The sequence below is a fragment of the Rattus rattus genome, chromosome 5 (genome assembly GCF_011064425.1).
Source record: "Rattus rattus isolate New Zealand chromosome 5, Rrattus_CSIRO_v1, whole genome shotgun sequence".
Taxonomy (NCBI): Eukaryota; Metazoa; Chordata; class Mammalia; order Rodentia; family Muridae; genus Rattus; species Rattus rattus.
In genome coordinates this window covers 86,179,423-86,251,511 of record NC_046158.1, presented here as the reverse complement: position 1 = coordinate 86,251,511, position 72,089 = coordinate 86,179,423, and the positions used below count along the sequence as shown (strand labels likewise).

The 72,089-nt window shown below is 36.5% G+C and overlaps 1 pseudogene; it reads right to left on the bottom strand.

Moving 5' to 3' along the window:
- Window positions 1-41,550: 41,550 nt before the first annotated feature.
- LOC116900938 lies at window positions 41,551-59,869 on the bottom strand (annotated as a pseudogene).
- Between the last annotated feature and the right edge of the window lie 12,220 nt (window positions 59,870-72,089).

The following is a 72,089-nucleotide window of genomic DNA, read 5'->3' as shown; positions in this document are numbered from 1 at the left end:
TTGTTCTCTGAGTCTACATTGGAAATTATCAACCCTTGAATACAGAAGTATTTTATTCTTAAAAGTAATTGGTAAGTAATTATGTCTTCATACAACCAGTAGACCACAATAAATTGAATAGGATTGCTTACAGCTTGGGGTAACATATAATTCAAGTTAATATTGGATCTGATAAAGAAAAATAGTCAATTAGATAAATGATAGAAAAAGATCGTGGCTTGATTTTACACAGTATCATGAGAGTCTAGCAGTGAAGAGACAGAGAAGGAGAGAGAGAGAGCAAGAGAGAGAGAGAGAGAGAGAGAGAGAGGAGAGAAAAGAGAATCTGGTCATATAATCACATATAATAATAGAATTAAACTGGGAGATACCAATGTGAATTGCAGGAAATTATTGCTTTGACTGTTTCTTATTATCAGTTATTGTCTTGATATATAGTTAATTATGAGCAATAACACTAATGAACTAAACACAGGAAAATTGAAAATTTAAGATTGACTTGTGGGCTATGAGAGACGGTAACTGAAGCTGCCAGACCATACCATTGTCAATGTTCTCAGATTTGATGTTGACACTTATTTTCATTCATTTTGTGGCCATCCATTCAGGTAGACAAAGACAATTTTAAGAGAATTGAGTTACATTGTCAACTTCTTCTTGAATTATATGAACATATCTATTTATAGTCAAAGCATATAATGATTTTAAAAGGAGAGTAAGATGACAATGACATCCATGTTTTTAATATTATAAACAAAAGAATCACTCAAGATTGCTTACCAAATGCAAGCCCTTTTCAGTTTCCCATTAGTGTCTGCATGGGATTCACCAATGGAATGTTTAATATTTATTCTTTTTTTAAGAGGGCTATAGATTTTTATTAGGAAATAATACAAGTGTAAATATGCCAACTATGTTTGATACTTTTACCTGCTAGAAGGAATTTACTGCCAGTAAATAGCTAACATTAGCTACTTTCATTTCTGAGAAACAAAAAAAGATGTCTGACCCAACTCTCTTCATACTCTGCGTGTTTTGTAATTTAATGTTAAATTCAACTGGGGCCCTTATTATTAACACTCAGCATGCTTTGCTTTCACGTATTCATGACAATTTATCCCAAGTCCTCTTGTTTTTCATCTTTCAAAATGATTTCTAGTTGACCAATAGGTATAAGGTCAAGGGGAGCAATAAAAAGTTACCACATGTGTCTCAGTCTCAAAATATCCAAAGTGGTGAAAACTGATTAAAGTTGCCTCATGAATGCCAATTTAAACACAACATGGTGATCTTCTTCTGCCTGAGAGCATTTAGCATTTTATGGATGTGCTACTGTTTAGGTAACCCCAAGGTACCTAATGTTCATCTGTAGTTACTTTGCCACAGATATTAATTTAAATTATATGTTTTATAAAGTTGATATAAGAAAATTGCCAGGTCTTTTACCAGTGTGCCCACAAACTCTAGTCCAAATACCCTGTAGACTTCATGTTTAATGAGGCAGAAGAAGACATATTTTGTATTTATAAATGTGGCTACTGAAAAGCATGAGGATTGATTTTAAGTATCTATTCAATTTTAAATATCCATCATGGTCATTAGTGACTCACTCAGACTGCCCATCACTCGGATTTGCATTGAACAAAAATAGATTAAAACTGACCTTTTGTTATTTAGTAAAAAAATCTGGGAGTATTATGGAGGTGAGTCACATAGGCTGACAAATAGTAACTGCTTATTAATAAATAGAAACTCATAAGAGCAAGCAGATACATTAAAAGAGGACATATTAGATTGGAGGACAGAATAATGTCTGAATATTATAACAATAGCTGTTTCACATTGGAGAGTATAGAACTGAGCAGTTGCTAAGTTCAAAAGGCTGAGTGTCTCAGTAATCCTAATGTGGCATGAAGAATCTAGAGGATTCTTGGAAACCTGTTGTTCTTCAGTCCATACTGGATTCCTGATGAAGCTTCTTCTATCTCTGAAAAAAATGTCAGCTATAGCAGCAAACAAGAAAAATTTAACAGCAATATTGAGGGTGTTTAGTAATAAAAGCAGTTTTTCTTCTTCAATATCCTGTCAATGGCCATTAACAGAGGTGACACACATTTATGTGACACTTCATATCTCAGTTAATGATTACGATCATTCTCATATTTTAGTTATCCTTCTTCTTGAGCTTCATGTGGTCTGTGGATTGTATCTTGGGTAATCCATGCATTTATGCTAATACCCACTTAGCAGTGAGTGCACACTGATAGGTTACCTCCCTCAGGATGATATTTTCCAGTTCCATTCATTTGCCTATGATTTTCATGAAGTCATTGTTTTTAATAGCTGAATAGTACTCCATGTGTAAATGTATCACATTTCTGTATCCATTCCTCTGTTGAAGGGCATCTGGGTTCTTTCCAGCTTCTGGCTATTATATATAAGGCTGCTATGAACATAGTGGCATGTATACTTGTTATATGTTGGAGCATCTTTTGGGGATATGCCTAGGGTGGTATAGCTGGGTGCTAAAAGATAGTACTATGTCCAATTTTCTGGGAACTTCAGACTGATTTTCAGAGTGGTTTGTCGTTTGCATCCAATCCAATGGAAAGTGTTCCTCATTCTACACATCCTTGCCAGCATCTGTTGTCACCTGAGTTTTTGATCTTAGCCTTTCTGACTGGTGTGAGGTAGAACCTCAGTGTTGTTTTGATTTGCATTTCCCTGATGATTAAGGATTTTGAACATTTTTTTAGGTACCTCACAGTCATTCGACCTTCCTTAGTTGAGAATTCTTTGTTTAGCTCTCTACCCCATTTTTTAAATAGGGTTATTTGACTCTCTGGAATCTAACTTCTTGAGTTCTTTGTATATATTGGGTATTAACCCTCTATTGGATGTAGGATTGCTAAAGGTCTTTTCCCAATCTGTTGATTTCTGTTTTGTCCTAATGAAAATGTCCTTTCCTTACAGAAACTTTGCAATTTTGTGAGGTCCCATTTGTCTTTTCTTAATCTTAGAGCATAAGCCATTGATGTTCTGTTCAGGAACTTTTCCCTAATACCCCTTTGTTTGAGGCTTTTCCCCAATTTTTCTTCTATTAATTTGAGTGTATCTGGTTTTATGTGGAGGTCCTTGATGCCATAAGAACAACAATACCAAGAAAGTAGAGCTCCAAGGTACTAAACCACCAGCCAAAGAGTACACATGACCAGACCCATGGCTCCAGCTGCATATGTAGCAGAGGATGACCTTGTCAGGCACCAATAGGAGGAGCAGCCTTTGGTCCTGCCAAGGTTGGAGCCCCCAATGTTGGGGAATGTCAGGATGGGGAGGTGGGAAGGTGCGAGTGGTTGGGTGGGGGAACACCCTCATAGAAGAAGTAGGAGAGGGAATGGGATAGGGAATTTCTGGATGGGAAACTGAGAAAGAGGATAACGTTTGAAAAAAAAATCCACTGCAAAAAGTAAATGGGAAGAATATATTCTCTGTGACTATAGGAATTTCTCAAATTTAAAAAATTAAAATAAAATATCATTCCCATAATCAAGCCCATTGGAAATAAGATGTAGATAATTATTCATTTAGACTCTCTTTCCAGATAATTCTTGGTTGTGTCATCACCATAAATGATATTGTTAGAATCTTACTTCCTAGTATTCAGTGCTAAAATATGACTATTGTAAAAATTTCACTTTTTAATTGGTGCTAGCAACAGTAAGGGGTCCCTGTATCTAAAGTAATCAGTGGCATTATCTGGACCACTATGAATATGCCATTTCATAGGTGGATAATTTGAATGAATTTTATTTCTGGGCTTCAGTTTCCTCACCTTTAAAATACAGATACAGCAGTCACTGACACTGTCTAGTTCCCCTAAGGATAGTTGAATTTCTTCTTAATTTAAATATTTATAAGATTTTCAATAAATAGATGAAGCTAGAAACATTCATTCTGGAATGAGTTAAACCAGACCCAGAAAAATTGGGGAGAAAAAGCATATTTTCTTTTACTTATGATGTTAGCTTTGAAAGTTTAGATATATAAGCTTTACTATTAATAATCACTTAGAGACCACAGGAAATTAGTAAGTGGCGCTGTGCAAAAAAACAAATAACTCACAAGTATAAAAGATTTAAAAAAGGAGGAATAATGGAACGGAAAAGAGTTAAATAGGACTGAGAGAAAACTTAGAAAGGAATAGGAATTAAAAAAATAACTAATACTGAAAAAAGCTTCCTAAAACACACACACACACACACACACACACACACACGGCCTTATAAAAAGTTTAAGTGAGTTATCAAGTATACAGTGGCTCTACCACACATACCACACACACACACACACACACACACACACACACAGGCTAACAAATAAAAAATGTAAGTCCAAGAAAATGCTTTACTGTCTTAAAGCTTTTGGTCTGTGAGGTCCTGTGGCCCCCTAAACATAATAAGTTATTGTCAATTCTATTGTTCACTTTCCATAACAACACTGATATCCTGAGTGCACAGAAGACACACCACATTCCTTGAGTCATAGAAAGTGGCAAAATCAAACTGGTACTGAACTCCGTCCCTACTGGCTAGCTTTAAAGTGTAGAAAGGTGCTGTTCACAGGACTAGAGGAAAAAAGTTATCACTAATCTTACCCATATTTAAACTCTGAGATATAGTTAGTTAGCAAAACAAGCCAAGGAAAGCAAATTCATCACACATAGTGGCATAAATATCATAAAAGTAACCAACTATTTCTGATTGGGCAAAGTCTTGTTCCAAAACAGTTGAAAGCCAATCTAACATAATTACTCCGACCCAAGAATCTTTTGATTAGGCAGGATTTGTAACCCCTGGGACAAAATCTATTATCATTATTCTGCTAAATGGACATGGTATTAATCCAACTTCTTAATAATTATTATTATATCTATAGATCAATCGTCTCTTCACCCCATGATCTTACTTAGGGTTTTTACTGCTGAGAACAGGCACCACAAACAAAGGTTGCTCTTTTATGGACAACATATAATTGGGGCAGACACAGGTTCAGAAATTCTGTTCATTATCATTATGATGGGAACCATAGCAGCATCAGGCAGGCAAAGCGCTGAAAAACCTGAGTTCTACCTTCAGAAAGAAGGAAGATCTCAAAGCCCACCTCACAGTGACACACTTTCTCAGCAAGGCCACACCTCCCTAGTAGTGATGCTCCCTGGGCCAAGCATGCAAATCTTAACCCCTGCTGAAAAAGATTTTATTTGCAGTAGGTGGAGATCATCCCAGAGATCTACAACTGGTCAACATGCAGATAATTAAAGACTGATGTCTCATACCTAAATGGGGCACCTATTATGCATCTTTTCCTGAAAGACCCCAGGGCTTATTGCTGAGATGGACCAAAAAAGTTCTAAGAGCCAGAAGCTTAGATGATTATGAAAAGACTGAGTTTTCCTGGCACTGCAGGAGAGTTGCATATATGAATTCATGTTAGTTGGAACAGCATGTTCAGTAACTGGACAGACTCAACACAGAAAAAAATCCCAGCATGAAAGGAAAGAATGAACAGGACATCCCACCCCTAGTTGAAGACTCGTTAGTGAGAGGAACAGTCATTACTCTGTAAGTTTTGGGGTCCAAGCTCCAATAGACCACATATCCAAAAGTATATAGACAGCATAATGTGGACTCTATTGGTTAAAATCAAAGAAAGAGGTGACAGTTGGCAGTAGGGATGGGAAGGAGAATAGATGAAAGAGAGTTGGGAAAGAAGATGTGAATCCAACCAAATTATACAAATTTTTTGAAGAAATGAGAAAAAGAAGTATCTGTCAGCATGTAATAATTCTGAGATGATAACTACTTTTATGAATAATTTATTTCTAAAATCAGATGCCTTTTACATATGATAATAAAATCAACTTATTTGTCTTATGATGCTGAGCAACTCTTGCACAGACATCATGATGAAAAAAGAATATGAGAAACCCAGGCACAAGTTGCTATTTCAGCAGACTAAAATAAAATGGTACCTGTGCCGAGAAGTGAACTACAATCAAGAATTATCTTGGTGGTAGATGGAGAAGTCTTACTAACCACACTTCTAACTTGAAGAGAACATTTCACAGAAGGAGACTGATAAGGATTACTTCAAGCAGCCAGGGTTCTATTGTGAGAGGGATCAGGACAAACAGACAAAGGAGTTTTGTTTGGGGAATATCACAATTGATGTGTCTGTAAGGCATTAATATGGAGAAGATACATTGGCTGTATGAATCTTAAAGTCAAAGAGAGATCTTTGACAAGGACCATACAGACTCAAACTCTGGAGCTATTCTCTTATGTATAATATTTTAAGTCATGCAGAGTAATATGCTCAAGAAACCAAGTTATATGAAACAGAGTAAAAATATGAGATTTCAAGAAAGATAAACAAGATTGAATGAGATGGCCCATTTGCAGGTTTTAAGAGTTTACTTGTGAAAATTTTGCTAGTTGTAAATCAGTGTCAAGATCAGAAATGGAAACTCGTCAGAACTTCATGACCACTACAGTCTATTTTACAATGAGAAGAGCTCTGAAGTCATGGTAGCTGGCCGGAGAGTAGATATCAGCCAGATCAGGGTAGTGATGGATTCCATGTGTGTTGAAAGCATAAGGCATGGCAGAACATGATTTTCCCAGGAACTTTGTCATGCTTAGCATGGATGGCTTATTCAGTCAGAGTCAGTTTGTGGAACATGTGCCAATTAAGGGTTCACATGTCAATGAATGGAAGATAAACATAAATATATTATGGATCCTTGATCTTCATAAAACAAATGCTTTCAGTGCAACTAAATGTATGACAGGACAGTTCTCAAGTTTATGCACACTTTAAAAGTATGAATTACAGATTTTCCTTGCAGAATAAAACCTGGAAGTTTCAAAGAAATGCATTTTCCTCTTCATCTTAGATATAGATCACCACCTTGTAAGTGTAGACTAAGGAATGAATGTATATAGTTGGATAACAATTCGAACAGTAACATTAGCAGTGTTGATAGTGAGAAAATGGACATTTGCATAACTTCTTATTTTACTTCCTAGACACTAATTTCTCATGCAAAAGCCATAAGCCTGGAGGGGGTTGATGTATCAGTGGATAAGTGATGTTACAGAAGCATAACCAGTTTCCATTGTCCCAAATGTTCCTGTCACTTCTCTGTACCTAATCAACACTTATTGATCTATAACTGTAGCCTTATTTGTGTGTCTTTTTTAATCAATTAAAGTAATTTTCTTGTCCATATATCAATCTTTTCATGACATTGGTTAGGATTAGCCAGAATTTCATGTCTAATAACATCTGAAGGTAAAATAAAGAGTTTATGAGCTTGTATTTTCTGGCCAAATCTTCCCATATAGAAGCTTGATCAGAGAAAAATCACTAGCAACAGAGGTCTCTTAATTGCTTGATAAGAGGGCCTGTGTATGTATGACCACATATTAGAAAGGTTTTCCTTTCTTAAGACATGAAAAATTAGATAGCTTCAAGTGTCCTCAAATGACCCTACCTAAAGTCGCTGATGCACACACTACATTGCAAATTGTAAAGGAGGAAAAAGACAATAAAAGAAACAATTGATTACTTTGTTGACAAAAACATCTCTTTCATACCATGAGTGGCACTTGTCTATTGAAGAGAATGTTCTGTATAGTCCTATGTGATTGTTCTCCATGTAGCTCTTAATGTCTGTCTTCTCTGTCTTCTTTTTACTTGACAGGTTTGACTAAATAATCTTTTTGAAGCACTGCTCCATCCAACCATTGTTCTTCACAGAAACTTGGCTGTAGTGCCTTTAGTTCAAAGAATTACTTGTCAACATGACATTGGTATAGAAGGCCTTATATAATTTAGTCTCCACCATTAGGTTAATATTGCCATGCAAACTCTTTTTTATCCCCCTAGATAACATCCTTGTACTTCTGTTCAAACTCTTTTGAGAATGTCCTTGTCATTCTCTCAACTAGACTTTTATAATTAATTATACAAGCCTGAATGGACATATTACAATAAACTGGTGATAGAATGAATGGATTTTAAATGTTCTGAGTTTTCATTCAGTCAACTTCTGCCCCAACCAAAGCAAGAAGACATTTCTACCCTCAGCCCATTTTTCCATTATGCCATTTTCCAGTAAACTTTCCTGTATTGTGTCCCAGGGCGGCCAATAACAGGAATACATTTGTCTATTCTGGAACTTTGTATATACGAAAGCATTCATGAGAACTCCTAATACATCTGTGCCTCTCATGCATAATGTTTTGGAGACTTTTCTATGTTATAATGTACATGAAATGCCTCATTCATTTTTTATTATTATATGTAAATAGAACTCCATTGTGTAAGTACAGTATTATGCCTCTACTTTTTATTTTAATTTTTACTTCCTTGTTCATTACTTCAGTGAAAAAATGATGCATGCCAATATTTAGGTATATAAATAATTACTACAAGGTTTAAAATTCATTGTACTGCATTATAATTTCTGAAGAAAGGAGGGCTAACAAGGAAGGCTTATTTCTGCCATATCTAACTTCAAGAAGTTACCTCATTTAGTAGTCATTGAGTCCTATGAACTAGACACAGTCCTGTTTCATATGATGTACTCGAGACTTTAATGTTATAAGAACTTGTACTCAAGGAAAGCATTAAATAGTGAAAGCAGAACTTAAATCTACATATTCTCCTCCACAGCACTTATTTTATTTTCTATTGTGTTTCCTATGTGAACTCTTAGAACTGCCTTTTTACCATACATAACTGTTAAAAAGGGGATTTGTTCCATTTTTTTCTCACTGTCATTATGAAGAAACACAATATTAAGAAATAGTACAGAAAAAAATAGGTGACAAAATGTCCTCATTAATCACCACTAGCACCTTAGGGCAGACAGAGTGACAGCTGATGGAAACAGAGAACAAAACAGGAAATTAGCTATGATTAAGGCCCATCCCCCACTGATCCACATCCAGAGGCTCAGTCTCCTCGCAAAGATTCCACAGTCTCACAGGACAGTGCCACCAGATTGAGCCAGGATTTTCAAATACACAAGTTTGTGGGGAGACACTTCATCTTCAAAGCACAACAAAACATCTGTTTCCACTTACTATCTTTGTGCTTGGATTACCCCTGTTAACTTTTCCTAAAGCCTCAGTTTCCTTATTCTGTAACTGAAAATCCTAACATTTGCTTCTCCCATATTATTGAAAAGAATTTGGGCAGATTTAAACAATGTTGTTTCTTCCTAAACTATGCTTGTCTCACAGTAAAACATTTTCCATGATCAATAAAGGAGGCTCTTGGCCTCAGTGGGAGAGGGATGTCCTAGCCTCCACACAGACTTGATATGCCAAAGTGGAGGAATACAGGGGAGAGGCACCTGCTCAGAGAGAGAATGGGAAGGGCAATGGGGAAAGGTGTGGGAGGGAGTGACAGGAGGAGTCAGAAAGCAGGATGTAAAACAAAAATAATAATGAGGGGGAGGAGGAGGGCGGAGGCTGGGAGGAGGTGGGGGGAGGAGGAAGGGGAAGAGGAGGAAGAGAGAAGAAGGAGGAGGAGCAGGAAGAGGAGGAGCAGGAAGAGGGAAGGAAGGAAGAAAGAAAGAAGGAAAGAAAAAGAAAGAAAGAAAGAAGGAAGGAAAATAAAAAAAACAAACGGGGCCTTCAGCAAAGGATTCTGATTACTTGAGATCCATAATTAGAGGACTCGGAAGCCTGAGCATAAAAGCACTGTCCACCTACCCAATGGACACATAATACAGCAATATGAAAAATAGTTAATGAAAGCAATAGTAGTTCCCAAATTATAAGTTTTTCCTCCCGATTTCATTGAGATTTAAATGAACGCTACTTAAATGCCATCAGGCAGCAAACACATTGAGTTGAATAAGTCTGTTAAGATTATCACTTTAAAATGAGCCACTATAAAATAGAGGCTGCGGCTATAGAACATACTCCATAAAGCTCCATAAAGCTCCAACCCTTTTAAAGAAAGGAGTAAAACAATCCTGCCTCCATTTCTTTCCTATTGCCATGATTAAATATCCGGACCAAAAGCAGCTTACAGGAGAAAGTGTTTATTTTGACTCACAGTTCAAGCTACAATTCATTATTATGGGAAGTCAAGGTGATAGAAACTTGAAGTAGTTGGTTGTATTAGATCCATAGTGAACAGCAAAGAGTAGTAAATTCATTCTGTTGCTAAGTTCTCTTTCTTTGTTTATACGGGTCCAGAGTTCCAGCATCTCAGTCAGGGGAACTGAGCCACCCACAATGTGGAGGTCTTCACACCTCAATGGATGTAATCCTGCATGATTAGCCCAAACACCCATCTTCCTGGTTATTCTAGATTTTGTCAAGTTTATATTTGACACCAACCATCAAATTGATTTACAAACAAAACACAAACAGCTTATTTATTAAATAACATCTTTCAAAAGCATAAATTGTTTTGTTAAAGAAGAAAATTCAAGATAAAGATAGCATTCCTCTCATGTCTAACCCACTGGGAGCAATTCCTTAACACTGGAATAATTTGGGAAAGCAAAAATAAAATAATAAAAATAAATCCCATTGCCTCAGGCCAACAGGATAGAAAACTTGTTTAGGTCTCAAGAGCAAACTTAAACATATATTTCAAAAAAAAAAAGAGAGAGAGAGAGAGAGAGAGAGAGAGAGAGAGAGAGAGAGAGAGAGAGAGAAAGCTGAACAAAGGCAAAACAGGGTGAAATAAGCTGTGAAGAGAATCAGGTCTACAACTTAGAAGAGCTTCAGTTTAATTCTATCATTTATTTATTTTTTAACATTCCTATGGGTTCTAAAGAACTTGAGCATAAGATAGCATGCTATTAGTTAGCAACTTGCAAATATACATGGAAAATAGAGAATAAATAGGAAGTCTCTAAAACAGTGATGCTTACGTTGGGAACTACTTGATGAGCATCATCAATAACATGGAAACCACAGAGCAGAGAAAAGACTAAAGACATTAGGTAAAGATGAATTTTCAAAGAGAAAGGAAACAGAGTATTATGCCTAAAAAGGTAAAGGGAATGTTTTTTCAAAAGGTAAGGTATATTCAGATGCCATTCTTATAGAGAGGAGAGGCCCTGCAGTATTTTAGCTGAAAAAGAGACAAAGACTATAGTTGAAAATACAACTTGTTGACAAGTTTGATATGGATATCATCTGAAGAAAATAACAAATATGATCCATTGATTTGTTGCTTACGTCACTGAATCCTACCATTTGCTAAAATAATGAATAAAAAAATGGTTGGATAGTTTGCTTTGACCATCTCAGTGGAGATAGTAAATTGAAGGGTATTGTTTCCCATAGGTCTGCATATTTGAATTCTTGGTCTCCACAATAATGGACATTGTCTCTAATCTTCTGGAATTGAGTCTCAAAATAAATGCATTCTTTTATAAATTAATTCGGTGTAAGTTAAATGATATCTGAACACAGCAACAGAAAATTAAGACTGATACACATACATTTTTGGAAGTAAATTGGTAAGCCGGGGTTGGGGGAGACTTAAAATCGGGATGCCAACAGTTATAGAATGGAACCTAAAACCACAAAGATAAGTTATGTCTAGGAAAATCTATAATTAGGAAAAAGTAAAACCTAGTACTGAGCTAAGAGCAAAGGTGTTCATTAAAACCTGAATAGAACAGGAAGATATCACAAAGGAAACAGAGAAGATGTCGTCTGTAGGAAGAAAAGTCAGGTAATAGTAGTACCACATTAAGAAAAAAAGAATAAAAATAGCATGCTCCTGCAGAATGTACTGAGAGATCAAGCAAGGATATGGAAAAATGACCTGGATTTAGCCACATGGATTAACTACTTTTCAAGAAGGATTCAAACAAACTGGTAATGAAGTTTAGTTTGAATGCATCAGGAGGTGGACTATTAGGGAGTGGGCACATGAATAATCTATAGTCTTTACATAAAGAAACTGGAAGATATATGAGAGAGTCAATATAGAAACCTAAGCAAAGAGGATTGTCCTTTTTACCATTTGTTTTCATGTCATTTTGGATGAAACTTATGAAGATTACTAATTGCTAAGATTGGTTTTCTGGGTGGAATATGCTAGAGTGTATTGTACATATTTTCCCCAATGCTCTTTGCAAATCCTCACAAAACCTCGCAAATAGATAAGGACTATTAGAGTTTCTGCCTCACTGCCCAGGACACCAAAGTATAAAGAAGGAAATTGGTGTGCTTCCCATAGTGTCAGAGCAAGTATTTGAATAGACAGTAAGATTTTATAATTCACAGTTTGGGCCAATCCTGTGAACTATGCTAGTCTGCCTCTGGTTTTTATATTGATATTCTGGTATAAGATACCAATAAACAGAGAACAATCAACATTATCAGAAAGGAAATCTTTGGGATGATATAAGGAATATAATCTTATAATGAATATAAGGAAGCTCAGGAAAAACTGGGGACACCATCTATCCAAAGAAATGGGTGAAAGCATACGCTGAGATGAAGAGAGCCTCATAAATTTGGTGGCAGGAGAATGAAGACATCAGTAGATGTATTTTCACTTCCATCAAAAATCTAAGTGAGAAAAAGGGGTGATGATGTTCTGGGAACAAAAAAGCAAACTGCAGAATATGGAGACACAAACCTCACAAACCGGAGAAGCTTCATGTTACATGAATATCTTTGTGACTTTAGGTCCCATTCTATAGTTATTGGCTTTTGAATTTTAACTCCCCCTCCCTCATGACTTATCAAATTTATATTGTATATGCCTGCAACAAATGCGCTTAGTTTTTAAGACAGCATCTTTCACTGACCTTGAGGCTCTCTGCAGTCCGCAGCATCGAAGGGTCCCTTATTTCCTCGAAATAAGGAGTGCAGACACCTGTATCTCTGTATTCTTGTGTGTCCTGGGGATTCAGAGTTAGGTCCTCACAATTGTGCAGCAGACACTGTACCAACTGCACTATTGCTCCAACTCTCTCTTTTATATTTTAAACATATTTATTTTAGTTTTGGTACGTGTACGCCCAATGACTGAAGGAACTATATATGGCACACAGGTGCCAGGAGAGTTCAGAAGAGAACACTGGAACCCTTAGAGAAGGAATTAAAGATGTGAGTGAAAGCTGAACTGAAGCTGAGTTCTCTGTCAAACCTCTATGCACTCTTAACCACTTTCCCATCTCTCCAGTCCATGTACCTGTTCTTTTCTAATGTATATGTGTTTTTGGAACTAGAGCAGAGCAGCGTACTTGAAGATGATTTAATTATAAACATAGAATTACCTTTTGAGAGCATAATGAACCAGAAATAATATGAAGAAAGATTTCAATTGTCTGTCAGGAAAGCAAACTTTTACAGTTACTCATCACTGTCAAAATATAACACGTACCACATCGCAATCACCTCCAGAGGCAAATAGTAGCCCTTAGAAGTAACTGCAGTCACCTGATTCAGGACCTGGTAGCCCAGTGCAATTTCTACCACTTCAGCACTCTGCTGTTTCTTTCACCAGAAGAGTCCTCACATTGTGGTAGTGTCATCTGTTAATAAGCAACAAAAGTTTCTGCACTGCCCTGTTAATTTTCTGGAAATTGCCTAACTAAAAGCAATAGTTTTTGTTGCTAACAAAAGACTTTTATCTTACTATGCAATAGCTATGAACACAGGAAAAAAGGATTATTGTAATGACAAATTTAACAGCGTGGGCTATTAGTCGCTAAGTTTAGACTAAGTCTTTACCCTAGTTACTATGATTAGACATGAGAATGGAAATATTATTTCAACGTGGAATAGGAATGTTCACTGTGTTTCTCACATGGAAAGAAGTGGTTGCTGAAAAGAATTTGAATTGGTTGTGAATACAAGGCAATTATTTTATTGAAAACATTGGCTGGATACAAAATGCTCTAAAGATAGGAACTAATGTTCCTCTTTTCCACACATAGACTCCAACTACCACCCCAGCACACATACACTCACAAGTATTATAATTGAGTATAGGCTTGATTTTCAAAGGAAGTGAGCATGATGAATGGGGCAGGGTAGGGGTAGCCATATTCATGACGTCGAGACAGCTACATGTTCTACTCTGACCCATGAATCTCATCTGTCACATGGCTGGTCTCCCATGAAAGCCCTTGCTAGATCAGAAGTTCTGTCATAATACACCTAAAGAAATAATGCAACTCTGCAGTATATCTGCTTGTTGCACAGCAGCTCCTGAATCAATCTATTCATCACAACAGGGGACATAGTCAGAAAGCAAGAAGCCAACGATTATGAGTGCTCACATAATGCCAGATAATATTCAAGGTGCTTGATGAACCTGCCTCCTTCAATCTTTATCAAAGGCAGATAAGAGTGCACTCAATATCACTTAAACTTAAAGGTCAGATTTTCAAGTAGTGAATGTGTTTTCCATGATGGCATTTGAACCCTGGACAGGAACACATTGATTTTATGATGTAAAGCTCCCTGAAGCACATGCAAATTTTCCCTTACTTGAATAGTCAATTAAGCCATAAGAGGATCATATGAGGAATTTAGTTTTCAAAATTTCCAGACATATCTTCATCATATTTCAAAATTAAAATATGGTATCCCCTTGAGAGTCAGTGCACAACAGAATTTCAACTTTCTGATAAGATATTTAAACCTTAATGTCCTTTATACAATGAAGAAAGCTTATCCATGAAAATAGCATTATGCAGAACTTAGCAAGTTGTATATATTTGCTACAGTGTTGAGACTATGATACCAATTCAACCACAAAACTTTTGACCTATGATTTGTGTTTGCAAGATGGGTTAAAGGTGGCAGAGAACTTGTGAGAATGGCCAACTAATGACTGGTCCAACTTGAGACCCACTGTCATGAGAAGGAGCCCATGCTTGATAACACTTGGATGACCAGAAACCAGAGAATGAATATCTCAGAAACTAGATAGAATCAAACAAAATTGGGGGTAGGGATAGACTGAAATGTATTGGGAAGTCAGTGAAATAATTCCTAATGGTATTTTCCTCTTAAACCAGAGCTTCTATAATTGTTAACAGAGAAGCCTTATCCAGCAACTGATAGAAACAGATGCAAAGACACACAGCCAAACATTAGGTGGAGGGATTGAAGACGAAGTACCATAAGAGCCAGAGGAGTCAAGGACACCACAGGATCACATCTGGCCCACAGAATCAACTAAGCAGGGCTCATCAGAGTTCATAAAGACTGAAGCCCCAATTAAAGATTTTGTATGGATCTGACCTACGTTCTCTGCAGACATGATGTTGTTGTATAGTTCAGTATTCTTGTGGGAGCAGGGGCTGTCTCTGCCTCTTTTCGTTTGTTTTGTTTGTTTTTATTAATCATTTTACATTTTGTTTACATTTCAAATGATAGTCCCCTTCCCATTTACCCCTCCACCAATCCCACAACCTTTTCCCCTCCCCACTTCCCTTTGCCTCTATGAAGGTACTCCTCCACCCACTTACCTACTCCCACCTCACTCCTCTAGCATCCCCCTAGCTGGGGCATAAAGCCTCTCTCCCCTCCCATTGATGTCAGATAAGACCACCCTCTGCTACATATGTATCTGAAGTCCTGGATTCCTCCATGTATATTTGGTTGGTGGTTTAGTCTCTGGGAACTCTGGGTAGTCCAGTTACTTGATATTGTTCTTCTTATGGGATTGCAATCCTCATTCAGCTCCTTCAATCCTTCTCCTAGCTCTTCCACTGGGGTACCCCAGCTTGGATCAACGGTTGGCTATACCTGCATCTCTATTAGTCCAGTGCTGGTAAACACTCTCAGGGAACAGCCATATCAGACTCCTATTACCAAGTACTTCTTAGCATAGCAATAATGTGGGGGGTTGGTGTCTGCAGATGGAATAACTCCATAGGTAAGGCAATGTCTGGATGGCCTTTCCTTCAGTCTCTGTTCCATTTTTTTTGCCTCTGTCTTTTCTTTGGAAAATTTCTGGGTTTAAAATTTTGAGATGCTTGAGTGGCCCCATCCCTCAACTGGGGGCAATGCCTATCTCTACTGGAGGTAGTCTCTACAGCTCGTATCTTTCCTTTGTTGGGTATTTTGGCTAAAGTCATGACCATTGACTCCTGGGAGTTTCTAGCTTCCCTGGAGTCTGGGACTTTCTAGTGGCTACCCCAGCTCCCCATTTCCCTCTGCTACATATTTCTATTCAATTTCCTGATCCTCTGTACTTCTCTCCTGTGCCTTGCAATACCTGTTCCTGCCCCTGCTTTTTCCCTCCCTTTCCTGTCTCCTTTCCTCTCTCTCGTTCCTATGACAATTTTGTTCGCAGTTCTATGTGGGATTGAGGCATCTACACTTTGGTCTTCTTTCTTAAGATGCATATGGTTTGTGGGTTGTATCATGGGTATTCTGAGCCTTTGGGCTAAAATCCACTTGTTTGTTCTTTTGTGCTGGGTTACTTATTCAGGATGATATTTTCTAGTTCCTTCCATAAATTTACTCCGGCTCTTTTGCCTGCTTTTGGAACACCTTTCCTCCTACTGGCTTGCTCCAGCCTTGATATGATGGTATGTGCCTAGACTTATTTTAACATGGCATGCCATGTTTGGTCGATAACCCTGAGAGGTCTGCTAAGGAATCTAAAGGAAGAGTGGATCTGGGAGAGAAGGGAGAGGGTAGGAGAAGAGAAGGGAAGGAAAACTGCATCTGCCATGATATGTGAGGAAAGAAGAAAGAATGAAAATGAAAGAAAGAAAGAAACAAACAAACAAACAAAGAAAAAAAGAATGAAAAGAAAGGAAGAAAGAATAAACATATATATATATAAAAGGAAAATGAGAAACAATGCAATTATATTTTAATTTCAGAAAATAAATATTCATTAACATTAAAAACATACCCTTAACATAAGTAGCATCTTTAAATTTGAATGCAAAGTTTTTGGTAATTAGCTTTTTATAATTATTTACTTGTTAAATTTTGATCACTTTTTAACTCTTGTAAAAATTTATTATTGTAGAATGTAAGTACAGTAGACAATGATTTAAAAAATCAAAATGAAGAAAGTCATGCTACCTTACATTTCATTAGAACTTTAATAAGTTCATGTGCATAAGGTATTCAATCTCCTTTCTGTCACTTTCCTTAAAATATACTATATTAATTCCCCATTGTCACTTCATTATAAGTGCACAATATTTAAATATTATGTAAAGAAAATGTCCAGTCCTCGAGCATCTGACATGGTATTGCAGAGAAAGGAGTAAGCCATGAGCTCTATGTTGGATACCACTGTCCACGCAAGCTAATCTCCAGTCCTATAACACCTCTTCTACTCTGCCTTCACGAGGTTGGCAAAGTGTCATCAATACCCCAAAAGAAGATTTGTTTTAACTTTTATTGAAAAAAGATGGATGCAGCATGATCCCCTCTCACCTAACCCAGATTCTTTCCACCTATCCAAATCTACATCTTATATGTGTCTTTGGAAAACAAACAGGTAAAAATTAATTAAATAATTGATTAATTAAAATAAAGAAATCAAAAAACTAGAGTAAAATAACAAAGAAAAATAGTAAGAGATAGGCATAAGTCACATACACACACACACACACACACACCACTAGCCAATAAAAACACGAAATCAGAAATTGCAACATATAAACAAATAACAAAAAATGTACTAATAAAATAATATAGATTTAAAGACCTCTTCAGTGCTATCAAATTTATTTATGTTTACCATCTACTGCTAGGTACCACTCCTGTCTTTGAATGTGGTTTTCAAACCCAGTGAGACTCCATTGGAGAAAACTAAGTTTACCTTCACAAGCAGATGTCAATTGGAGCTAGAAACTATATACTTTTGTCACGTCACATTGGTTGTGAGAATTTAGAAGAAAAAGTTTTGTGTGTGTTCTCTTTCCCTGCATAAGTAACCCTGGAAAGCAGTTTTAATCTTGGTACCCTAAAAAGATGGAGAAACTTCTCTCAACCCAGACCACCACTAACATTATAATGAAAATTACACTATAAAATGACCATGACTTGTGGGAGACTGAATAATACACTGTTAAGATAGGGAATAATACACTGTTAAGATTATGAAATTTTGTAGGCAAATGGTTGGAACTGGAAAATATCATCCTGGTGAGCTAACCCAATCACAAGAAAGACATACATGGTATGCACTCATTGATAAGTGGCTATTAGCCCCAAATGCCTGAATTACCTAGATGCCTAGAACAAATGAAACTCAAGGCGGATGATCAAAATGTAGATGCTTCACTCCTTCTTTAAAGGGAACAAGAATACCCTTGGCAGGGAAAGAGAGGCAAAGATTAAAACAGAGACTGAAGGAACATCCATTCAGAACCTGCCCCACATGTGGCCCATATATATACAGCCACCCAATTAGACAAGATGGATGAAGCAAAGAAGTGCAGAAGTGTAGATCGCTCCTGAGAGACACAGCCAGAATACAGCAAATACAGAGGCGAATGTCAGCAGCAAACCTCTGAACTGAGAATAGGACCCCCGTTGAAGGAATCAGAGAAAGAACTGGAAGAGCTTGAAGGGGCTTGAGACCCCATATGTACAACAATGCCAAGCCACCAGAGCTTCCAGGGACTAAGCCACTACCTAAAGACTATACATGGACGACCCTGGACTCTGACCTCATAGGTAGCAATGAATATCTAGTAAGAGCACCAGTGGAAGGGAAGCCCTGGGTCCTGCTAAGAATGAACCCCAGTGAACTAGACTGTTGGGGAGGGGAGGGCAGCAATGGGGGAGGGTGGGGAGGAACACCCATAAAGGAAGGGGGGAGGGAGGGGATGTTTGCCGGAGAGCAGGGAAAGGGAATAATTTTCGAAATGTATATAAGAAATATTCAAGTTAATAAAAAAAATAAAAAAAAAAAAGATAAGAATAATACACTGTTAAGATAGGTCATTAGAATTTAGGGATCCTGCTCTATAACATACTGAACTACAAGAGATGCCCGTTCATGATTCAGAGCTCAGGGAGTTGTGCCTGGCCTGCAATTGCACTTGAAGTATTTAAAAGGAAGAATGCTCTTATTTCAACTCTGAAAATTAAACATTATATTCATCAGGAAGCACTGAGGTTTAGGGCTTCAGGGGTTATCATTGTGAAGAGAGGTAGCAGCACGATGAAAGGTATGAAGTTATAAACTAGCAGGACAAAGCATATAGAAGGAACTAGGAACTCAGAGTAGACAGTCTGCAGTATGATGTTGCCAGCAGAGCCCCAGTAGGAAACACAACTCCGAGCCCCGTTTCCTACTGAGGTGAAATAATAAAAAGAGAGGGAAAAACTGATAGCGGTTTAATTACGAAGAAGTTCTTCACTTGGCCTCGGTTTGTCTGTGAATAAATCCAAGAGGAGCTTTATTTTATTACCAGTTTTTGTTTCTTCTAGTACTGCTAGGCACTCCCAACACCCCTGGATCACAGTGCCAATGGTTTCAAACACAAACTGCCAAAGCTCCAAAATGGCTTCCTAGTGTACAATGTCCATAATCCACTCGGGGCTCCTGCATCCCATAAAGTCATTTAATGTATGAATTTAATTACATGGAGATGGATCAAGGGCCTCAGAGGTGAAAGGCTAATGAGAGCATTAAATCCTGAACCACTTAACAGCTGCCCCAACACTTGGAAGAATAGTATTTTAAAATAGTGTTTGAAATATATTTAAACTCAAATAAATAAAACATACTTTCCTGCAAATGATGCCAACTCCTGCCAATTAAATTCAGATCTATTTAAAAAAAATCTTTAGCTCTCAACAAATGCTGGCTGCTTTTTCCCACTAAAAGCAATTCTGAGCATCCCGGCTCTCAGTTTTTTCCCTGTACCATTATGTTTCATTCCTCTTGTTAATATTTAAAGCCTCTGAAACTGTTTTTCACCATGCTTTTGGAATAGAATACAAAACGGAAGGTTTTTTTGTTTTACAACGGTGTGTAAAAATAATCTCATACTTATTAAGAGACAGTATCACCAAAATAAACATGCCTGAAATCTTACAAAATACAAAATTTAAATTATCATATGTCTTTCTGCTATTGAACAATGTAGTAGTAAAATTTTTAGAAAGATGATGAAATGATGATGATAACAATAATCTGTGGGTTTGAAATGTCAAGTGGGCCTGTAATCGCTTTCCACATAGGCTTTCATTATTTTCTCATAACTGTCATAAAACTATATTAATATGGGAAGAATGAAAGTCAGTGACCACAGAAAGCGGCCCATGGTGTCAGAGGTGTAAGCACATTGGCTCTAACTTTTGGCCACATCCACCTGACACTAATTTTAAAAGTTATGCTACTTGGCCTTTAAATTTTGTAGTTGGTTTAGTTAGTGAGATAGGCTCATAGAAACCACAAAGCATATATTAAGTATCTGTTGCAGATTCAGTGAAAATATTACTCTTCTTCAAATCACAGACCCAAGTTTTTGGAATTAAATTATTCAATGAAGTTGGAACCAGCTTCTGGGGTCTAAGTTGACTAACACATGCACTTGAATTTTGAGATTTTCATTTTGCTGTAGACATGGTTTGGCATGAAAGGTGCTGGCTGGTATTCTAGAAGGATCAGGTTTATTTTCAGCAGCCGCTTTTATTGGCTTTGCAACCATTTGCAACTATGCGTCTCGATTTCGGCGTCTCCTTCTAATCTCACATACAACTAAATTAATTAATTAATCTCTGAAAAAAATGAAAAGTTGCAATTTTTATTCGGATACAACTAAATTTTGGATCCTTATCTAGATAAAACTGGGTTTGATTAGAATTTAATGTGATGATCTTTGGAAGTAGGATTAATGTCTTTGCTACACTTATGTGAAAGTCCCACCTAACTTTAAATTTCACAAATGCATCTTTATAAAGCTGTCCAAAGAACAGGTTACCAATCACAAAGCTGGATCAGCAGGAGAACAACTTGACTGAAACATGGTGCTTTTTTACCTGGTAGTTAGAAGAGTTACCTCCTGGGGTGGGGGGGGAGAAGAAGACGACATACCTCCTTAAACTCATTACGTAAACCAATAAGGATATGGTCCCTCCATTGCTAGGGGGAATGTAAACTTGTTCAACCACTGTGAAAATCAATTTACCAATTTCTCAAAAAATTGGAAATAGTTCTACCCCAAGACCCAGCTATACCACTGGTGGGAATATATCCAAAAGGTGTTCATTCCACCATACCACAGGGTCACTTGCATGACTATGTTTGTAGCAGCTTTACCCATAATAGCCTGAAACTGGAAACAACCTAGACATAGCTCAAGTGAAGAATAAAAAATAGATAAAGAAAATGTGGTTTATTTACAAAATGGAATACTCAGCTATTTAAAGCAAAATTATGAAATTTGCAGCCAAATGGATGGAACTAGAAAACACCATCCCGAGTGAGTTAATCTAGACTCCAAACATCACACACGGTATGTGGATATTATAAGTGGATGTTAGTCACAAAGTACAGGATAACCATGCTACAATCCACAAACTCAAGGAAGCCAGATAACCAGGCAGGCCCAAGTGAAGGTACTTGAATCTCACTCAGAAGGGGAAATAAAATAAACATTGGAGGTAGATGGTGGGAAGGAACTGGGTGGGAGAGGGGATGGTGAGAGGAATAGGGTGGGTGATGTAGTGGAAGAATAAAAATCTGTGTTGAGGGTAGGGGGATGCATCTCTAGGATCTGCCAGAGACCCAGGATGTTGGAGGCTCATGGGAGTCTACGGGAGCGACCCTGGCTGAGAGACTTCTAGCAGTGAGGAATATGCAACCCAACATGGACACCTTCTGTAGCCACTGTAGTCCAGGCACATACAGACATTAGTGGAATCCTGGCAGGAGGAAAGCGACTAATCAGTAACATCATTAGATAACCAGTTTTACCAATTCTTGTTATGTAATTCTATAAGGCTTTTCATGATATAAATTTTACAAGTTGGCTAATAGGTTAGTATATCTTGACCAAGGACATACCTATTAAGGAGAAAGTCAATAGTCACTATTTAACAACTGAAGTTCAGAGTGTTGGTGCTAGGTATTCGCCTATAGACCACGTAATTACTAACTAGAAGACAATGTAACTTCAATGTTTCTTAATGTTGTATTTGTTTCATACCTTCTCCTTTCCCCAGTAATTCTGGAAGTCTTTTGGCTGTAATTTGCACTTACGGGCCAGTCGCAGTACAGGTCCACTAGTGTTGCCATTACTTCCCGGATAGAAAGGAAAAATAAGTCTCATAGGTTTCAGACCACCAGTCTTGATCTCCATTCTTTGGCCCTTACACTATTATCAATCCCTTCAATTTCCCTTCTGATACGTACAGGGTCTTTTACTGTGTGTTCTTCTCCATCTTTATATATTTAGTTCTAGAAGTATCTGTTAACATCGAGAATCTTCCTGCCTAATAAACCGAGACACAATCTCACACTAACCAGCATTTAAGTGACTCACAACTGATCAGTTCAATTTGCCTCTTGTTTCCTCTGTTGAAAATGACAAATAAGAAAGCATATTACATGTGGATTCTGGAGACAGACAAACTTCTTCCAAGTGCAATCAAGAATCTCTATCCTCAGGGGTTGGGGATTTAGCTCAGTGGTAGAGCGCTTGCCTAGGAAGCGCAAGGCCCTGGGTTCGGTCCCCAGCTCCAAAAAAAAAAAAAAAGAACCAAAAAAAAAAAAAAGAATCTCTTTTCAGTCAAATTTTTAACTATAATTCTACCCTGTCCTGTTCCCTAACCCTTCGTTTTTTATCTAGGACTGTCATATTCAGTTTCCATTCACCCAAGATAACTAATACCTATCCATGATGTCTCCCTGGAGTCTGTATTTTCGGTGAAGTTCCCACTTATGAGTGGGCAGTGCTTGTGGACACCATAGTCATTGGAAATCACTACTTAGAGGAACCACAGAAGCATACTTCTTTTGAATTTGAACCCATTGTTTCGAAATCAAAACAAATTCATTTTCTTCATTAACTTCTATCCAATACTTCCAAGATTCTTTCTATCTTCTGTCCTTATATCCAACTATCTTGGTTTTTTTCTTCAACCATACTCTCATGCATTTCCACTCCATTCTACTCTAGCACATCCCTGGTACTTTCTACCATGATTCTTTCAATGCCTTTCTCTAAGACACTGAAACTATTTCTGTCTAGACAACATTTCGATGCAAACATAAAGACTCTAAAATAAATTTTAAAATTAAAAATATAACTTTAAGTATCCCAGGTTAAAATTCCTTAATAAACCCATGTGTCTGTCAGAAAAAAAAAATCAAAGTCTTTAAGCTGGTTCTAAGCACCCTTCCAAGCCTGGCTTTCCTTTATTTCCTTATTTCAGTTCTCTACAATCTTCTCCACACAAGAAATATTCCCATTCTTCTTAATAAATTTCACACTTATGGATGAGTCATGTACTTATATCCTTCAAATTTGAAATGCTATTAAGTTCATCAAATCTGTCTTAAACATTGCTTTATCAAGAAATAAAATCTATATTATCTTACCCTTCCACCAGAAAGACTTTTATCTGTCTGTCTTTTACCCAGCACTCAGGATACTTTAAAATATTTTGTCATATGAGTTATGATCACAATTGAAAACACTGTGAGATGAATGGCTCTTTAAATAGCGTGTGACCCCTGAGGACACATTCTGTCTACTTCTGATATCCGCTGATCCGAAGCTATCACTCTCAATACATGTGACATCACTAACAATGGTATCTTTTTTCCACTTCTTTATCTGATTTTAATTGTCCCAATTATTGTCCTAATTATAAAATATTACCAATATTTTATGAGCCACCATGTGACTACCGAGAATAGAACTTACAAACTCTGGAAGAGCAGCCAGGTCTCTAACCTCTGCGCTATCTCTCCAGCCCAACTTTTATTTTATTCTATGTGCATTGGCCTTTTCCATGCATGTCTGCTTGTGTGAGGACGTCAGATCTTAGAATTATAGACATTTGTGAGCCGCTATGTGGGTGCTTGGAATTGAACCCAAGTCCTCTGGAAGAGCAGTCAGTGCTCCCAACTGCTGAGCTCTTCAGCCCCAAAAAATATCCTTCATTGATTTTTATCATTAATTAGAGTTTTATACAACAAAATTTGAGAAAACATGCAATAAAAGCCTGACAATGTTTAGAAATAGGACCTGAATATATTTTTCCATGACATTTCCCTTGTCAACACCATGGAGAAAATAATTTTGTGTAAACTGAATAAATTAATAACTTCATAGCCTTTTTAATGGCCTCATAGTAACTAAGCTAAAAATGTAATTCAAACATATTCAACAATAAAGTAAAGTAAAAGTAAATAGAAAATAAAAAGTCAGAATCTTATGGAGGTAAAAGTTGACTTCAGCTTCAAGAAACTTGTTCTAATAAGAGTTTCAATCACTCACAGGTCATAAAGCAATGAACAGTAACAAGACATTTGATTTTCTTAGGGTTTATCTTTGGTGCAAATTAGTACATAAAATTCTTCAAATCTATATTAAGAATAATTTGATAGTATTATGATATCTCACAACACATTCCTGACATGAAAAGTACTAGTGTTTAATGAAGTGCAAAGTTTTTCATGCCCAAGCTGTGTGAAGATGTTATTGTCATTCTATTGTTTCTGTGCTAGTAGAGTTATTTGTGAACTAATTCAGCTGCATCAGTAAAATTACTCAAACACAGTCCATCTATAAAATGGAAAATTCTCTCAAATACTCCGGGACATATGAAGTTACTAAAGGGCGATAATTATAGACTCACTCTGTCCTGCCTCTCTACACACGGAATTTGAGGAGATGGACATAAATACATTTTTATATTGTATTACATTAAAGAATTATAACTCCATATGTCATGTTAACCCTAACATTAAGGAGAATATGTTTTACAAATATGAATTAGAAAATAAATTTTATCACATTATATGTATGTGTGCTTTTTTTTGAGAAGCCGGACTGTACAAGCTGGTCATGGGTGGAGATGTAACTCCTTAAGCTCATGGCTTCAGAATATGTTCTTTCAGTGTACCAAGGGAAGGAGGACGTGGAGGATACATAAGAGGGTGTAAAATGTTGCCCATCTGCATGTCCATTTCAACTCTATTGCCAAAGTTTGATCATTTCTTCAAAACACCAAAAAGTCTAGTGTCACACACAGACACACAGACACAGACACAGACACAGACACAGACACACACACAGACACACACACACACACACACACACACACACACACACACACACGTGTCCTTAAATCTCAAAGACTCCTTTTGGATTCAGAGTGCAAACACACACACATACACACACACACACACACACACACACACACGCATGAGTGCACACAAACAGTAGCTGAGTTTGTTACTGCTCTATATCTTAAATATCATGAAACCTTTCAAATAGATAAATGCTTACCACCAAATGCCACTAATGGAAATCCAGTTTACAAGCACACTAAATTCTACTTAAAATAAATTGCAATGCCTCAATTCCAGATACACTTTAGTTAAAATTTTCAAGGCTAGAAAAACTACTTTAGATTTCTAGTGGAAATCATCTAGTAAAACACCGAATTGCAGTCTGCAAATGCCTTAAAGAGGCTAGGGCTGATTTACGGTGATTGGCCATCGTCTAGCTATATTCCTACCTCCCAGAGCTCCGAGGGTATGAACCAACTACCAAATAGTACACACGGAACAACCCAAGGCTCCGGATGCTTATGTAGCAGAGGAAGGCCTTGTTGGGCATCAAAGGGAATGAAGACACCAATGTAGGAGAATGCTAGGGGGGTGAGGTGTGAGTGGGTGGGTGGGTGGGTAGGTGAGTGAGCGACCTCAAAAAAAGCAGGGGAAGTAGGGATGGGATAAAGGGTTTGCAAAAGAGAAACCTAGAAGGGCGATAACATTTGAAATGTAAATAAATAACATAGCCAATAAAAAAAGAAAATGTATCATATGTCATCAAACATATATATGTATATAATACATATATACCATAGATTATCTCTTAAGACTATGGTAGAAGTATAACATTTCCTTGAGGTATATTGACTATTAATGTATCATATGTGATATATATATATATATATGTAACTTCAATATATGATATATATTTATATATATAAATATATATTATCTCTGGTTATATACTAATGCAAAATGAATAGAGTATCTGCCCTTATCAATGGAGTTGTGAACTTTTGGGGGGATAAACTCTATTAGGATAAATACCTAGGGACACAAGGGTAAATGGTGGGATAGTTTAGAATTAATTAAAGAGACAAGGATTCTATGATGACTTTAAACACCCATTTTTACCTGTCTTAAATACCTTAAACTATCATGAAATTTTAAGGCACAGAATTTCTTTAGAAAGTTTTCACATTTTTCACCCAGGATTTGGTTTCTATTTTAATTTTGCATTTTTATTCATGTATTCCTTATGAACGTGTGTAAATGTGCATGTGGCATGACATGTGGAGGTCAGGAGATAGCTTCCATGGGTTTGATCTCTGTCTAGATTGAATTCAAGTTGTCAGGTTAGTAGCAAATGTTCTTTACTCACTAAGCAATCTCATGACTTTTCAGAGATTAATTTCCTATCACTGATGAATGTTCACTATCTTCATATTTGTGATTTTGTTGCAAGTTCTATTGCCAGGCTCATGTTTAATTTTAATCATATAAATTAAACATATTGAACATGTAGTAATAGCTCAACATATAACCAATATTCCCATGCCACTCAAAATATATCATTAAGGTTTCACTATATAATAAATGTGTTCTTCGTTCTTTGAAGAAGGATAGGAACAACTACAGGGTCAACCTTTTTTAAACCATTTTGCATCATTTTCTTCTTCTTCACGAATTCTGTTTTGTAGCTGGTTTTTCCCTTTACTCATTTGAGCAATATTTTATTTTTAGGTATTATTCTGAGTCTTTATGAGTTTACCACCAAACCAAAGACAAAGAATACAATCTTTACAGAGCATTTTACATTGTAAGTGGGACAGTTAGATTATAACCAAAAATATAATTAATAATAATGTTTTGTATTATCTTGTTGAATAAAGAAAGAAATAGAGAAGAATAATATGGCTAAGAATTGGTCACTTGTACGTGGTGAAATTAAAAGTGAAAATGACAGAGCAAATATTTGAAAGAGGTAAAAAAGTAAGAAAATTAGCTTAATGAAATGTGGTTGCCTTTAATGTGTGGTCATTTATTTTTTTGATGCTTCTTAACCAGTGCCCAGTGTTTTGCTCTCTGCTTCTAAAAGACCAACGGTTTGCTTTCCACATAAGAGTGTGTGCATATGGTATTTCATGTTATTGCATAAATATTATTATATAAAATATTTTTTCAAAAAAATGCTGCAGGTAGGCTCAACAAGTTCCTTCCCCCCACTGTAGGTCATTTCATCTAGGTTCCCCCCTTTGAGACCTCAGTCTCTCACTTTCCAGGTCTCTGGAAGGTTCTCCCAACCTCCTTCTTCCAGAGGTCACCTGTTTACATTCTTTCCCCTGGCCCTCAGGGCTTCAGTCCTTTTCTCCCACCCAATATCAGGTAATGTTTCCCTCTTCCCCAATCCCTATCCTCTTTCCCTTCCCTGTCCCTCCTTCCCTCCCCACTTTTGGTTGTTTTCTTCTCCCTCCCAAGTGGGACTGAGGCATCATCAATTGGGCCCTTTGGTTTGTTGACCTTTTTGAGTTCTGTGGACTATAGTTTGGGTAGTGTATCTTGGGCAGCAAAGGAGTGATGGGGTTATAATCCCACAGTCAAAACTCTGACCCATAATTCTTTCTGTCTGAGAGAAATGCAGGGATGGAAATGGAGAAGAGCCTAAGGAAAAGGTGGTCCAGACACAGGCCCAAAGTGGGATCCAGCTGAAAGGGAGACCCCTAGACTAGACACCATTGCTGAGGCTATAGGGTGCTCATAAAAAGGGACCTATCATTACTGCTCTCCAAAGGACCCAACAAGCAGCTGAAAGAGTCAGATGCAGATATGTGCACCCAAACAATGAACAGAAGCTGCTGATCCCACTGGTTGAATTAGGGAAAAACTGGAGGAAGCTGAGGAGTAAGGTAACCCTGTAGGTGGACCAGCAGTCTCAATTAACCTGGACCCCTGAGATCTCTCAGTCACTGGATCACCAACTAGGCAGCATACAACAGCTATGATGAGGCCTCCAACACACACACACATACACACACACACACACACACACACACACACACACACACACACACACACACATATATATATATATCAGAGGACTTCCAGGTCTGGGTTCAGTCAGAAAAGATGTACATAACCCTCAAGAGACCAGAGCCCCCAGGAAATTTAGAGGCCTGGTGGGATGAGTGAGGTAGGAACATCCTCGTGCAGATGGGGGTTGGGGGAGGAGGTACTGGATGTTGAACGGTTGGAGGGTGGATTGGGAGAGGAATGAAATCTGAAGTGTAAATAAACAAATAAATAAATAATTCTAATATTAGCAGAAGACACAACAAAAGAAATAAAATGAACCAAAGTTCAAACCAAAAGACAAGCAAGAAGAAATCCAAAAACACACTCATATAAACAAAGACTGCAGTAAAGAATAAACAATGAGTTTGCAGAGATGTTTGAAAGAAGAAAAATAATTGGGAGACCAAAGGAGTTTCTGACTTCAAGCTTTTAACTTTTCCCCACCTATCACTATAGGACTGGTATTATAAGCATTAAATATGTTGTTGTCTGAAGTAAACAACAAAATAGAAGAAAAGAAATGAATATGAGTGCCCTGGCCCCATTGACAAGTGTTCCAGAAATGAATAGAAATGAATAATTGTGAAGACAGAAGTTTAGACGTATAAAACAAAAGGCTACATTGGGCAAAACCATGTCCTAACATGAAAACTACATGTGCAATGAATGACATACATCATTCAACCCTGTCTAATCTTGGAACATGTCATCAAAAAGTCATGAAGATACTATTATGGGTTATGAGAGAAAGAACAAAAATAAGAAAGAAGGAAAGAAAAAACACAAATATAAGCAAAAGCTTCTATTAATTCATACATAAATACATGACCTAAAATTTGAGGAGTTGTACTGTAGGGTCCTCTGAAAATAATTTTTCTTTTACAAAACTCCAAAGCTGAGGGTAGTGAAGTAACTCTACTCTGCATATGAAGAACAGAGAGAAAAAAGAACATTCTCTGACTCATTGTACATGCATTTTCAAAAACATATAGTCTGAATCTTTGTATGTTAAAAAGAAAAACAAAGACAAGAAATAAACTGGCATGGAATTAATATGTAAATATGGTGGTGATATTTGACATAATTTTAAACATAAGTGTTGTCAGTTCATAAAAGCCTCAAAGAGAAGCATCCTTCTTAGTCATTGCTTGAGCAGTTGTTTCAATTTGCCACATTCACTGCATAGATCATTATATTCTAATAACTGCAGCACGTCATACACACTTGTTAATAAGGTGTGTATCTATTAGAAGATGATGCCTCATATGCACTGCAACTGTGAAATGAGGATTTGCTAAAGACAAATTAGAGAGATTAATCACATCATCATGTATCATTCAAGCAGCTAAGAATACACCTGTTCTAAATGGAAAGATGGATTTGAGCTGTGGATTTATAACTTACATGGCAATCTAATACCTGCACAATATGCACACTTCAGCGGTGACTCAGCATCACTTTCTTCAATTACATAGCCTCATTATAAAGTTTTAGCAGGCAAAAGAAGAGTTTTAAAGAAAATATATGGTTAGCAGCTTGGGTGTCTTCCTATCTAAAATATATTAGCACAGAGAACAAAGTCATTTCTATCCTTCATAAATCTGGTAAATTGATAGTTCCTACATCTTATGTTTTTTTGTTCTTTCTCAAGTGATTTTCAAAGGGCCTTTTATTTCACCCACTTGGGTATGCCTAGGATGTGTCAACAAACTGATTACAACATTTCCTCAACAGAATAATCTATCTACAAATCTTCTGATTGATACCTTTCTCCCCACTCCTATATCTCTCTCCACTCCCAACATATTCTGTTGACAGATTATTATTGGTTTATTATTATTACAAGTTCATAGGTAATATATAATGTGTTGTTTCAAAATTCAGATATGTATGTAAAACTCCCAAAAGAGTTTAAGTTATTTTAATATCAAAATGTATACATTAAATTACCTTGAAGGTCAAGCAGAAATTAATGACTTTTTCACTTAGAGAAAACTTGTCATAATCTGGTAAAGTTTGCCAGAGAAAATATTTTAAAGATTAAATAAAATCATAAAGCATTTATGTTATAGCATCAAGTCAAACAAATTACTATTAACATTAGACTTGAAAATATGAAATAGAGATTTTTTTTCTGTGAGACAGGGGAAGAGAAAGGCCGAGGCTTTTCTTCCTTTTAGATCTATCTACCTAATGATAGGTGAATGAGCTTTCCAATAGTCCTTTGTGATTCAGGTAGGAGGACCGAGCTGCATCAAATTAGAGGGAGAAACCATGATATCCACATGCCAAAGGACTTCCTTCTGATTCAGCACAGCATAAAGGAGAAAAAAATTACCAACCCCTAATTTCTACCTGGGAAGAGAAAAGTGAAATCCAATATTGCATAAAGAATTCATAATTTTGAAAACGAAAGGATTCCAAAGGCTTCAGCCATACGTAAATTTCAACACTGGCAAATAAAGGTGCCAGTGTGCATGATACTTGCAAATGGACAAATCAGATGTATGGACTAGCAAGTCTTCACATGCCCTGGCCTACTCTCTTGGCCAAACTCAGAAGAATATCTAAATCCTTTCTTTATTCTTGCCAAAGAAAGGATTTCAAACATATAACCAACTCTGTAGTTTTTCAAAGACTTCCATGAAGGATGTTTTTCTGACTCTCTTGTCTATATGCTTAGTGTTTTTGGCAAAGTCTACATGGTTAGAAGTCAAGATACAGCTGATTTTCTTGCTGCTGCCCAAATAATCTGTAATAACAAAGAAAGCTGAGGTCTGCTTAGCAACTTGTTCATGGAAAGAGATGAATATAGTTCATACTCAACATTGTCCTGTTTTGTTTTTTTTTTGAAACAAGAACAATAACTTTCATCTTGTGTCGTTTTGAGAATTTATGCAGTTTAGATTAATTTAGTATCTTAAGTATCTACTAAGGGCAGGGAGATGTTGGATTTTTACAGAAAACTTGTGTAGCAGAGAAAGGTACCACAGGCTGTGATTTGAGACCCTGAGGTAAACACCCAGCAAGTTATTTTTAAGAATGTACAATGACAAGCATTAAAAACCAAGTCATAGAAAATATACAAGAGACTCCAGAATCTGACCCTTGGTGATTGGTAGAAGATTTAAAGGCAGGTAACAGAGATTGATAGAGGTGAATGTTTATCAAAGTCAGGAATCATACTGCAAAGTTACAAAGCAAATAAAGAAACACAAATGCATGATCCAAAGGTACAGAATGTATCTCTAAAAGGTAGCCTTAAAGAAATGATGGTACAACACAGGAACAAAGGAGCAGTCAGCATCAGGAACCTTCCAGTTTCTGCCTGCATCCGGCACTGAACCAGTCCCACAGCTCTGTGTACACAAAACGAAGGGGGAGGTAACTGGACTCTCAGAAGTACAGACAATCCTGAAAGCTCATTCTTGGCCCAAGAGGAACCTGCCTTGTGCCATCTCGATACAGGAACCTAGGAGTAGTCAGGGGCAGGACTCTTCAATTTCAGCCTGTGCCCAGAGCTGAAAGCCAGTCTCTAGGAACACTGACACGCCTGAGAGCAGAGGTACACACCTGAAAGGACCAACTCTTCTGCTCCAATTGACACGTCTGGAGGCTTCAGGACACACAAACCCAGGAGCATCTCTCTGTTCCCAGATCTGGTTGAGAGAAAACAGGTCTACAGGAGTGCTGACACACAGGCTTACAGGAGGGTAAAGCCACTGTCAGAGACAGCAAGACAAACGAACACCAGAGATAGCCTGAAGGCAAGAGGCAAGCACAGGAACCTAAGTAACAGAAACCAAGACTACTTGGCATCATCAGAGTCTAGTTCTCCCACCAAAGCAAATAATGTATATCCAAACACACCAGAAAAGCGAGATTTGGATTTAAAATTACATGTCATGTTGATGATAGAGGACTTTAAGGACATAACTATCAAAAACAATGACTTCATGAAAATTCATAGGCAACTGGAATGAACTAGAAAATATCATCCTGAGTGAGGCAACCCAATCTCAGGAAAACACACTTGGTATGCATTCACTGATAAGTGGATATTAGCCCAAAAGCTCAAATTACCCAAGATACAATCCACAGACCACATGAAGCTCAAGAAGAAGGATGACCAAGATGCAGATGCTTTTCTCCTTCTTAAAAGGGGGAACAAAAATATCCATAGGAGGGGATATCGGGGTAAAATTTAGAAGAGAGACTAAAGGAATGGCCATTCAGAGCCTGCATCACATATGGCCCATATATATACAGTCACCAAAACAAGATAAGATTGATGAAACTAAGAAGTGCATGCTGACAGGAACTGGATATAGATCCCTCCTGAGAGACAAAGTCAGAACATATCAAATACAGAGGCTAATGTTAGCAACAAACCACTGAACAGAGAATGGGACCCCCTTGGAGGAATTAGAGAAAAAATTGAAAGAGCTAGAGGGGCTTGCAATGCCATAAGATCAACAATGCCAACCAACCAGAGCTTCTAGGGACTAAACCACTACCCAAAGACTACATAGACTGAACCATGGCTCCAACTGCTTATGTAGCAGAAGACAGACTTGCTGGGCACCAATAGAAGGAAAAGCTCTTGGTCCTGCCAAAGTTGGACCCCCAATGTAGGGGATTGTCAGGGGAGCAGTAAGGGGAGCAGGGAGGGAGACACCCTTATAGAAAGGGAGAGGGGAGGGAATAGGGGGCTCATGGACAGGAAACTGGGAAAGGGAATAACAAATTTAAAAAAAATTCAGGAAAACACAGATAAGCATGTAGAAGCTCTTAAAGAGGAAACACAAAAACTTCTTAAGGAATTACAGGAAAACATGACCAAACAGGTGAAGAAATTGAACAAAACCATCCAGGATTTAAAAATGGAAATAGAAACAATAAAGAAAGCACAAAGGGAGATGACCCTGGAGATAGAAAACCTAGGGAAGAGCTCAGAAGCCATAGATGAATGCATCACCAACAGAATAAAAGAAAAATAGAAGAGAAAATATCAGGGGCAAAAGATACCATAGAAAACATTGATACAACCTTCAAAGATAATATAAAACACAAAAAGCTCCTAGGCCAAAACATCCAGGAAAATCAGGACAAAATGAGAATATCAAACCTAAGGATCATAGGTAGAGAAGAGAGCAAAGACTCCAAACTTAAAGGGCCAGTAAATATCTTCAACAAAATTATAGAAGAAAATTTCCCTAACCTAAAGAAAGAGATGATCATAATCATACAAGAAGCCTACAGAACTCCAAACAGATTGGGCCAGAAAAGAAATTCCTCTCTGTAAAAGAAATTAAACTCTCTGTATAAAACACAGAATAGCTGAATGAATTAAAACTGCAACCAACCTTAAACGTCAGCAAGATATTAAAATTATTCAATATACTGAAAAAAAAACATGGAAAATATTTTCAATGTAACCAATAACCAACAAAAGAAAAAAGATATTAATAATATAGCATAAGTTAAATCGCAAGAGTATGTGTTAATAAGTATACATGCATTTAACATTAAAGTACCAAAATAAAGTCACTTCGAAGAAACTAGTTACTATCCATAATGAGTATTCATCAAAACATTCTTCAATACTAGGCAATTGATTTCAACTGAACATTGAATATGTTGGCTCTAACATAATTAACAGGACAAAGGTGACTTACAATGAATTAAACATCTACATGTAAGGAACAAACTAACATTCTTAGAAGAAAACATTTAAAGCATTTAGTCTTAAAAATGATTGCTTGTAAATGATCCCAAGTGCAGGAAACAAAAGCAAAAATAGGTAAATGAGATTTTATTAAGTGAAAGGACAGACTTCTGGATAGCAAGCGAACAGAGTTACATGTTCGATGGAAATACTAGAGGACTTGTTTATAAATTGTGTCAAAAGCAAGTTAGTATTTAAAATGCATAAATGACTCCCACAAAATCTTTATAGCAATAAATAGCTTAAGAGGGAAAGTACTGGAATAAACAAAAAACTTCAATTCTGGGGCTGAAGAGATGGCTCAGCAGCTAAGAGCACTGACTACTCTTCCAGAGGTCCTGAGTTCAGTTCCCCGCAACTACATGGTGGCTTGCAACCATCTGTAATGGAATCTGATGCCCTCCTCTGGTGTGTCTGAAGATAGCCACAGTGTACTCATATAACTAGTGTAAGGGAATGGGGGAGGGGTAAAGGGGATGGATGGGGGAACACCCGTATGGGAGAGTGGGAGAGGATGGGCGGCTTATGGACAGGAGACCAGGAAAGGGAACAACATTTGAAAATGTAAGTAAAGAAATATATCTAATAAAAAATTCAGTTCTAAGAAGATACACGAATAGTAAAGAAATATATAAGAAAGAGATTAGTGTAACCTAGTAAAGAAGTAAAAAATGATAAAATGGTATATTGCTTCATGCCTGGTAAAATAGCCATTATCGAAATTGTTGAAGAAAGGGAAAGAATTCTACATAAGTAATTGCACAAAGAAAAGGCAACATACATATCTTCATAAAGACATAAAGTGAAATAGATGGTAATACTACCCAGAATTTTAGGAAATGAAATATTATCATATAACTCACATGAACCATGAAAGCATAAGGTAAACAAGACAGTTACAAAGAGGAAAACTTCTGCATGATTTCACATATATAGGATATCAGAGCTTTTCAAATTCACAGATGCAGAAAGTAAAAGAAACTGTGGTTTCCTGGATCTAAGAGTTGGGGATATTAGGATTGGTTAAGAAAAAGTTCTAAGCTCTTCTACGAAACAATGTACATTAAACTATCAAAACTGTTCAAAGATTGTTAAGTGTTTACGTCATGTGTTTTTCTTTCTATATACATTTACAGAACACACCTGCTTGTGTATTAAAAAAAAGAATCAAGTGAGTATTTTTTTTGTAGTTCTGAGACCAAGCTGTCATGCTAGTTGACATTCTACCCTTGTCCTCATTCTGTATGTCTTACAGAATAACACAAAAGATTTATTTATTTTTGTATGAACATCACAAAGGCAATGAAAGAAAGAAGAGATGGGGAACAGACATATAAAATAAATACACAAAGGTTACTGTAGAAGAGGCAAGACTGAGATTGAGATGTCAGAATGATTTTTCAGTTCACATATTTAACCAGGTACTCATTTCAGTTAGCTCTTACCAGTTAACTATCAGTTTGGGAGGTTGGCCATTATTGAAACTAATCACTAAATGGGACAGTAGAAGCCTAGAGTCACGAGCTATAGAGACAATGTAAAGGTTTCCTTCATCCTTAAATGTGAGCAATATTTGTGGGTTATAGAATATATGGGAAAACCAAGAGGCTAAAATATGCATGACTCCAGCTGCATATGTAGCAGAGCGTTGCCTTATCTGGCTTCAGTGGGAGGAGAACCCTTGGTCCTTTGGAGGCCTGATGCCCTAGAATAGGGGAATGCTGGGGCAGTGAGGCTGCTGTGGGTAGGTGGGCAAGCACCCTCATAAAAGCAGGATGGAGAGGGGATGGAGGATGGTAACTGGGAAGAGAGACAACATTTGAAATATAAATAAACACAATACAATTAAAGATAAACAAGAATAGATCCCCAAGGAAACACAGTTAAACATAGTTTTTGGTCATGACACTAACTAAATTCCAACATGACACAAAAGCTAGTCAATCAGAAAATAAAATGATCTTTCCAAAGTTAATAGATTAGTAACAAAATATGAAAAGGTTGGGAATCTGATTTTAAACTGTTTTTAATCTCAAGGCAAAGAAAAAAACAATAAAAATCATACAATAGTTTGAGAGAAAACAAGAAAACTGGAGAAGCATTTTTGAAATCCAATATTCCATTAGATACCTTTTCAACAGTATATAGCAAAGCGGGTATATGCTATTATACCATAATTTACAAACCCCCTTGCAGGAATGTTCCTGGGACACACTGGGGAACAATCTTTACTTTGCACAAAAAAAAATCACCGAAAATGCTTATAAATATAGAAAAAATCGAAACAGTCCCAGAGAAATTTGGCTTTTTGATCTGGCAATGTATAGCATAGACTCCAAATTAAAGTAAGTGTACTTGCAAGTGTCTCTTCATTATAGAGCCCATCACTATCCATGAGTAAGCTACCAAAATATGTCTAAAATGATTAAGGCTATAAAAAGAGAAACCAGTAATATTGGCGTTGAGGCAGTACAAAATGTACATCTATTTGCAAAGTTGATCAATGAGCCACCGACCTTCATATTGTTTCTATTAAAATATTTAAATCATGCCCAAAAGAGTATACACACACACACACACATATATATATATGTATATATATATATTTCTTTAATCTAATGACAAACTGCATTTGATAAAAAAATAAAAGGCATAGTTTTTAAGTTACTCAATTAAAACTCTAGAAAGCTTTGAACACTTGTGGATACAGTATTGTAATGCCATGCCTAGTATAGCACTGAAACACTGGAGTCATTCTTAGCATCAAAAGCAGGACAATGACGCAGGCTGTTTCTGTTATTAGTTAACATTTTCCTGGAAGACCCATGGAAATAATGCTTAAAAAAGAAGGGGGTATAGAATTATTATTTAAGAGCTATCTGATTATGTTCCCAGAAATTCCAAGAAGATAAACTAAAACTTCTTGTAATTGGTGAGAGTTGAGAAAGAAAATTTTAAATGAATGGTTATTTACATTCCTATACAAAACAATAAAAATAAATTAGAAAAATATTACAAAGAGTTTTGACTCACAGTCATTCAAAAAATAATCTAGAAACAGGAAGGAAAAATAGAATAGAGCTTTATAAAGAAGACTACCAAACTTCCCAGAGATGTATGACAACTTAACTTTTAAATATGAAATGCAGTTATTCTTATTCTGGGTGGGTGACTAAATATTTTAAAAAGCACATATGGAATTTTATCCTTTATAATATGGAAGCGTTTCTCAAATTTTCTACAATATCATGGTAAAACTTTTAAATAAAAAAATGCATTAAAGTGGGAGAAAGGTTAGATGAGACATAATTATGATGTAACATGTGCGTTGTCAAAGGTAAGGGATGAGCTAACATGTAGGATGTAGACAGACCTTCTAAGAGCGTCTGTGGGTGGAGCTGAGAGGGAGGAGACAGTGTAAGGACAAAAAGGCTGAAGCTATGTGCAAGAGATCCTGGAAGAATAGTATAAGAGAACGAATGAACTAAAATAAAGGCCAAGAAGCCAGTGTGAACATAAATGTTTTATCCTTGACCTTTAGACGACAGTGAGGGAGAAAACCAAACTGAAGGCAGGAGATAAGGAATTCCATTTGATGCATAGGATGTTCTGAAGCAACTATGTTCTCGGGATGCCGGGGTCTTTGTTTTGGTCCACTTTTAGATGTCTACACTAATTACGATGGTGATGGAGGTGTTCAGAATACAAACAATGCATGACAAATGAATGCACTCAGGTGAAGGAGGAGACAAGAAACAAGACAGTGTGACTGATGAGGAGCAGATGGTTGTATTGACAAACAGTCCAAGTTCCAAAGAAAAGGAAGGAGATTGCGATCTTTAAGGCAAACAAGAATATTGTTAAATAAACAGCTTTGTAATTACAAATGCTTTTATATTTTCCTTTCTTTTTACATAAAGTATCCTATTTCTGTCTTCTTCCACTCTTCCAAGTTTTTCCTTCCATCTTCTAACAGGCTGTATCATCAAAAGTGGTGTTGTAGGCCAGTCCAGGCTAGCAACTGTTTTCATGCAAGAACCACAGTGCTGGATGCCAAAGTCTTGTCTCTTCATCTTGGTCTTACTGAAGAAAGAGCAACTGTGCTTGGATTGATCCATTTCTTCACTACTTTCCAGAGAGACGCTAGTCGGACTCATATTTCCCAATAATTCGGACTTTCTTTGTAAGTTTAGCCATGGTGCCAGAACCTAAGCCAGGATCCTTAGAGAGCACTTTTATAGTTTTCTACATCATGAATTTCATGTAAAAAATAACCTCATGACTTCGTTTTGCTTAAAGATGTAGTCTCGATGTGTCCCTGACAATGTGTTAATGTGAAAATTGGTTGTTTCTTTTTGCTTCCAATAAAGTTGAAGCTCCCCCAGGGACCGAAGTGACTGTACATTAGCAAGATCCCAATCCTGGCCCAGTGCTAGGTTTCCCTCTGCATCCTGATAAAGAAGCACCAGCAATGTAAAATGACACATACTTATAAAACCTTTGAGTCACTGCAGCACATAAGCACAAATATATTTAGCCCAAATGTTTCCAAAGTTGGGCACATTTGGGAAATTGAGGGCTCCTATGCTTCTCACATGACCAACAGCTCCAGGTTTGCCACTGTGCTGATGTTAGTACACAGAAATATAACACAAATAGGCCATGTCTCTGGATGAGTCATTAGAGGGTAGGAATTTGCAATATGAAAACCAAAACTTTCCAGCCTGTCTATTTTTAGTAGTTTCTATATTTCTGTTTCCTCATTTGGGGAACCTTCTAGAGAGTTTGGAAGCTTATGTGGAAATTATAAGAATGGATGCAAGTTTTATATATCAAACAACACTTTGATACACCCCTATAATGGAAAACAGAAACTTTCTTCATTTATTTCCCAAATATAAACCTGTCTCTGCATCTAGATGAACTAAAAGTGTTTCTCAGACTGTCTTCACAACTGTTGAGTGGGACTCCTGACATACAGAACAGGGTTCATTAATTTTTATATCGCAAATTTATATTCATCTTTGCCAAAATAATATCTTAATAGTAGAAAGAATTCATTAAACATTTTAACAAAATAGGTAACATAATAGATTATGATGATAATTTAACATTTAAATATTTACGAGACAACATGAACCACCTGGCAAGAGTTTCTAAGATAAATTATTAACTATTAGATGCATAGGAATGCATGAGATTTTAAAAAAGATATTCTCGTTACCTTATTATTTTAATCTCTAACTATAATTTGATCTGAATTCTAGTTTAGATGTTCTTGGTATATTCTATCTTTCTCCCTCTAAATTATTGTCTATTGAAATTGCTTAGTTCATTATTCGATAACATAAATTTGGTAGAATCTTGATAGCACCTTTGGTGGTAAAGAATGTGAGATGAAACAGGATGGATATGGTAAAGGGAACATGATAGGGGTGACCTAATACCATGTGAGTTAATAAATTACAGAAAGAAATACTTGATTTTACAGTCTTATTTTTCTCTCAAATTACATGGAACCAGTTATTCTCACCACCTGTCATGCTCAGTAGCTTTATTTGCAAAATATTTTAGAGCAGTAGTTTTGACATCAGGTCTTTGTGGTTTAGACTGACTGTGAAATCACTATGTGACACAAAACTGGCTTCGAACATGAGGTTCTTTTCACATATCAGCATCTCAAGAACTGTAGTGGAATTGGATAAAATTAATTTTACCTATTAGAGGCTAAATGTAAACCCTCTCTTGCTGAAGGCATTGAAACTTAGGATATGCATTGAGCTGGGTCTACGACTCATTTCTGCAGTCTACCTTTCATAGTAGCAGAAAATACAATGGAAGATGCAGAGGAGAAACATATAATAGCCTTACCTAGTTTCAACACCTATGTATCAAAATAATTACCCAGCAGGCAAGAGACACATAAAAGTGGCATTGACCATGTGGATGATCATCAAAAGCTGTCTAATTAGACTTAAAGCTTGTCAACAGAATGAAAATCATGTCTGGGATTAGAAACTGAGCCCACTACCTGGGGCTAGTGAGGTCATGAACCTTTGAAAGGAATCTACTACTGCCTGATTTCTAAATAAGCATAATTCTTCACTTTATTCTAAATATATTCTTCATATAACAGGTAAGTGTTTTATTGGTTATTCAATATAGTATGTAGTCAGTTCTGAAATCATGTATATACAAAACCAAAAATTGATTCTGAAGGTTATATATATATATATATGATGCACATATATGTACAAGTATATAAATATATGTAGTAATAGTAGAAGAGTTTGAAGAGAGCATACCTGGGATAAGAGGTTTGAAAGTCTGAAGGGAGGTACTAGAAGGAAGAAGATATTCATTTCTTTTTAGTTTAAGATACACTTTCAAAAAAAGGGGGGGGCAAATTGCATAAGGGAGTCAGCAAAATGTAAAAGTGTCTGCTGGAGAAGACTGAGCTCGTGTGTTTGATTCCCAGAGCACATGTAAAATTTAAGAACTGACCACAAAGGTGTCTTCTGACTTTCATGTTCCTAGACTTTCTGTTGCTATGATAAAATATCACGAACAAAGCAACTTGGGGAAGAAAGGGTTTGATTCACTCATACTTCCACATAGCACACAATAGGCGAGGGAAGTCAGGAAAGAGCTCAAGGGAGCCAGGAACCAAGAAGCAGGAATTGAAACAGAAACCTTGGAGGAATACTGAAGCATTGACTTCCTTGTTCTCGATGAAGTGTTCAACGCAAGCTTTGCTTTTTTCTTTTTCTCCTCCTCCCTCCCTCCCTCCCTCCTCTCAACCTTTAATCCAAGCTGATTCTCACAAACATATTACAAGTGACAGCATTTAAAAAAAAAAAAAAAACTTTGCATAGTAACTGAAAAGGTCGGCTCTACAATGTATCCTTAAACTGATAGGTCACTAGTATCTTAGTTTTATATTTCCAAATGAAGACTTTCTAACAGTTCTGCATCTGTATATGGCAACAAGGAAGGAACCGCTTTGAAAACCTTCAGAGTGTGGTTCCTACCCTTTTCTTGTTGGCTTGTGTTCACAGCAGCTTTAAAAGACTGCTTACCATTTCACCCACAGTGCCACACCTTGCTACTAGAGGAACCACTGCTTTTTTCAATTTCCGCCAGTCACTCAATATCATTAGTACATCACACTTAAAACTGGACAGTCTATGAAAACCTAAAATTCAAAGAAAACACAATCTCGCTTAAGAGAACATTGTAAACTAACAATTCTTGATATCACATGCCTCATATGATCCATTTGAAACCATAGAGAATTACGTTGTTTTGTGTGTCACTGTTCCAAGAGACAAAAGAAATTTGAACAGCTAAAACATCTTGAAAATGCACCAAGCTTATGAAGCCTCAAACAAAACTTTAACTTCCTGTAATACTCTTGCCAAATCAAATTATTTTCTGTAAACCACTTTTGCAAAAATGGTCTTCTACTTCCTTTCATTCGACCTAGATCAGCTGAGACCTAGAGAAGGATCAAGACGGCTTGTGATTTCTCTAAGGAGACAAAGATCTTTCTTTTCTCCTATCTCTAGAAAGTGACCTGCTCCGGGTTCTGGAAAAGCTTCTCTTTCTCAGGGATCTGCTTCAAGGTGGAGGACTCCTGCGGTGATCATCTTGTGGACGACCCAAAGAGGGAGGTGGACCATGATTCTGACTTCTCTTTTCACCATTCGACAATTCCACTCTTACGGCAGCCACATGGTGTTCTTCCATCTAGCTTGCAGACAGAATCAGCAGCATCTCGGGGATCCTCAAATTCGACGAAAGCAAAGCCTGAGGGTTTCGAGCAACCCTCACACTTCACAGTGATCCATAATAGCCAAAAGCCTGTTCTAATTCAGTCTTGTTCCCACTATTTCCAAGATTGCCTACATAAATCTTACAGTCCAAGGGACAGGAATCATAATGTATTTCAAGATCTTGGGTTCAAAAGGCCCAAGCTCACATCTGACAGGCCCACTGCTTTCCTCTGACTATGCTCCCACAGATGTTCTCTGTCCCGCAGTAGCGTCCACGAAATGGCCTCAGCCTGCTTACTTGTACCTTTTCAGAACTAAGTGCTCAAAGGCTGCACTACACCCAACCCATATTAATAATATAATTAATAAAAATTTCCACAGGCTTGCCTAGAGTCCAATCTAATGGGAGTATTTTCCTAATAAAATTGTTTCTTTTCAAAGGACCCAATTCTATGCCAAATTGGCATAAAAACTAACCAACACCGCATGTACGGACACATGCACCTATGTACCAGACACATGTAAACACAATAACAATAAATTAAATAAAGATTTTTTTAAAGAGTTAATAAGAAAACATCAACAAAGGTCTTAGCATGGTGCCTGGCATGTTGAAACCATATGACAGTGCCATCTATTAGTAGGAATGGTTTTATGTGATACCAAAAGAGTCGTTACTAACAAGAAAGTGGTTATCTCTTTGTAGGATTGGGGTTTAGGGATTAAATCAAGCAGGGAATGAATTACATTACCTAGGGGAAATCATACAACTATAAAAGATGGGCAGATTACAGAGAGCTCTGTATAACCATTGATTTTGTTCCAATTTACTAGCTATGAGAGCCATAAATTCTCTGAGACTGTGAATTCTAGTCTGTAAAATGAAAGTTGCAATATATATATATCATAGGACTGTTACAAGGATTTAAAAGTTTATTTATGTGAAAATATTGCACAGTGCACAATAATAATTCAAGGAAAGGGGTATAAAAAACACAAAAATTAAAAAAATGGAAAAGAGAGAGAAACAGTAGTTTGAAAGCTGGAGAGTATTAAACCAGTCATAATATTATGTAACAAATTAGCCTCGAAGCCAGAGACTTACAACATTTATTATGTCCGTTTTGCTGGGTCAGAAGTTCAGCTATTACTTACTCTGTTTTATAATTTCTCTTAAGCCTCCGTACAAATATTGGCCCAGGCTATAGTCCTAGCACAGCACACATTGGGAAAGATCAACATCCAAGTACACACAAGGTGGCTCTTCTCACTCCCTGATGACGATCTTGTATAAGACATACTCAGTATCTTGCCGTGGCTGCTCCATGGAATACTTGACAAGATGGCAACTCACTTTATCGGGAGAAAAAAGGAAAGAGAACATACTGACTTTTTATTACATATATATATATATATATATATATATTCAGGATTATGCACAAGTGAAGTACCAGTACATAGTGGTATTCTAGAAGCCTCTTAATTACCCTTTTGAGCACTGATGATGTTATCTATAAGGATATGGGATCTGCAGCCATAATGCACACCTTAATAATGTCTTAACAAATTTAACATTCTGACGAACTTACTTGACCTATTTCCTTAATTGCTTTTCTTACAAATGTTAAATAAAGTAATTACATATCAGGAGTAAAGTAATTAACACTTCTCGATATATAAAGCACTTAGAATAGCCAAAAGTAAATCATAAATGTTCGCTTTATTCAGTCATTGACAAGTGAGTCGTTGTCATTGTCATCGTTATTTAGTCAAATGATGGTCATTGTCACCTTCACACTTATTTGTAAATTTTTGAAAACAGACAAACTAAACCTAATCACAGTTACACAGAATAAAAGCAAAATGACCCAAGTGAGTCCATCTCTTCTTCCAACACAATACTTAGGCATCCTGGGAAAACACATTGCCTGGATCTGGTTGACAGTATAAAGTAAGTCTGTAAAGAGGGGAACTAAGGTATTCTGTTGAAACAAGTCACATGGGAGTAAGTCAAGGCAAGTTTCCCACGTCTTACACTGGGATACTCCATGGCCTCATTAGCAAAGAGACTATTTACAGTAATTTCTCCGGACAAGCATGTGATTTCGGTCAAATGTTGCAAGTCAGAACACTGAATCTTCTACCCCAACCCTTGACAATACCAAATCCTGAAGTACGGAAGAAGAAATCCTAGTTTTTATAAACGATGAAAGCTGTGAATTTTGCAGTGAATTTTATACATCTATTTACAGCAGAGAAGTTGTATTACTTCTAGCTCCTCGTTTTTATTGCTAGTAAGCCTCCCAAAAATACTGCTTGTGAAATATTTCCCTTTTCTCTTGGGTGATAATGAATTTCCCAATTGAAATTGAACAGTTTTGTGATGTACATAATAACTCAAATGTTTGAGCATGTTGTAGTATAATATTTTAATTGTCTAATCAACATAATATTTATGTAAGAATTTTAAATCAGGGTGTAAAATTACTCAGTGCTTCTGAAGAATTACATAGGTGAAGGAGACTCTTGGAATGAAATAGCCTGAAGGTCTCATTGGATTAACGACACCAGAATAATACCAATAAATGTCTAATTTATATAAGTTCTGGAGTATCACACAGTAATGGCACATATAGTTTTAACAATATTGTCATTTTTGGGTCAAGTGCTCTGTCAAAGCCTTCCATTTGTATCTGATGTAATTCTTACATCGAATGCTATATTAAGTGCAAAATGAGTTTGTGTGTGTGTGTGTGTGTGTGTGCATGTGTGTCCAGTGAACCAAGAATGAAAGACATGAAAAGCATGGGGATTTACACTTTCCAGAAAAGGAACTCAGAGAAAAAATGCCAAAAAAAAAAAAAAAAAAAAAAAATAAAAAAAAAAAAGCAAAATCATGGCGGTGCTCACATCCAGAATCCCAGCACTTGGAAGGTTGATTTAGGAGGACTACAATCAAGGTCAACCTCAGTACAGTGATAATTTGTTTAAAGAAGGAAGAAAGGAATGAACAAACGAACACAGAGAGGAGAAGTAAAGGAGAGAAGGAAGGAAGGAGACAGAATAAAAGCAGTGAGATTTACTGGCAGGACTAGACGTTTGCTACGGGCTCACAACACCCAGCTCTCCCATCCTGCCTCGTTCCTTCATTTTCAGTGATTTCTCAGGTGACCTAGGAAGTGGAAACCTTGGTAAATGTTAACAACCTGAACACCTGAGTGCTGTTAAAAATACATTCTTTGCATGAGCATTTAGTGTTAACAATCATCTCAACAAAGCCTTTTACCTTTGAAATATGATCATGTTTAGGCAGCCGGCATGTATGTGATTTCCTTTTAAATACATATCCCAAATTTACAAATGCAGATGTGAAGGACTTCCCACTGCAGAACTGGAATATAAGTCTCTACAAAAGCCCAGGACAACAGCAGAGCCCCACCTTACCTAGTCTGGAAGATGTCTGCAGACCACAATACTGTTTTCCTACTGTCTGTGATCATAGTGGGTACTGGAATGAGGGAGTGACAGGCTACTAACACTTCTAAACAATCAGAGAACTGAGTGAGTCCAGCCCATGGAAGGGGGGGAAGAAGATGAAGACTTTTGACCATTTTAAATGCCAAAGAACTTCCTTTTGGCCTTCAGCTTTAGTAACTCATTTCTTTTTTCCTGGGGTGTAGGTATTTTTTTTAATGTAGCTACTTGAAAAAATGCTCAAAAGGGAAACTTTTATTTAAACTCACATAAAACGAAAATTTTAAACCTATGCCTAATTTATTCAGATTATTGTTGTTGTGGTTTTCCAAGCCATCTGTTTTGCAATTACGTATTGAGGTAGGGGAATGAATTTATAGGCATTGTTGGGGGAAAAGATCAATTGCATTCACGGTACACAAATAGCCCTGGTTTAGTAGTATAATTACCAGAGAAAAAACAACTGTTGTTGTTACTGAGGAATGTTGCCCTAATGAGCAGGCCCGGACACATTTGACTCCCTCATTGTCATTGACAGGTCATTGTCTTTGAGTAGCCATAGATAAGTGGAGAGAAAGTCTGTGCTATAGTTTGGCTTTTTGGCAAAGTGTCCATGAATTCTCAACTGCAAGGCAAAGCAGATTCAGCAAACCTCTTAGGGACAGCCTCTGTGTAGGCAAACAATCTGGCATCAAATGCAACACCCCCATCCATCCTACATTTGTGCTGAGTCAAAATGCTATAAGAAATGAATTCATCCAGTTAACTCCAGAGCTCCTTGCATGTTTTCACAGACCCTTTGTGAAGTGCTGTCCCAAGCTTCCTGTTCTGTACTAATGGGCAGATTGCCTTACAAGTACAAATCATTATCAGAATAGACCTGGGATTTGACAGTGCCTTTCATCAGCAATTTCAAATGCCTAGGCTGGATATGCAAAAGTATCAAACCTGTTCTAAAAGCAGGAAGCTGTGCCACAAGTTAGCATCTGGAAAAGGCAAGTGCAAATGAGGCCCCACAGTCCTCTAAACTGAAGAAAAAGAAGTTTCCGTGCAGAAAGGTCTCTCTCTCTCTCTCTCTCTCTCTCTCTCTCTCTCTCTCTCTCTCTCTCTCTCTCTCTCTGTCTCCCTCTCTTACAACTTTCTTGCTCATTTAAAAAGTACTAGAATAAGAATGTTAAATTTAAATATACTCTTAAAAGTTATATAAGCAATCGCAGTACAGGAATGCCTGAGGACCTTTTACAGGTGAAGAGAAATGATTAATTAAACGTCATAATTTGAATGCTATGGTGGATGGCATGCCGGAGACATATATGATCTTGGATATAAATGGCTTGTTTCTTGTTATCACATTTTAACTAAAGTTGCACAACAAAACAAAGAAACAAACAAACAATGAGGTCAACTGTGTTCTAAATAAAAAGCCACTGAAATATTAATTTAGCTGGGCATACCAGAAGCACTAGAAGTTACTATACCCTCTCTTCAAAATCTTTGCTTATCACTCCATAATCACAGCATAATATGGGCAAGGTGGCAATGGCTCTGGAGTGTGTCCGCTGCTCACTGAAGTGCTAGCTGATTCTTCATGGGCAACTATCCAAGAGATGTAAGATAACAAAATAGATGCTCCAGGACACATTGGATTCCCGAGAGGAGCCCCACAGAACCAATGGCAATTTTTTTATGAAAGTTCATTGTGGAAAGAGATGCTTTTTGATCTTATGTGCATCCCATAAGGTTGTATCCTAAATTGAGATTACTTTTATTTCTACTAGAAAAATCTGAACAAGGTGACTGCAGATGCCTCAGAGCACAAGATGAATGATAAATATAATAAAATTATAATCAAACCCGCATTATCACAGTAAAGGTGTGTATGCATGTATATATGTTTGTATGTATGTATGTATGTACATATGCATGTATGTCTTTGGGAGCCTTGAAGAATTCACAAAAATAACCAAGTTGAACTTATTGATATAGCTCTAGGTTAAAAAATGTGCTAAGAAAAATTCCATGGCAAGTTAGCAGATTCATTATGCCCTGTGGAAAAGACCTGTTGAATACATAGACAGTACAGAGGACAGCAAGCATTTGAACTAACACGCATATGTATTCAAATGAACCTTTTAACACTCTACAGAGCAAAAAAAGAATGGAAGGCAATATGAGCCAAGATAGAATTCCAAACAGAACAAATGAATAAAAAATAACCTAAGGTCCTTTCTGTGTTTCCTTCTTGACTCTAAAGAAGCTACAGTGTACATAAAGGGAGAGGATAGTGGGGAGAAGAGGTATTGAGGGTGCTAATTAGTGAAGGTTCAAGGAAATTAACACCAAAGTTTGTGAATGAAATGTAAACAAGGCAATCTCTATCTGCAAAAGAGGAAATTGGAATTATTCTGTTGAAGTCAGCTGAGCCCTAATTTACTCCTGAATATTACCAGTGGAAGATATAGCTTAACATACTAAAAGGAAATATAACACTTCTTCTTTGGAGCCACACATGTAGAGGCTGCATGGTAAGTTAGGGGCACACATATTGTCTTTACATTACCTCAAATTTTTTTGAAGGTTGCTTATTTGTCATGACTGCCTGATATTCACAGTATGATGAGCCTAGATTGTAGGCTTTTGCCATTCCCATTTGCAATCCTGAAAGAGAAATAAGACTTAAATGCATCTCCAGTTTAGGTATATAGGAGGAGAACTTAAGAGAAATGTTTAGAAAAGTATATTAGAAAAATATATTGTTAAAAACCAAGAATTTTTTTTTTGGTATCATTTAATTCTTTTTATTCTTTAAAGAAATCAAGAATGAGAACTTTCTAGGTGGTCTAGAAATGCACAGAAAGATATAAGGATCATGTGTGGAGGAGTCTGAAGGACATCCGTGGAAGAACAGGAGAAATTATACACGTGTCTCCGTCCCCCCAAGCTCTCCTCAAAAAAAAATGTTCACATTTAACATTTACATTCGCAGGGTTCTTGCCCCTCTCCTGAATTAGGGCTTCTTGCTTTTTGATATCTAGAGAGATTTAATTTTAATCTCATGTGACAACATGAGATTCTCATAGTGGTATCTTACAATCTTTATCTTTCTTCCTTTCAGACTCAGGTTAAAGGGTAGTGACCATATAACCTACTTGGGTTTTACATTTTCTCCCTTGCAGGCATCTAGAACATAGTGGATTTGTTACATATGAGGAGAAAAGGGTAGGTAGAGGAATGACATCATTTGCATTTTGAAACTATCAAGGAAACCAAATTCACCTGCAAGAATAAAAAATCTCCTTTATGACTATAAAATATTCAAAAACCTGAGTGAAAATAAATGTGACTTTTACATTTTTGTGGGGTTTTTTTGGGAGAATGCTGTGGGTAAGTTATATTTAGAGTTCACTGGAAAATCAAATTTTATAAGTCATCCGAATAAAATGATACCTAAGGTACAGTTCAAAAGTGTGGATGTACGGTCTCCCTATTTGTGAAATCTGGGTTACTTTTGAATGTACACATGTGAATTTAATTCAGTTACTTAAATAATGGGAAGAAATGCTACCCATTCCAAAACATTTTTAACATACTAATCCCTAAAATCTCTGATACCTTTAATACACAAACAAGGGTGATGAAAGTTTCATTACCTTTCATTCTCCAAAATAATTGTGTTCTGGATTGCCCTGATGACTCATTTAAAGTGATTTAAATGGTAATGGAAGTCAGAATAGAGGAGTTGAGGCACTCTGCTACTGATGCTTGGAGGAAGGGAGGGTTCTTGATAGTGTCGAGAAAGCATGATTCTTCTAGAATTTAAATACCACCAATAAAAAATAGTCCCCAGAACAACTTTTTCTAATACCTTTGGTTAAGCTTGAAAAGACCCTTTCAAGTTTTTATCTCCAATGGAAAGACATTCAATTCCTACACCTGTTGACTTTGGAGACTGTGTTACAATAGTAGCAAGAAAAGTAAACAGACATTCATGTGCACATTAGAGAAATTGTATCTTAACAGTCTGTATAACTATGAAAGTAGAGAGGGCCTGTCACACTAGAGGCTCATTGAAAATGAAAGGCTTCACAAGTTCAAATATTGAACTGTGTATACACATGGGTGACATCTTTGTTTCCCATGCAAGTTGTTTATTTCCATGTATATGTGTGTTTACATATATATATAGTGTGTATGTGGAATGTGCCTGTCTTCTTGCATGTGTGTATGTGTGCATTTATGTGTATGTGCATGCATGCATGTGTGTATGTGCACCTCCACCCCCTCCTCCTTCTGTGTGTGTGTGTGTGTGTGTGTGTGTGTGTGTGTGTGTGGTTGTAGTTTGCACCTGATGGCTAGTCCTGCCTATCAGTACTTCTCATTTTCTTCTTCTTTGTGCTTTGACTCAAACACCCAGAAGGATCTTGCTTATGTATCTAATCCAGCAATGGTTTGTCTCAAAAAATTGCACCACCACGTCGATTGATAGTTCTGGATGATATTTTTCATTGTTTTGGATCAAAAACAAATATTTTTTTACAATATAAAAGCATTGTTGCCAGTTTGTTTTATCTGGCTTTAGGAATCAATTTTGAATTACTAAAATGTATTACATATATAAAGAATATGACAATGACCCCAAAATTAACTGATACTCCTATTGTTATATCAAAGACCAAAATATGCAAATTATTCACCTTCCATCCCAAGAAATGATATATAAGGAGCATGGAGCAAAGATTGAAAAGTCAAATCACACTGGTTAGCATCCAGCAAAGCCAAGACTCCCTACTGCTTCACAAAGAGCCTAAAAGAAGAGGCTGACAGGACGACATTGTTTCCATATTACTATTCAGGAACTAAAGCCATTTCTATTTGTTCTTGACCACCAAATCTGTCTTGAGACAAAGATGCTATTATATAGCATGCTGACCTGTTTCTTTTTCTTGTCTATTGCCCAACCTGTGTCATGTGGAAGGAATCTGTGATATATCTTGCTGTCATTATAGCCCTCTGAGGACATGTGCTTTACACCATAACCTGTAACATTCTACCATGACTCCATTTGGTTTGTATCCTGTTGGGAGCCTATTAATCATTTAGTTCTTCAAAGTGCCATCTCAAGTTGAATACAGAGGCTGGGCGGCGGAAAACACCTGAACAGAAACATTTTTGTCCCTTTCTTTAACTTCTCACTTCCCACACCTGCCCACACTTTTTTTTTTTCTTGTAAACATCTATAATGTTAATAAAAAGTTAAAACTCTCCCCATCTTTTTCCATTAAATTAAAGCACGCCAAACTTGGAATGTTGGTATCTTTTTATCACTGAGTGTCAATGCTCATCTATAGTAGGTTAAATGGCAAAACACCCAAGAGCAATTTGATTCGTATCGGAAGAGATGTCAAGATAGTTGATATATAGATTTTTTTCCAGAGCTTGAATTTTATAGGAAGACAGACATTTCAGTGGTAATGAAATCTGCAGTCTCTGTTGACAGGAAAGTATTTACTTAATGACACTTTTATCACATAGTAAATTATCCCAATGCGTTAAGAGAGTAGTACTTTACCAATGAAGTTTCAGCACTGATGAACCACCATTGTGTCTTTTAAAAAATGTAGTTTGCCTTTTGGGCCTTTATGTCATCTCTTGAAATTCAAACATTGACAGATTTCTTTCTGGCCAAAGAAATGTTTCTTTTGTTAGATTCAGATGCCTTAGGTTACAGATTTTATGAATTTGTATCAATTTAATGTAATTAGAGATCAAAAAGAGAAGGGGGATGTTAGAGAAATTACAGTGGGAGGGTATGGGGTAGATATGAACAAAAGGGTGTTATATGCATGCAGAAAAATGTCACAGAGAAATTCAGAATCCTCTACAACCATTATACCCATAAAAAGAAACTAATTCACTATCCTATTACTAAATATAAACACCTTATTGTCTAATAATATATATTTTATATAAAATATAATGTATAGTAATATATAGTGTATCCCCTTTAATAAATTTTATTCTTCGTTTTTAATATGAGAACCAAATATGATAGTAGCAACAGACAACAGGCTCAGTTCATATGTTTGGAGACTTACTTTTCAAACCAGGATGAAGAATTAACTGGTTCCGTGAACTGAGATCATTTTGCCTCTGGGGAAAGCTTTTAGCCTCCTCCTTTTATAGGTCACTTAAGTCAAAATTGGAAGGGGAAGACTGATATTTCTTACCACAACGATGACTTCCATTTGGTTTTCATTAGACTATTTTGATTTAAATATTTTATAGTGTACATATCATATTTGATACTGGCTTTATTCTTCTATTGCTGGTGGTGATGGAAAAAACCAAATTGTAGAAGTTTTATAAGAAATATTGATCAAAATACAAGTTCCTTACTATTTAGCTGTCTGTTTGTTGTCATTGGATGCTAAGAGTATATAAAAGACAGTAGCAGTAGAATTATATAGGAACAAATGTCTCAAAATCAGAGATCCACAGCTCTCTATCATGCCATTAACTCCAAGCATTTATTGCCATAAACAGGGGGTGTTGGAGGTAAACTCAGATCACTTTGTTATTAATTACATGGGATTTGTTCAAAATTAAGACTTCTGTGCAGGAAAACTTTAGTTCCTGAGGTTCAGCTAACAATAAAGCTACATAACAGGGAGAAGTCTTTATTTTCATTACTTACCCTTGGGCAACTAAAGGCCAAGATTCCTGAAGATAAAATTCTAGTATGATCAATGGAAGAGACATTTAAGCAGCTCTAGTTTCTATCTAGTGTTTTTGTGGAATAGCAGAATAAGTGTCTAATAAAAAACACTTTACTCAAAATTGTATGCAAGGAACAGTGAGAAGCTTTACATAACCCCTATCTGTCCTTTTTCTCCACAGTGCTTCACATTTTGTAGTACTCCACATGTTGGGTAAGTCAAGTGAAAAAAATATATATATATATTTTTCCGTCTACATTGTCCTTCAAAACAAGTGCTTTCACACTCAAACGCAAAATAGGTCACATCCATGTGAAACCCTAATAGCTTTATTCAATTCTTTTTTACTTCCCTGATTGAGTTAAGGTCATCATTTTGATTAATTTGTCTTCATGTTTGCTTTTATTCTAGTACTTTTTGTGATAACTTTTTTATTTACTTTCACAGGATTCCACTTTTTGCTAGATTATTCTATACCAATATAAGATTAAAATCATCTTTATTAAACCGGGCACCCAATATATTGTTGTATTTTATAAAATAAAATATATACATGTAATTAGATGCTCTATGCAGTATTCATGATGATAGGATAGTATTGTGCCTGGTTTGCTTAGGGGGTTTCTGCTAGTCTTTTTGAATCAATTAATATACCTTGTACTTGACAAGCTGTTCTGTCAGATTTGTATAAAATCCTAGAGAAATGTTCATCTTTCCTCTATGACAAAAAAATCCTGATGAATACATATCGAACTTTCCTTGTCGACATTGATTCCCAATCATGCATCTAGCCACATTAGAGTATTTGGCATCCTCTAAATTTTTAAACATTTTTATAATATTATTTTTTAATTATTTTATTTATTTACATTCCAAATGTTATCCCCTTTTCCAGTCTCTATTCTCAGAATTTTTTACCCCATCTCTCCTCCTGTGGAGATGGTGCTCCCCCACAACTTCAACCCACCCCCTCCTCAGAATCCCCCTTCCCTAGTGAATCCTGTCTCTACAGGGTTAGGGACATCCTTTCTCTCTGAAGCCAGACCATGCAGTCCTCTGCTACATATGTCCCGGAAGCCACAGAACAGCCCCTGTATGCTCTTTGGTTGGTGCTTCAGTCTCTGGGAGCTCCCAGGAGTCCAGATTAGTTGATACTGTTGGTCTTCCTATGGGGTTGCCATCCCCTTCAACCCCTTCAATCCTTCCTTAAATTTTTCTATATGGGTCCCTGACCTCAGTCCAATAGTTGGTTGTAAGTATCTGCATCTGTCTCAGCGGTATCAGCTGCTGGTTGAGCTTCTCAGAGGACAGGTATGCTGGGCTCCTATCTGCAATTACAACATAGTATCAGTAATAGTGTTAGGGTTTGGTGCCTGCCCATGGGATGGATCCCAGTTTGGGCTTGTCACTGGATGGCCTTTCCTTCAGCTTCTGCTCAATTTTTTGTTTCTGCATTTCTTTTAGACAGGAACAATTCTGGGCCAAAAATTTTGGTAAATTAGTAGCCCCATCCATCCCTCCACTGGAGACCATGTCTATCTACTGAAGGTAGTCGCTTCAAAATCCATCTCCTCATTATTGGGCATTTCAGCTAAGGTCAAATATTTTTAAATTTCAGTGGTTGACTTCAAATTGATGGTGGGGCAGAGAGTGGATATAAGTCATTGGTGATACTGATTCAAATGTGTTGGTATTCTTCTAGGCAGTTGGCTCTATTAACCTTTTCCCTCTAAGCTCTAGCTCAGATGCTGCTTATCTATGAATCTTCCCCTGTCATTTAGCCCACACTGTCCTTGGAACAACCACCAAAATGAATCACTCAGATTTTCACTCTTAACGACACAAAGATGCTTCTCATTTCACATTGTGTTCACCTCAGTCTGTTGATCATCGTCTCTCTTTTTGTACCAAGGTTTATCATGACTAGAATTGTGTATATCCACTCAGTACATGTAAATGGCACATAGTAGTTACAGTGGGCATCCAGGAAAGCTATTTGGGCTATCTTCAGGTTTCACCAATAATGAATTATTAAAACACTGTAATCTGGGTCCAGGGAGTCCTGTGAAATATGAGCATTATGATTATTACTAGAACTTGGCTTACTTGTAAGCTGTTGACAGAGGCCTCAGATTTTTTTGGGTATCTACCTAGGAGACTGCACTTTATCTTGGTCATGAGAATTTTCTACACTGCAAGGTTACATTTGGCAACAGATTGTTCGCAAAACCAGCAAAGGAATAATTCAGACAGAATATGACCAAATATATAATAGATACATATATTTACTCATTTTTATATGTGATCTTAACAGTTAGAAGGTCATCTACCAATGGTGTTTACAATTGTCAATTTGATCTAATGGCGAAACACCTGCACCTAGAAGACAGTCGAGCAAGCTTGTCTGAATTGAGTTGGTATTATTGAAAATCATTTTGATTATGTTGCCAACAAAATGGGGAGATCTAGTCTAAAAGTGGGTAGTACTTAGTTCTTGGATTTGGGTCTAGATTACATGCAAGAGAATAAACTCAGTACCAGAAAGCTAGTAAGCATTCATTTCCCTCTGTCCTCCTCCACCTCTCTCTCCTTGATTTTCGCCTCTCTCCTCCCCTCTTTCCCTCCTCCTTCCCTCACTCTTTCCCTCCCTCTGTCCCTCCCTCCTCCCTCCTCCCTCACTCCCTCCTCCCTTCAATCTCTCCTCCCTCTCTTACTTCTCCTCCCTCACTAATTTCTCTCTCCCTCCATCCCTCCTTCCTCCCCTCCTCCCTCCTCCCTCCCCTCACTCATTAACTCTCTCTTTCCCTCCCTCTCTCTTTCCATTTTCACTTTACATCCTGTTCACCCTTCCTGTCACCTCCTCTCACAACCCTTCCCCAAAGCTCCTTTGCTCTCTCCTCTAAACAGGTACCTGCCCAGGTTTCCCCCCCACCCCAACCTGGCATCAAGTCTCTGAGACTAGGTGCTTTCTCTCCCCCTGATGCCCCACTAGAAGAACATCCTACCCTTTGAACAGCAGTTTTTAGGATAGTCCTGCTAGAGTTGTTAGGGACCCACATAAAGACTAAGCTACTCATCTGCTACCTGTGTGCAGGGATGCCTAGATCGAGCCCATCCATGTATGTTCTTTGGTTGGTGGTTCAATCTCTGAGAGCCTTAAGGATCCAGGTTAGTTGACTATTTGTCTTCCTGTGGAGTTCCTATTCCCATAGGGACCTGTAGCCTTTCCTCCTATTCTTCTTCAAGCGTCCCTGAGCTCCACCACTATTTGACTATGGATGTTTGCATCTTTCTAGTCAGCTGTGCTTTCTGCTCCTTCTTTGACTTCCCTGAAATGATGGACTATATCTTAGAATTTAAAACCAGAGTAAAAAATAAACTTTATTCTTTTAACTTGCTCTCCTAAGGTGTTTTATTACAGCTACAGAAGACAAAACTAAATACTTGACCTCCACAATCAAAAGGAAAGATTATGAAAGGGTATGAACACCAGGGGGAATGGGTCTTGGGAAGCACACTGGAGTTTATCTTCCACCAATTGCATCCTAGAGCAGGAACTGGAAATAAAGTGATTCTAAACAATGTAATATCGTGAGTCCAAACCAGAGACTGAGAAGCCAGTAAGCATAGAGGCTCTCCTGTCATTACAAATATTTACATTTGTACAGATAATCAGCCTTCCTTTTCACTTCTTCATGAATGGAAAACACTTATTTAATCAAGGTTTCAATTTCAACGCTAATAATTAGTTGCTAATATTTTTTTAATATTTCAATTAAGTTTATGAATAAAAAAAGAATCTGCTGATTTAATTAAAGAATGATCCCTACGTACAGAAGTAGAGCTGTAATCAAGTATTTTCAATTCCTTAAAGAAAGTGAATCGTTTATTGAGAATTCAGAACAGGCGTTTTGCTAGCATAACATTTATTTAATATTTACATCTGTTTTAGATGTATGCCAAAGGAATAGTTCTAGGACCACTATTTTGGGATGACCTACCCAGAAAAAAAGCTCAAGATTCTTTGAAATTACATGGCTGCAGTGGGTTTTTAACCATCTTTCAGAAACAAACCAAAAAAATGATGATTAAAGTACAATCTATGGTGAGATAATCAAGTTGATTATCCTAAATTCCAAAATTGTCAAATACTTCAGAATAGAGTTTAAGAATGACGCTTTTGTTTAAATAGAGTTATTTTCTTAAGACAGAACCTTAAAGTTCAGTAATTCTAAAGAGATACCTGTGCCTGGGATGCTCTGACCATGGTGAGCACCATGTGAAACATTTTACAATGTATCACTATTTAAGTGAGACATAAAGCAGATACTCATTCAAGTGAATGTTGTCATGCAAGTCTATATAGAAGGTAAAGTGTATGTGTGTTGTTGTACAGAAAAATTTAAGGTATTCGGATATTCTATATTAAAACCTAATTAACTTATTCCATGATATTCCATGAAAACTTAACATAGAAAAGTGTCCTTCTGTTTGTGTCTAGCTATTGGAATGATGTTTTATTTCAAAGAATGGGTTGACATGAAATGTACTGATTAGAAAATTACTTGGTTTGCTTCTCACTCTTCTGTAGGCTTTGCACTTTGTACACTATCCAACTTCTCCCCTGACAAGTGGGAGAAAAAGATTTAACTTAAAAATCCTCAAGGCCATTTTCTGCACTAAAAGCTTTGTTTTAGGCCACTGGTATATTTTATGCCTATAGTTATCTTGGAAATACTCAAACACAATCATTTAAAGTATGTAAATGTTTATAAGACTTCAAAAATTTTGCTTACACATCTTAAACCCTCTTACTTGAAAAATTCCACTGACAACACTTGCATACCCACATAGCATTAAGAAATCTTTGAATTTATTTTACTTTTCTAAGTAAAAATATTTTTTATGTTACTAACCTTCAAAAAAGCATCTACCATGGAACTCACCCAAGAACCAACTAACAGACCGTTTGCTGTCAGATTTCTTAAATTATATCTATTAACCGTTATTGCAACTCGTTTCTTCTCTTGCCAAACCCTTCCCCATAATTCAACAGAACATACTTACACTACCAATGTTGGGGCTAGGGTTATGTTTTTGCCATTTGTTGTGGCATAAAAATGTGAATACATATAATAGCCTTATTAGGAACTGGCCTATTTCATCTCCTAAAGGAGAAAGCAATGTTATAACCTTGTCATCTGCTTAAAACAAAAGCCAAACATTAGGACTTAGCATTAAGCCAAACAAAATTAGTCCCACTAATTTAGATCAACCTTTGACTCCAAATCAAGAGCAACGTTTGATGCTCAATTTATAAATTATAAAATTATGTACACTGGAAGAGATACTCAACCTAATTTTCCATACTGAAAGGTTATTTTGAGATGTGTATTCATAAAGAAAATAAAATAATATTTAATGAACACAAAGTAACATTTGCTGAGTAGAAATAATTACATAACTTTATCAAGAAGCTTCAACATACATGATACCATCTCCCTTGAAATACTTAAGATGAAGCAAATTTTGAAAAATAAATCAACTCCCAGTTATCCCTGCCAAAATTGAACTCAGAAATAAAATGTTTCAGCATTGATTGTGTAAGAATAAATGTTGATAGATAAAAAAACTATTTTGTTGACCTATTAATTCACCAATTACAACCCCAAATGTGCCCCAAATAGCAGGTACTCTAAAATTATGTAGTCACCTCATTCAACAGCACCAAGGTCTTACCTGTCAGCATCTAGCAAAGGTCATGAAAGCATTCTTAGCCAGAGATGAAAACACCTGTTTTTTTATAGCTACTTTAATTTTTTTCTCAATTTGCCCAACCTTTAAATAGAATAGCACAAAATGTCAATTATTCATCCAGGTGCCTGTAAGAACTTTACTCATGAATATGAAATGAGGATCATAATAGTAAGTCAATGCCAGCCATCCTCCTGGCCAAATGTTACTGTCATGGCTGCTAGGCAGATGTTACAAACTGGCGGACTGTGGGCTGAAAAAACCCCATTGGTGCTCCTTGAGAGGCTAAACATTTTAAATTGGCAGGTTCACGTAAAATGGCCTGAAAGGCAGCAAATATCTGGCAACGATATTGGAAATTCTCCCCAGGGGCAGTAATAGGAAAAGACATGGAATATATGTGTCTTTTATCATTCTCTCAAGGTCTAGAATGAAAGCGGTCCCCAAACATGTACCCCCAAGCTTCTCAACTCATTAATGTACCTGCATGAATCCCCTGAGCATCTAATTTACCATTTGGGGGTCAGAAAATGAAAGCAGTAATTGCCAAAAATATGCTTCATATCTTAAAGGTGTCTTCAACTCTGCTACCAGGCTGTAGGCCATTTTTTCAGCACTACCCTAAGATTGTTCAGTGACATCTCTGCCTTTTATTTTTAATTTCTTTTCTTTTAAGACACAGCATTCTCGAGGGTTCCATCATAAACCCTTTAACTTTCCCCATTTTTTCATAAAGATCCAATCACACCTACAGTGTCAATTCTTTTTAGATGTCCCTTAAGCAAATCTTTGAAAAGTTGGAAGATTTTACTTTCCTGGGTTCTCTTTATAAAACGCAACTGTTCTAAAATTTCTTCTTTTAAGTCTCATGCAAGAGGACAGGAAAAGGTCTCATAGAATTAGATGATAATTGTGAGCTCTATATTCCAACTTAAAAAAATGATACATCCATTCTCAGTCATGTTTATTAAATGAGCAACTATAAGTACTTGTATTTCACCTGGGCAATCTATTTCTTTTTCATGGTCTTGTTGGAAATCCCCAATTCAGGCCTCAAAATGATTATGACATCTGATTTTTTGCATTTAAAAAATTGGCTTTTTTGATTTGGGATTTAGCTCAGTAGTAGGCGCTTGCCTAACCGAAGCATGAGGCCCTGGGTTGGTCTGGCTCGAAAAAAAGAAAGGAAAAAAAAAAAAAATTAGTTTTTTATCATTATAATCCAGTATTATAATGAAGGTTCTAAAAGGAAGCAATGTGTACTGAAATAGAGACAGAAGAAAAGTCAAAGAAAGAAAGAAAACTGCCGTTAACAAGTAGTTTTTACTAAAAGCCAAACCAAAATACTAAATTAGGAATTTCAAGCTAGGCAAGAAATATACAAATCAACAACATTCTACCATAGCAGTAAACAATTTTAAAATATGATTTTTTGAAAGGAGATTATTTTAATTTTCTATGTTTTTACAGCTCACAACAGGGGAGCAGAAATAAAAATGGGGTTTTCAGACAGGAATCCAGTTCCCCACTGTATACAATGTTGGCTCTCTAGCCATGCTGTGCCACGCTTCTATTCTTTGTGTAGAAGATATGATTAGATGACTTTGCTCTAATACAAGGAGCTCCCTTGTATTTCCCATTGCTTGTAAAATAGAAACCTAAGCATGCGGTTGAAAATGCAGTTCTGCTCTGGCTAGTTTTCTGCCAACTTAACACAAGCCAAAGTTATCAGAGAAGATGACACCTCATGTGAAAATTTCTTCCTAGAATCGGCAGTAGTCAAGATTGTAGAGCATTTTCTTAATAAGTGATTGATGGGGAAGGGCCCAGTTCATTTTAAGTGGAACCATCCCTGGGCTGACGGTACTGGCTTGTATAAGAAAGTAGGCTGAGTAAGCCATAAAGAGTAAGCCAGTAAGCACCACCCCTCCATGGTCTCTGCATCAGCTCCTACCTTCAGGTTCCTGATCTCTTTGAGGTCTGTTCTGACATCTTTCAATGATGATTAGTGATATGGAAGGATAAGCCACAAAATCCTTTTCTCCCCAACTTGCTTTGGTCATGGTTTCTTTATTTAGCAAAAATTAAGCTAAAACTAATATGAAGTATCCAACATATTTTTCAAAACATCTTTACATTTAAATAGTATTTTATTACCCCTTAGAGAGCATTACATAATCTGTCTTTGTTTTAACTACCCTCTCTAACTCCCTAGTCCCAGGGCCATCCCTCCTCTCCTCCACTTTGTGTCTTCTATTTTGTTGTTACTTTTTGGTTCTGCTCTGATTTGTTTGGTCCTGCTTAAAGACATGATCTCATAGAAAGTCTCTTGATCCTCTGGCTCTTAGAATCTTTCTATTCCTTCTTTGACAAGGTTCCCTGAGTCTTTAGCATAGGGGCTGTGCCGTATATGTATAAATTGGGGTTGATGATTGAAGTTCAGTTGAACTCCACACCCTGACCAGTTGTGATTTCTGTATACTGCAAAAGTAAACTTTTTGATGAGGGGTGAAAGCTACACTTATCTACCATAACTACAAGTATTTAGAATGCTGTTAGAGATTATAATGGTTTAAGAAAATAGAAGTAGTAGATTCATTCTCCTCTTGTTTCTATGGTGTCATCAGCTAGGTCATTGGCTAAATTTACAATGCCAGACATAGATTCCCTCCTAGTGAGTGAGTGTTAAGTTCAATTAGGTAACTATTGATTAGCCTCAGTAAACAAATGACACTATTTTGAACTTCTTGAGAATGTGTAGTCTCTCAATTTTGGTGTAGGATAGTAAAGCATAGAAGAATATGAAAAATCCCAGATCTGATTTAACCTAGAATGCCTCCATGTAAACTGATGATGATGAGAGGGTCAAATAGGGTATTCATTTTACTCCAAAGACAAAGCAAAAAAAGAACTTCAAAACCTCTCTCTCTCTCTCTCTCTCTCTCTCTCTCTCTCTCTCTCTCTCACACACACACACACACACACACACACACACACACACACACACACACACAGAAAAAAGACCAGGCACTACACTGTTAAGAAACAAACACATCATAACTCAGGATTCATGGCTACAGGTTTGTGGTTTGGAGAATGGTATGAGGCTGAAAGTTTCTACTTAGGTTAGATAGCTGGATGCAGTCCTAACGCATGTAAGCCATTAGCTGCTTATCATAATGTTCTACTCTCAGCATATCATCTTAGTTAGACAATGATTGACCTCTGTCAATGTCACTGATGAAGAAGAATCTGGTAGCACTATCATATAGAATATGTACGTTAATGTGAAAAATTCATTGGATTCATCTGTTCATTCTACTGCTTAGTACCTGAATACTCATGTACAATTTACTAGCCTTTATAGCCCCTACATTTCTTATCTATAGAATATCATGACTCAAAGTAATGTGAGAATTACACTGTTATTTCAAAAAATGTATTTAATGTTTTATGACTCATGGACAACTATAAGAACTCTCTGTGAACTTTTATCTACAACAAATTATTATATTAGGTAAGCTTTATTTTTAATCATATCATGCAGATAAAGAATACAAGAATTTAATTTATTCATCAAGAGGTCACATAACTAGGTATTAGCAGACCAGTGATTTTAATCTGGACACTCTGTTGTAATAGCCACTTGAAACTTGAAACTCTTCAAGTCAAGTTTGGCAATAGTGTTCCTAGAAGGGCATAACTGGTGAAGTTATTAAAATAGCTTGTATTTGAATTTAAGGGTTCTTTACCATTTTTATGTTTAATATTCAACCTACATCAAGTTATAATCCTTGGCAGATTGATATCTAAGTTTCTATACAATTAGAGGATATAGAAAATTGTAGCTCTTGATCGCCCCCACAGCATTAAATTGTCATGTTCCTTCTTTAGGTAAAAGAATAAATAAATAAAAGTAGATTCTGGCATTTTGTTAATCAACCACAGCTCTCCTTCCAGGCTATCAAATCTAAAATTAAACTACCCTACACAAGTGAAACAGGTTTAGAAAAGCAACTAAGGTAAAAAATGTTCTTTTTTCAAGAGATAAAGGTGATTGTTGTTGGAAAAACACTTAATTGTGAATAATCTAAACCTGACCCTTTTGTGAATGTACTTATCATGTTATATGTCAAAGTGTTCACTGAAATACATAGGTGAGGAGGGAGAATTACAGCAACCCTGCAAAAGTTCTAATGGAATTTCTGGTGTTTTATTTTTATCTTCAAAAGAACTAAGGAAACATTTCTAAAGAACGTCATAAAATGTCTTCCTTTCTATCCAATGCATTTGGATTTTCACAGTGGCACTTTATTTGGCCCTCTGTGTTCATATTCATTTTCAGTGCTATGAGCAATCATCCTGTGTATGTATCACCATCTATAAAGGGAACACCGAGGCCTCACCAAAGTGTTAGTCCCCTTGCACCTTAACTCTTGTGCTTATTAGTGCGTAGCTGGCAATAATAAACATTCCTCATTCACCAGCCAAGACCCAGATGGCAACTACTTTTCTCAAATGGACTTTCTAGCCATACACAATTTTGTTGCTTCTGTTGTTTTTCAGTTTCTAACACAGTAAATACCATTTTCAAAAGAGAAGAGTAATATAAAGGAAGTACTTATTTCTCAACTGTTTTTATCTTCTTAACACACTTTTTCAAAACCTTTAACCTGATATGTTTGAAAACCTGTTTTTTCCATTAAAACTCTGAAAACCTAGGTTTGGATTACTTTTCTCTCTGACCTATAACGGTACCTTTGTTTCTTCAGAGTCTAGTGAGGTAAGTGTAGTCCTCAACTCCTCATCAAGGAAGCTAACATCCATAACAGATAGAGACTATTACAGAAAACCAGAGCCAATTAAAATGCAAAGTTGTTGATCCCAGGCCCCAAGGGATGCTTTTATGACACAACACCCACACCTAAGGCAGAGGGCAGGAAGATTTTAAGAACCAGGGAACAGCCAGTTTGTTGTGAAACTGTCTCCTATGAACATTAGAATTGGCTCTGAAGACTTTGTGAAAAGTCTCACCAACATGGCTGCCTAAGCATGTGCTGAACCAAAAGTAAACCAATAGGGATTCTATTATGAAGGGGTGAAAGGTGAGAACTCCTCAACTCTCTACAAAGTACTACAAGTAACTAGGGAAATTGGGAGCAGGACAAATATTCTTCTGCAACGAAAAGCACACCTCTCCAATTGATTATCCAAAGTCAAGTAATTAGCCCTGAAAACACACATATAAGTAACATTATACAGATCAGACAGGTTGTATTTAGATATTTAGGAGATATATATATGTGTGTGTGTGTGTGTGTGTGTGTGTGTGTGTGTAAATATACAAATAAACAATAGAGTAAAATATAGAAGATGGACTTGAAAGAGAGCAAAGGGAAGTGGTACATAAGAGGGTATGGAAGATGAAAAAATGAAAAGGTAATTATATTGTAGTTTAAGAAATTAAAAACATACTTTAAAACCCTGTACCTAATTACTGTGAAATCAAAGCTCAAATACATGAATAACACAGTGGGAATTTGAACAGCATTATATGAGTAAAAACAAGAGGCACCATTTACCTGATGGATGACCGCAGAAGAATTCGTAATCATTTATTTTTCTCTTCTACCTAATGGAAATAAAAAGCTACTTAATATGAAGTCAGGGTGGTGTAGGGACAAGTGCTTACCTAGTAAATGCAAGGCCCCAGACTCTATCCTCAATATCAAAAATGAGAGGGGGAGGAGAAGAGGGAGAGGGAGAGGGAGATAGGGAGGGAGTTAGGGAGGGAGAGGGAAGAGAGGGAGAGGGGGGAGAGGGAGAGGGAGAGGGAGAGGGAGGAGGGAGGGGAGAGGAGAGGAGAGGAGAGAAGTTCCTGGGGATGGGCCTTGAGGTTTGATGACATGTAACCCCTCTGGTCTCTGATTCGACTACAGATGTAATGGGACTAGACACCTGTTTTCCTGACAAAACATACTTCCTCACCGCGGACCAACTACAGTCAACTCCTTTTTAAACTGTAACCCTCTCCTCCATTAACTTACTTCTTGCCAAATATTTGGTTACACAATGGGAAAAGTAACCAATGAATCTCACCTCACAGCAATTTTGTCATTATTGTATAAAGTGAGGTCATGAGGGCTCCAAGGTATAGTTGAGTGAAAGATTTGTATTGAACATATGAGAGAGAGTACAGCCAGGGGCATCTGGAGGAGTCCAGAGCAGGGAGAGAACACAGCAGTAGACTAAACATGGCTAGCAGAATGGACCAGACCATGAGAGGAGAGCAAGAGAGGAAAAGAAGAGAGGAAGACAAAAGAAAGAGAGAAACAAAACAAGAAAACATGGCTGAAATGGCAGGGTTATAGAGGAATGGAAGATGGGGTAAGGGAAGCCTGTGAGCTGGGGAAGTTTCAGGTAGGGGGAGGGTAAGAAGAGCCGGGATGCCAGCAAGGACTCTGTAAGGAGTATTTGCAGTATTAACCAAGCTCGGAGCTAGCATGCACTTTGGTCTTCCAATAGGCACCACAGGTAGCCACTTGTCCTGATCTTCCTTTTAAATGCAAAATTATTAAATGAATTAATAGAAAGTGCTTAAACCAGTGAACAATTCTTTCCTTTGATATCTAAGGATCAGATGCTGATTTATACTTTTCTACATAAGTAATTGTTCAAATCTTGTCAACAATGATCTGAGTTAATCATTTCTTTCCATCATATTTCTCAGTACAAAAGTCCTCTTCTGTTTCCCTTTTTCATATGTAAATGTTTGTAGATCCAGCTAGCTGAATAACCTATAATTTTTCTATTAATAATTTACTATCTAGGCTAATCAATAACTTCCCAATGTCAAGCTTGAGTAGGCACTGCATTCTGTCCCCACTGCTAAACATATTTCAATTTGGTAACATTTCACTATTTCACAAGCATTCTCTCTGATTGTTTCATAACTTTTTACTAAAACTGACAACCAACCATCCTCTTAAGTCATTTCTTCATCCCCTTTTCCCTGAATATATAATGTGGACTGTTGTGCTCTGAAAGTTATATGCACGGTGTAAGCCCCATGATTTTGAGTTTTTGGCCCCTGCATGATGATGCTTCACCCTCCACCTCATGCTTTTGCCGCCAAGACTGCCCTGCTATGATACTATCATGCTTCTTAATCTACAAGCCCAAGAAGAGAAAAGAACAGAAAAAAGAAAAATCTCCTTCCTCCATGAATTTATTCTTGTTAATATTAACTTATTAGCTCTCAGCAATAGGGAAAATAATTAGTACAATCACCTATATCCTGCTACTTTTCAACCAAGCTTCACAATCGTATTGTGGCAGACTGTTGGCTATTTCTCCTGGTGTATTTCCTTGTTAAAGAGGTTGACACTTTTACATATCCATTGAAATCTGATTATATAAGCAGAGATTATTACTAGGTGGGACTTCCCAGAAATATATCTGAAGTGATCGTCATTGAAAAACTACCTTTCAGTTTCTTTATCCTTCTGTCTCAAGTAGTGTGACCCCTGAATATATTGGGCTACTGGGACAAAATGCTTCATTCTAGGAACTAAATGACATCAAATACTTGAAGTATGAGATGCAAGAGTGTTGTCAACATGAACTTCGTGCCTATTTCTGTTCTACATGATACTTTCCTTAACCAGTAAAAAGGCTGAATTTAAGAGCAACATACTGTCCAAATGTTTAACCCTTCATTTAAAGCATATTACTCAAATTAAACTAATTTACTCCTGAGAGCAGAGTATACTCTCCAAAAAGGGACATCCCTGTTTCTGGCAAGTACTGGGTCAAAATTTTCCAATCATCCAAATTTGTTCATGCCCACTTTAAAAGATAATTTAACTTAAAATACCTGGGTTTTAGTTTTTATAAAATTTAAATTGACTCCAACTCACCTCTCTCTCTCTCTCTCTCTCTCTCTCTCTCTCCCTCTCTCTCTACCTCTCCTCTCCCTCTCCTCTCTCTCTCTCTCTCTCTCTCTCTGTGTCTGTCTGTGTGTGTGTGTGTGTGTGTGTGTGTGCGTGAGTGCGTGCATTTAGGGGACCAACATGAGTGGCTGTTCTACACACTTCCATCCTGGATCCCAGGAATCAAACTTATGTCAACAGCCTTTTAGCAGGAAAGAATATTTACCCAATGACCCATCTTGAGTCCTAATGTTACTTTTTCCTGTGTCTTTTTATCATCTTTATAATCCCCAAGTATACCAGACTTTCTTTTGTTCTTGAAATAAGTCAACATGTCCTCTCCCTAGCATAAGGGAGAAAGCACAATAAGAAAGGACATTGACAAATTTGTACCACCTGGGACTTCAGTCCTAAATAGATATCCTAACTTGCCTCACATTCTACTTCCTGTTTTCACCCTAACACACATGCTATGAGCTGTCTATATCCAATTGCAATCCAGTCTTATAAAGTCTGATCATTTTTCAGCACTTTTGACATTTGCTTTATGACTCATTCATAATTTAGAGCCTCCCTTCAGTTGTATTTCATAGAAATGTTCAAGCTACTGCATCCCTGCTCTCTAGACAAGCACCAAAGATTTTTGGGTTCTTGAGTCCACTCAAATAGGACAGACACGTAACTATGGATCAAGCATGATATTCAGAATTTCAAAGTATCATGTTCATTCTGAGCTCATAATAATTATACTAATTAATTTCCATAACAAAAGACTATACTGATGGCCCAGAATAAATTATTAGTATCATCAAGAACAAAAATCTGAAAACTAACCACATAAAAGACAATATTAAAGAAATTGTTTCTATGCAGTCCGTTAAACAGTCAAGACTACCAAAGAAAGTTTTCACTGGATTTTGCTTACCCATACAGACAGATTTGTGTACCAAGATCCTTAAAGCATTTAGGACAACATCAATTCATCACTAAGGCGCAAAGATCTCATCTCACAAAAAATAAGAAACTTGATGGCATTTGTAGAAAGACAATATCCAAGCCACAGATGATGTACTATAGGTAACACCCATATGATTAATTTGCTTTCTATTAAAGCAACATGAACTAATTCATATGAAAAATTATGTATCATGATTACAGATAGCAGATATACTCAAGCTTATCTTTTGAATCATTGTTTATTTGTGTTGAATGCGAAAAATTGTATGTTTCAGAATCATTAATTAACAGTTTTCATCAGTTAATGTGAAATATCATTGTAGGTGCCAAAGATACAGAAATAACAATACAAACATTGTTTCCTCAACACCATGGAAAATTCTCTTTCACTCCCAAAAGGTAATGAGAAACAGTGGAAGGCATTATCAAAGGACAATTAGTGAGATTATGGTCACATGCCCCAGTTGACATTGTAAAGGAGCCCTCATGTCTCCTTATTTGACATTAACTCTGATGAGAAAATTTTATTTTTCATTTCTCTTCAGTACTGTTATGAAATTTTACATAATACTAAAAATGAAAAAAATTAGATATGTAATAAGTTTTCCTGGATGGAGAAAAGACATAGTTTCTTGTGAAAAATAATAAATTGCTCTAATGTGTCCCAAAATTTCTTGGAGGCAGGATCATCCTGTACTAGGTTTTGAATGTAAAAATATTTTTCTAGTATTACAGTTTCCATTCTTGTTATTTCTGCTAACACATGATTTGTTACCTCCTTTGAGGTATTTGAATTGTAGGAATAATGTTGATCTATAATGTAGTATAAGAAATATTTTGTATTTACCATGAAAATTTTTATTAATGAATAAATGTATCACCAGCCTACTAATAGGATAATTCCTCATATCCTAGAATAAAAATCACTTGATTATTTTCTTTTGAGTATAGCTGTTTTCATGGCTTGACCTGTCTTCTAGTAGTTTATCTTAAATTAGAACAATGAAGCCCTTAGTTATTAAATGTACAGTAGATTTTTTATGAGTTTTGCAATAATGGTTATCTTTAAATCAAAAGCCCTCTGTGATGTCAAATAATCATAACTGTTGGCCTTTTCAATAAAGAATGTCAGAACACTGTAGTTCCAAGTGTTTTCTCCACTCTAAATTCAGAGCACACATCGGTCGGTGGGCCTTGTAAACAACAACAATAGCTAGTAACCTCCTTTCCTTCCCTTCAAATGATAGATTGCTTTTAAGAAGTCGCTTAGAACATCTGAAATGGCTGACCATTAAAAATACAACTAAAAGCCATATAGATCAAAATTGAACTAATGAGTGGGCTGAAAGAAATATTAAGACTATGAGAAGTTGAAGTCAATCAGTTGGCCAAACTGGACCAAGCTGCTAAACAAATCTTATGCTTAGAAAGTCTGGAGACTCAGCCCTCAGCTATGTGCTCTATAACCCAAGGTGGCATTCTAATATTAAACCACTTCTTTGATTATTTGGGGAGATGTGTTTATTTATATTGGTCAATAGCATCCTATGAATTCCTCTAGTGTCTAGAAAAAGCTTGTATGTTCTTTGGGCTGAAAGAATTGTGTTGTGTGCGGTGTGCCTTGTGTGTGTGTGTTTGTGTGTTTGTGTGTGTGTGCACGTGCACACACACACACACACACAGGCACACACAAATTTTCTAATATAAACAAGAATAAATTAAAAATAGTTGAAGACATAAACGAACTATTTTCAAATTTAATTTTATTTAATTTAACATTCAATAATTTCAAATTTTTACTTTGGAATTTTATTTTAAACACAGCTAAGCTAATTTTGGATGGATTACTTATTACTCAGCTTATTAAAAAATAATGACACATGAAATTGGAGGACAAATGGATGGAACTAGAAAAGATCATACTGAGGAGGTAATTCACCAAGTAAAAGAACATGCATGTATGTATCACTTGATTAAGTGGATGTTACAAAAAAATACAAGGGGGTTTGGGGGTCTCGGAATACCCACAATAAAACTCACAACCATATAAAACCAGGGGACGGAAGACCAAAGTGGATGCTTGGTCCTACTCAGGAGGTAGAGGGACAATGGAATCTTTGAGGGAGAAAGGAGGTGGGAAAAGCAGCCTGGAAAGGATCAAGTGTGGAGACAGGGGGAGGGGAGAAGGCAGAGGTTTTGGAAAGTGAACAGACATATATAACAATGGGGATAGGGAACTGAATAGCCTCTAGAAAAGTCCCAGATGCCAAGGGACCAAGAGGTTCCAGACCCAACAGTGATGACAGTAGCTGAAACGCCCAACAAAGGGGAGAGACAACCTGTAGACACCATGTCCAGTGGATAGGCATGGCCACCGTTTGAGGGATGGGGTCACCCACCCATCTCAAATATATTAATTCAGAATTTCTATTGTCAAAAGGAAATGCAGGGACAAAGTAGAGCAGAGACTAAAGGAAAGGCCATCCAGAGACTGCTCAACTGGGGATCCATCCCATCTACAGACACCAAAACCCATATGCTATTGTAATGCCAAGAAGTCTCAAATGAACAAACTATGAGTTTATTTTATAATATTGTTTTAAATATTTAATGAGTTTCTGTTGCTAACATTTGACCCTATCCATCTTTTTCTTTTCTCAGAGAGACTTAGGCTTCTTGTTTATATACTTAAACAAATGTATAACGTTCCCCTATGACAAAATAGAAATATCTGCTTTAAATATTCTTTTAATGCACAATAATTTTTAAAAAAACTGTATTTTAAAAGAAATGCGATTATGAAGCAAACTCTACGTCAGATACACAGCAGAACACTTAACCATTTAATTAAGCCTTTTTTATTGTCAGTGACCTGAGAAAAAGAAACTGAATATCATTAAGGCAATGATTTACATAGAAGATTCTAATTTGCATTTGAAGTGCAGAGCACCTTTCATTCACAAGGAGGATGAACAACCATATTTGTTTTCTTTCCCATAAATTACTAGAACTCAAGAGGCATAGTAATTATGAGTGACCTGACTGCTTTCTGGTTCCAGGGCATTCAGAAACACTTCAGCATTTAATCAAGCATTTAAACAAGCTTGCCTGTTTACATTTCAATATTACATACAGAATCCAACTTCTATTGTACAATTGTACAGTAAAATATTTTGTGACAATTCGGTGTTTTTCCTATGTGAAGCATTATGAGCTTGTGGGGACTGAGTTATGAAAGAATTTATGAGTTAGACTCTCTTAAACCCCAAATAGTTATGAGTAAACAAATATGAATTTTATTCTAATAAGGACACAAAATACATAAACATATTAACAGCCACTTCTCCAAGATGACGTTAGTATTCTTACTTTTCTGATGGTACACATAAATAGATAAAAATGTCTATACTATCTACACACCATAAGTGTGATATGAATATGTGTATATTCACATAGAATATATTTACATATATAAGCCCATTTGAAACAAAGATACACATGTATACACACATACACACAGAATATAGATGAACTCATATATATTTGTATTATATGTACATATACATATACAAATACACACATAAATATATATATAATATGCATGTGTATATATGTACACATGTGTATATATGTATAATATGTGTTTATATATAATATGTGATTACTGAGTGATCTAATATGAGATCATTTTCATATATGTGATCTACAGTTGATCAAGTACTTCACTGTGCATTGCATGGCTATATGTAAATATATATACTTATATGTATGTATATATGTATGTATACATACTATGTGTGCCATATATTCTTAAATATATGTATATACCACCTGAAGAATAGAGTTGTAACAGTTATTTTATAGAGGCAACAAATAAAAAAATAAGCATCTAACAGGAAATAAGCACAGATTTTCTTAGCACCTTTATACAGCACTCTAAAAGATCAATACAGAAAGAGCCAGACTGAATCAGTCAACTTGAAAAGGAGTTTGGGCCAGAGCAGCTGAGAACCAGCCAGACAGAATTCAGAAAGAACTAGAAAGGGTGAGCGTATTCAGTAGGAAGCTTCTGAGATGACAATTACATAAGGCAAAAACAAAACAAAAACAAAAACAAAAAAAAAGAAAAAAAACAAAAAAAAAACAAAAAACCAACTTTTCCAAAATCCAAAATAAATTGTCAAATATTAGAATTCAAATGCAGATCTGTAAAACTTATACAACATATATCAAGAAATACCCATAAAGGTCTCAAAAAATGAAACACTACTAGTAATTTTAAAGAATATTACCTATGAAGTTATGAATCAAACAACAAATACAATCTCAAAATTTTTAAAAAAAACTCTCAATATAATAATATATAACTTTCAAATTATGCAATATTTTAAACTAATTTAATAAAATAAAGAATACTGAATACATGAATGATAGTGTGCCAGAAGTATTTCATAATCTTTGACACATAAGAATATTTAATAAAAGATAAAATCAATTAAACAGGCATTGAATTCAGGACATTGCAGGAGAATATAATAAAACCAAATAAATGTGAAACAATTAAGTGATATAAAAATTTAGAAATGAAGACATATAGAGTAATCCTAATAATTTTCTTTCAGTGAAATGACTATTTCTAGAGAAAATGTATAACATAAATATGGAAAAGCAATAGTAATAATAAAACTCAAGAGAGGAATGACAGCAAGGTTCTGAAGAAATACTTCTTGTATTTCTTCTTTTATTTTTCCCCATAATTTTCTTCCATATAAGTTACTGTGTATTAATCTTTTTCCTGAATTTATGAAATTTGTGCACATAGAAATTTCTCATCATTCTATTCATTATTCTTTTTTTTCTAGTCATTATTCTTAAGGACAAGTATCTAATAAGTACACCTATGCACCTAGCAGTTCTTTCTTTAAAAATATTTATTATTGATCACGTGTACTCATAGATGAGTAAACAATATATGGATGTGTAAGTGCACATGTGGAGGCCAGAGGATACCTTGTGTAGTCAATTATCCTTTTGCAATTTTATAAGGGTTCTGGGTTTCTAACTCAGGTGGCCAGGCTTGAGAGGCAAGCATTTTTATCTACTAAGCTAGCTTTTTGTACCCCCATCAAGCATTTTTAAGTGAAAAACAAGAGCAAGTTAATGAACAGTGGCACTTGCTACTCTCCAGTCCCCAAAATACGTTACGAATTAGTGAGTGATGTTAAAAGACAAAATTTAAAAGCCTATTAGCTAACTTGGATCCCCAAAGTCAACAAGCATCATACTAAACTATAATTATTTAGACCCTCCTTGAAATTTCACAAACTATATCTATTCCATGCTTTCACTAAAATCCACTTTAAGGTCAAAACCTTAATCTTAATTCGCTTTAGCC